The 53,223-nt window shown below is 48.7% G+C and overlaps 3 protein-coding genes across 4 annotated transcripts in view; all 3 read left to right on the top strand.

Moving 5' to 3' along the window:
- The window catches only part of LOC142904402 (homeodomain-interacting protein kinase 3-like), a 3,659-nt gene extending 878 nt beyond the window's left edge, over positions 1–2,781 (top strand). For both annotated transcript variants that reach the window (XM_076050478.1, XM_076050477.1), the window contains exons 3-9: positions 1–140; positions 291–472; positions 821–944; positions 1,019–1,138; positions 1,208–1,300; positions 1,406–1,572; positions 1,650–2,781. The exon at positions 1–140 is cut by the window's left edge and continues 52 nt beyond it. In XM_076050478.1, the coding sequence (XP_075906593.1) occupies positions 1–140; positions 291–472; positions 821–944; positions 1,019–1,138; positions 1,208–1,300; positions 1,406–1,572; positions 1,650–2,709 (1,886 nt within the window). In that variant the 3' untranslated portion in view covers positions 2,710–2,781. The remainder of the gene's footprint in view (positions 141–290; positions 473–820; positions 945–1,018; positions 1,139–1,207; positions 1,301–1,405; positions 1,573–1,649) is intronic.
- A 14,564-nt stretch (positions 2,782–17,345) lies between these two features.
- LOC142904306 (peptidase inhibitor 15-A-like) lies at positions 17,346–20,914 on the top strand. Its single transcript, XM_076050311.1, has 5 exons — positions 17,346–17,641; positions 18,280–18,398; positions 19,261–19,393; positions 19,806–19,921; positions 20,709–20,914. Exons 1-5 carry the CDS (start codon positions 17,384–17,386, stop codon positions 20,842–20,844), a joined length of 762 nt encoding a protein of 253 aa, XP_075906426.1. The 5' UTR covers positions 17,346–17,383; the 3' UTR covers positions 20,845–20,914.
- A 10,822-nt stretch (positions 20,915–31,736) lies between these two features.
- On the top strand, positions 31,737–46,002 carry LOC142904385 (cysteine-rich secretory protein LCCL domain-containing 1-like). The gene is made up of 14 exons (XM_076050462.1): positions 31,737–32,083; positions 38,161–38,279; positions 39,030–39,162; positions 39,275–39,390; positions 39,923–40,023; positions 40,114–40,311; positions 41,054–41,114; positions 41,193–41,259; positions 41,424–41,554; positions 41,645–41,688; positions 41,793–41,865; positions 41,955–42,030; positions 42,115–42,248; positions 45,016–46,002. The coding sequence occupies exons 1-14, from the start codon at positions 31,817–31,819 to the stop codon at positions 45,065–45,067; spliced, it is 1,572 nt and encodes a 523-aa protein (XP_075906577.1). The 5' UTR covers positions 31,737–31,816; the 3' UTR covers positions 45,068–46,002.
- Positions 46,003–53,223: the final 7,221 nt, after the last annotated feature.

Here is a 53,223-nt window from a genome sequence, read left to right as displayed (position 1 = left end):
TGAAATTCTTTGAGCAATTTGAGTACATGGGGCAAACCTGTCTTGTGTTTGAAATGCTGGACAACGACCTTTATGACCTGCTCGAGGAGCGTCAGTGCAACCCTGTGCACCTGAAAGAGATTCGTCCCATTGCACAGCAAGTATGGAACATTGTTATATTATGGACCTTTTTCTTAATTTTATTCTGTGCACTATTTTTTAATCAACAAAAATTCCCAAAATGAACTGCAATCATTGAAACAACTGCAATTGGAGAATAATTTGTTTGTTTCTTTTTGTCATCCTTCCAGCTGCTGGTTGCTTTGCACGCTCTCAGCAACATTGGTGTCCTGCACACTGACATTAAACCAGACAACGTGATGTTTGTCAACAGCCAGGAGCAGCCACTGAGGATTAAGCTAATTGATTTTGGACTCGCTATTTCCCGTTCTAGAGTAAACCCTGGAATGGATTTACAGCCAACTGGATATAGGTATCTGTGTCATGACCTTTGTTTGCAGCTCAGAAACCACCAACCATATGGCATGTTTGAAAATGTGTCAGCTTGTGTTACCACGGCTTTGCAGATGTTAGCATATTGTGGGGTCAAGTTTGCCATAACATACCGATAACATTTCAGAGTTAAAATATCTCCGCCAGTGCTGTCCAGCACGATACATTTTTTTTCCCCCTTAGCCGTCTTGAATCTCACAGGGAATTGGGAAGATCTGTATATTCGCCATTGAAAAACTTAAATTGTCTTCTTTTTAAAGCAATGTGATTGGTGATTCCATCATTCCTACAGTCTTTTCATCCTTGGCCCTTGTCTCCATCTTCTTAGAGCTCCAGAGATTTCTCTCGGCCTCCCCTTCACCGAGGCCATTGATGTGTGGGGAGTCGGCTGCATCCTGGCTTTCCTCTACCTGGCTGATCACCTTTTCTCTGCCAACTGTGACTACCAAATGGTACGACCACCAACCTAGACACATTTACACAGCCACACTTGCCTTTTAATATATGCATATACTTTAATCAACAGATGAAGTGTATAGTTGAAGTTTTGGGTCAGCCAGAGGACCGGTTGTTGAATGCTGGAATGAATACCCAGCACTTCTTTCAAAAGGATGAAGGAGCAGAAGGACCAACGTGGCAGATGAGGGTAGAGTCACTGAGAGCCTTTTTTGAGTGTGAATCATTCTGTTATATTAAAAACATGTTGTCCCACTAGACTGAAGAGCAATACAAGGACTTTAACAATGTGCAGCCTCAAAATCGGGAGGGCAGTTTTGACCTGCCCAACTCCTTAGATGATCTCATTGATGTGAGTTTCTTCTATTGTCTGAGTTAAGACTGAACTTGAGAATCCCCCTCTGAGGACCAGTGGTTGCATAAAATAAGGCAAATATTTCTCCTTTTCTCAACTCAGTTCTATCCGGATGGAGGGACTGCTAAGAGCGGAGATGCTCTTGCTTTTGTGGACCTACTGAAACAGCTGCTGCATCTCGATGGAGACTGTAGGATCTCTGCTTATGATGCTCTGCAGCAGCCTTTCATCACAATGGCCCACCTTACGGCGCCTGGATGCAAATCCTAGTGAGTAACAACACACTGATAGCACGGGTAGCTTCGGTGCAGTTACTAGATGACTAATAGCCTCATCTTCTTTTCAGCTTGAAGGTTTCTCAACATATTATGACCATCTGCTCTGAGAGCAATTCAGGGGATGGGCTAATACCTTCTATTTATAAACCATCTTCCTGGTGTCAGCAAAATTCAGACTCTTGCTTCTATGAAGGTGGAATTAGTAATCCCTTTGGAGGCGATGATTCAGATGGTTGGATGTCTGAGGGAGAAACTCCGCCAGTCTACTGGGATCATCATCCGACACCTTGCTCCTCTCAGCAGTCTTCACCTAAAGAGGTGCCTCCAGATGGACGGACCACTCCCTCAGATCTTTCTCAGACTTCTGATGGAGAACAAGCTTCAGTCCTCTTGGAGCAACACCCAGTTTCTTGGTCATCGTGTGGAGCTCAAACTGAGGACAATCCGACAGATGGACTGGCAACTCCCTTAGATCTCTTTCAGATCTCTGAGACAGAGCTACCATTAGTCTCCTTAGATGAAAATCCAGTTTCTTCTTCCTCTTCTTCTTCATTTGGAACTGAGGCTGTAGATATCCCTGACGACGGAACGGTCACGCCCTCAGATTTCTTTCAGATTATTGAGGAAGAGTCTCCGCCAGTCTCCTTGGATGTGTACCAAACACCCCCCCTGTCTCCAGAAGCTCAAGCTGAGGACACTCCTGCAGAACAACAAGTCACCCCCCCAGACCTGAATCAGATACCTGAGATAGAACTTCCACATGTGTTGGATCACATTCCCGTTTTTTGTTTCTCTTTTGGAAGCGAAGCTGAAGACATTCCAACTGACGACACGGCTGTTCACCCCGATCTACTTCAGGTCTTTGAGGAGGAGCTTTCCCCAGTCACTTCAGATCACAATCCGGCTTTTTGCTCCACAAGCGCAGCATCAGCTGAAGATGCTAATCCAGAAGGACCGGCCACTCCCTCCAAGTTCCCTAAGATTTCTGAGGATGAAAGCCCACCAATCGTGTTAGATTTACAACCTGATCTTTGCTCTTCCACTGAAAGAGATGAAGAGGTTCTCATTGACCTGGAGGAAATTCACCCTTTTGCTGCTGAAGACGGTTCTGACCTCAGCATCTCATAATATCATTTAGGAAGCTAAAACTTATGTTAAATTTTAAAATAATAAAAAATATTCTTATATACATACAAAAAAGTTTTGTGTGATAAACTGTCCATATTGGCATAATGTAAATTTTAAAACATTCTTGAATGTTGTTGTCAAATTCACTAAGCTGCGGAAGAGGTCAGCAGTTGCAGTTCTAGTTGGATCAAGGCATGCAATGACCATGGCTACCTATTTATCTGCAGGCTGAGAGACGCATTTGCTGCATGCAGCAATATTTTTCCATTCATTTTAAAAATTTAATTTAAAATGTTTCTATAAATGTGTTCTTGTCAAGCTTTTCCAACATTCCTGGCCCAGCAGTTCCGTCCTCTGCAGCATATTAATACAAACCCAACATTCCTTTCTGCACAATTGCCACATGCAATCAGTTCATGCATTTATTTTCTCCTCTGTATAAAATGGTCATTAGTAATTCTTAGAAGAAACATGATTTATAACAGCAGATATATTGATTCACAGAGTAGTGTCGGAGAAAAATGTTGATGCACCATCCAGGGAACCCTGGCAAGATCCCGTCAATATTAAAAAATGGCCCAAGGCCCAGTAAAGTTCCCTTTGCTTTGCAGGGCGCTGCTTGGCAGAACTCAACCATAAAGTTATGGAACTGGGACACGATTCAGCACTACCGACAACGGGTTCAAATATATTTTTGACATCACGATGACTTCATCGGATCTTATTGGAGAAATCTACAATTTAGCTGTTGGCTCCGTTGGTTATCTGCTCAGAGGAATCCAATGTTCCATGAGCAGAGTAGAAAGGCAGAAATGGTTGCATCTTCTTGTTAGCCCACGATCATCCGTATGACAAATGACACATCAGACCAAGAGATGAGTAAATAGTGGATGGCAGAGTTTTCACTTCATGTTCAAGAGGCAAAGGAATATTTGGAATTGCTGTAGCTACCTTGATGTTCCAAACCTGAAATTCCAAAATTGAGGAACTGTAGTCAGCCATCAACTTATCACCTATTATATCCTTATGAACTACTCTGGGGTGACTGAATGCACATTTATTGTTAGGAACTGACACTGACACGGCATGTGCAGGCGTCTGTAGCACTGTATGTTCACTATATCCTTACTTTCCGATCATCAGGCTATTGCATATTCACTATAATTCACATTAATATGAGCGGTTGAACCATCCCAATAGGAAAGTAACCAATATGGCGTTTGACTCATGGAAATGTTGAACCATAGCAGCCATAAAAAAAAAAAGGGTTGAAAAGTGAAATGAAAGAGAACATTTGGCTGACACAGTCTCACTAATGGATATTGTAAGTAATATTACTTGGTTTTATTGAACATGTGCCTTCTCCGTGCAGTTGCAGCCATGTGGATTTAGGTCTATAAAAGACCACCTCTAGAGTCCCCTTGCCAAACATTACAGGTTGTGATGGTGAAAGGGAAATTGGCACTACTCTGAGATTGACTGCGGCCATCATTTGATCTTAATGGCAATAAAACATTTTTCCATGTCTTCCTATGTATTTTTTTTTTTTTTTTAATAAACGTTTTTTTTTGGTCCGAGGGCAATCAGAGATGGGTCCGTCTTGCTCTCCGACACTAACCACATGTCAGCCGAAGTGTAACCTGACATGTGAGTCGAGAGCATTTGAAAGTGCACCTGTTTTTCTCTTTGGTGGGCTTGTTTATACCGTTGGCCTGCCCTCACTGGTTGGCTTGTATTTTTGTGGGAAGTTTGCAGACTTTGCTGTTGGCACTGGAATGATGCACTGGCTTGAGGAGTCATTTGATAGTGCAGGCGCACACTCGCCTCCCTTTGTGGCGCACGGGCTCGCACATGGGACTGAACGGCTTTCGCAGGTGCTCTAAAGTTTTGAGGGGAAAAGAAATGTCTGCGTCATCGGGCGGCTCTTCGTCAATTGCAGCTTGTGGATGGATAATCGGGAGATGCGCTCCCATCCTTGGCCACCAAGAGTGGATTAGCCAACGATGGGAAGTGTGAATTTGCGACGATGAAACTTGAACGCCAAAGGCCTGTCGCTCTGCAGACTCCCTTCATCTGGAATCACTCTGCTACTGTGTGTCTGGGGACTCAGCCCCGTGGGTCAGAGGGCAGAGAAAGGTTTGTCATTACAACAGTGCTGAGAAATACCTCAGACGGACACTACTACTACTACTACTACTACTACTACTACGCAGGACTAACTCTGTCCAGTCATAACACCGACATAAGAGACAGGCTTCCACGGCTCGCTGATGGGAATGTTTATCAAGAGCAATGCGCAACAATAAAAGCACAACCAAAGCTAATGAAAACAAAGAGTTGAAATGGTATGAAAGAGCTCGGCCAAAATTTCTGCGACCTTGAGTTTAACCTTAAACAGGTCATCTAAAATTAATTCAAAAGGGTAGGGTTTCTACCTTAAAGCCCCCCTTTTTTTTTTTTTTTTTTTTTAAGGCTTGCAAATATGTTCAATAGATCTTTTGCCTCATAAAACATATGAGGCAAACATATTTTTATTAGCATTTTTCATCTACGTCCCCTTTCGTGCCACTGCACCTCTGAGGAGAACGAGGTGAAGCCGGCGGCAGGAATGTGTGCTGCGTCACCCGCGTGCACACATGCGCGGCACTGTGCAAGGATCCATTCATTTTCCCCCTGAGTGTTCAAGCGTTTCAGTTGAACTTTGACCCACAAAAATCACACGGCTGGCCACTCGGGGGCAGCAGAAACAAGTTGAGCGTGCGCCGCTGACGCCGCCTTCGCTTTTAACTCTTGCTGTGAAATTATCCGCAAACATCTGTTGAGGAAAATCAGCTCTATCATTCATTCATACTCATATTTCCCCCGCTCGACCGATCCTAAGCTCCGTTTCGGGTCTGCTCTAACTCATGGGACAACATCTGGTTGCTCACGTGCTTCGGTATGTTCACTAGTTGATCACTTTGTCTGCCTCTTGGCGTGGAACGCTTGTGCGCTTTTTAACTTCTTGACTGCTGAGAGTAAATCAACGCAATAATTGCTGGACGCGGGACGACGAATCAGTAGCAAAATAAATCATTACGGAGACAGAGCGAGGGGGTTTTTGGAGCTGTATTCATGCACACCGCGGGAGCACGATTTATTTCGCACGTCATTTAAAATTCTTAAGGACGGCCAGATCCATTGATTGCCAATATCACCAACAGAAATGGCTTTACGGGTCTGCTGCTATCTGTGAGTCTAAGGTGGCCAGTAGGAAGTGTTAGGGTTGGCATACCGGGAGGAAACGGCTGGCACACGCAGCCCTTGAACCAGCAGAACACTCGATAGGTACTGGAAGACCAGACCAGCAGCAGCTTCATTGCCATGGCGTTTGGACATACTCCCGGCTCATTTGTGTTTTTTGTGCAGAGCAGAGGCAGAAAAAGGAGGAAGCGCAAGCATCTTCTTGAATTGCAATGGTTTACAATTAGTGGTCGACAGGATCATCATAAAATTTGCCCGATAGACTTCTGGGCATAAATCAAGAAGAAATAAATGTTAAAATTAGTGTTAATCACTGAAACGCTGCAACGCAGTAAAAAAAAAACTGTGCAAATCAAGTGCAAATGAAAAATGTTTTTAATGAAAGCGTGCATTCGAAAAAAGGTCACGGAATCAGGCGTGCTGACGAGCTGCGTGGACAGCGGCAGATATTTTGGCGGGGCCGAGAGGAAATCACTGTTTCACATCTGTCAACCTAATCACCGTTTCAAGTTTTTTGTTTCTTTTTTTGGCACATTTTTGGACAAACGTTGGGCCTGTGAATAGACAGGAGCCAGCATGATTTAGTGCAATGAAAAATGAGCACGGTCCCGAAATTCGCTTATAATCCTATTTGTGCTCAACTGACAGTGGTGGCCTCTGAATGGGTTCACGGTGCTGAACCTGGGAGTGTAAATTCTTTGCTTTCGTTTGACGGCGGCGGGCAGCGTGTCTGCACCTCGGGTCTTCTCTCTTGTTTTCATTCCTCCGTGACCTCAATTCCAGCATTCTGCAGTGATGCTATTAGCCCATTTGAGCCGTTTAAAGATAGTAAGGCGGGAGAGGACCACGCGCTAATTGCGACCAGGTGCAGCTCGTGGGAAACGTCAAACCCCGGACCAAAAAAAACAACAGCAAAACACACACACACACACACACACACACCCGATGATTACTCGCACGTTGACTTTCAACAGGAAACGGGGACAGGAAATGTGCATTGGCTTTGGGATGTTGGGATATGTCTTATTCCCTCTGTCTTGAAAAAAAAAAAAAAAAAATGAAGCAAAAATCCAGCAGCTGGTTGGATTTGTTTTGGCCCAGGGGTGACCAATCCAGGGCCTAGCAGGACCCAGACAAATTTCCTGGTTGATAACAAGCAAATTCTGTCACAACAAGCAGCACAGCTTAGGCTCTGTCCACTCTGATGATATTTAAACGCCCCACAAAGGTAAGGCAGACCACGTAAACCGCCTCAAAGTCACTTTATTCAAATGGAAAACAGCATCGGCATTCGTATGCCCTTTAATTGTTATGGTGCGTTCACTTTTTAAGCTTCGTCGCCCATTAGCACCATTTTCAAAACAGGTGGCAACTCCCAACAAAAAACGTCACCTGTATATTTGGTATCAAAACATGTTTTTCATATGATCACCTTAAATTGGCGTCAAATAACGTGCCTTGGTAATCTGACACCAACACAACTGTAAACAGCCTGACTCAACGTCGCATGGTTTGCCCTGTTGTGCCCATTGCATACAAACCTTTGTGTTGAAATGAACATATGCAGAGCAAAACCTCTCAAACCCGCAGACGAGAGAGTCTGCTTCAACGGCTGAACTTTCTTTTCTTCAAACACACACACACACACACACACACCAGCGTCATATTTGGAAATAAAATACATTATTGTCTTGTCTTTGGCCCCTGCTGTTCATTTGGGGAAATTTCCCCCACCTCCTGACGGAGAAATAAAAATGAAATATCCGGACCACACGCTGTATTCCAAACACATATGTTTAAAGGCAGCAGCAGAGTCGGGGACTTTCCTGTAACGGCGATAACACACGCACACATGATCGCACACGTGAAGCCAAGCAAAGATCAGCGGCAAGAAAACACCAAGCGTGCTCAGGTCAGTAATGGGGGAAATCAAAGGTGCGGTTGTCTGTTGCACATCGGATGACGACAAGGAAACGGAGCGACCACTGGATGATCCTCGAAGCATCCTGGCTCACCATGACTCCAGGATGATATAATGCAGTTTTGGGATGTTTGTTGCAGAAAGTGCCGGCTGCGCGTCCAATTAGGACGGGTCAAAACAACCTGGAAGTCCTACGCAGTGAATGATGGAACCTCGCGCTTTCCAACGCGCCAAGCCACTCAGCCCGGCGGGAGAATCGAGAAGCGGAATGAAAAACACCACCAAGCAGCAAAAGTCGAAGTCAAAGTCAAAACACTGACGCAGAGCAGGTCGGAGTCGCCACAACAACTGGCGCGGCGGTGATTTACGCACGGGTGGAGGGTTGCTGGAAGTGCGCAGCGTGTTTACTATGTGGAAGGATTCAACGGGACTGGATTACACAATACTGTGCTCTGTTTTATTTCATTATTTATGACCTAAGTCTGACCACAGGTTCAGGATAGACCTCAGCCATTTCTCCCTCAGGAAAAGGGGGAATTATGCCACTTGACTTGATTGGTCGAAAAACAAAAGAATACATCCAGAAGGAAGAAGGTTGCAAAACTGGGCCATCAGAAGTCAAAAGCAAGGTTTTTCATGTAGACAAACGCGTATCTTGACACACTGCCGTGCGCGCTCACTGCTTTCATTTGTCCTCGCAATGAACAGCAATGGATTCACCGTCATCTCCATAAGGACGAGGCCTGTATGTGAGGCAGCCAAGTGAGCGCTGGTGGCAGTTAAGTGTAACGAATCCGGCTGCAACGATTCAGACGCAGTACCTGAGCCTTAAACAAACCGCGCGGCTTATACGTTTGACATTAGGAGGCATCCTAATGCAGCTCGGCCCCTGTAAGGCCACGCAAAAGGAAATGACTGCTACATTGCAAAAGTAATTGGTTTTTTAGCTTTAGCTATGAGCTATTTGAGAAACTCTGTGGGAAACGCCGCTTTCGCCCTTTCGTCCAGCGACTTCAAACCGAGCAAATACTGCCTGAATAAAAGTCTTCTCCGTCACGTCAGAGTGTTGCATCATCGGCCAAAAAAGCCTCTGAAAAAGCGCCTCGCGAGACGCAGCCGGACGAAGCCGCTTGCCTTACTTGGTAGCGTTCGAAATTCGCATTGACCGTGACCCCCGGGGGCCGTGTTTGCGCCGTAAAACTTGGCCTGTTTGCGCCGTGCCAGAGGTGCCGAGCTGTAAATTCTTACGAGGGATGCCACCTGCCGCAGCCTCACAAAGGGGAGCACAGTGCCAAACGTCTGAGGTCACCTTGTTTGGGCCCTGTGAGAAACGGAAGAACCTAACGGGAGCGTTCGGCTAAATTTCTACGGAATATTTGAAAACATTTTCGCCAAACTTCGCCAGACTTATCGTTTGTGTCGGCGCAAAGCACGTTAATACGTAGGTCTTGCTCACACGACGCCTTCAGTTCTTCCCGGATGACGAAAACAGCGGGGGCCGAGAGGGGACTCCCATAAAACCGGCAGAGGCCCGGAGCACATGAAAGCTTCAAGCTGCGGCGATAAGCCCCTTCCAAGGAAAACACTGATGTCATGAACACCGCGTGCTCTGGGCAAGAGCCCTCCAACGACAGATCGCTGATTGTTCGTCTGACGTCATCGGCCAAAGCAATTGGTCGAGGGGCTCGTGAGTGCGAGCGACAGGAGATTCAGATATCACGTTGCTCCAGAGTCGGACGTGAGAGGGCCCGAGACGCTCCATGATGAACGCTCCATGATGAACGTTTCAAGTAAACGCCACCCTCTCAGCTCGAACTTGGAGGCTGCGTTCCCACAAATCTGCTCTTTGCGGGAGAGAGAGGCAATAAACTGCGGAATAAATGACAAAATCCGTACAAAACCTTTACTTTTTTACTAATGCGCAGGCTCGCGCCAGTGGAGGAAACAATTTATTTCCCTCACTCGGCACAGTATTTTTGAAATAAGCCCGAGCTGGAAATGATCACCGCTGGGTTTCCCCTAATAATAAAACCCTGAAATGCAAGAAACGGCCTCACAAATGTGTCCATTCAGATCATTCTAAGACAAACCAGGGGCGCAACAATGGTGTCACTGGTGTGCATTGTACTTGTTGCACCTTATTCTGGCAGGCAGCTGCTCGCACGGGGCTCTAATAGGATCAAGGGAGGAAAGCAGACATAAAAAATAATCCATGGTAACAATTTGTCAATTCTTTAAGGATGAATGGTGCAGCTCACCAAGTGTCGCCGCTGCCCTCTGGACACAGTTCCTGCAGGCTGAAACCCTCGCCTGTGCTCCCAAGCCATTTAAAAGCTATTACCAGGTGCCAAGTGAGCGCGGATCAAGTCTTAAACGAGCCGTATTGGGATCTGGACTGAGGCTTTCACTTCATTTTGCAATCACGGTCACCTCATTTGTGAAAGTGGCTGAAGAAAAGGGGGGGGGGGGATCCAACAACATTTGGATAGCCCTGCGCTAACTTTCAGTTATGGGGGGATAAAAGTTCACAAATGCGAACGGGTTTCACTTTTGGCAACCTGGTGGAATGACTCTTCATTTGAATTCATCCCATGGATCTATCTTAGTGGAAAAGAAAATGTTTGCAATGAAGGAACCAAGGAAACATGCTGCTGGTTTAGCTAGGTTGCAACATAAGCCACTGTATGACTTTGTTTATAAGATATTACATTTCAAAAACAAACAAACAAACCAACGTGTTGCCCTCTGGGAGAAGCCTGTGGAAATGCCATCCACTTGAACTAGAACTGCTGCTACCGCAACAGAAGCTAATTTTGTTAGCGTCAGTTTTGGCGCGGCGGCTTTCTGAGTCACTTCTTTGTCTGCTCCCTGGCTCTGGGGGGCAGCCTGCCGCGGCTTTCGCGACAATTAAAATGGAAAAGGGAAGCTGATTGGTAACGGAATCCGCTTTCAAGACCGACTGAAAACGCTCAAGGCCGGAGGTTGGAAAGACGGCTAAGTGAGATCTCAGAGTCGAAACGTGCGCGATCCAGCGGTCACACAAGGTTAAACTTTCGCAATGAGAGAGCGATTTCTTTACGTCCCTCCTCCCCCATTAATTATTATTTTCACATATAAATTTATGGCAAGGAAAATCTTAAGGTTTGGGTTTCTTGACCTCTCATACATCAGTTATTTCGGTCAGTGACAGATGTCCCACAGGACTTGCGCTGTTGGACAGTGTCCCACTGCCAGGGGCCCGTCTGCCAGCTCCCAGCTTGCTCATCTGCTGTCTAGACTGCCTGCAGGCCTGCTCGGCCACAGACTCCTGCAGCCGGCCAGCGCACACGTTCGTTCATGTCTTCCGCTCCGAAATTGACGAGGCACCTCGAGAGAAATCCATATCTATTGGACGAATAAGACGGCCCGACGTGAGATAGAGACAAGGCTGAAAATTGCTTGAGTTGGCGGATTATGTTACCCGCCCCCCCCCCACCAATGTTCAAGGAAACACGCATAGATTACACATGTTTATATTATAAATGTGATTCAGTTTGCCAGACGTCTGCATCCATCTCAATTAGCAGATGTAAGTGATCCCAAACCCTAAAAATGAAGCTCCAGCAGGAAATAAAAGAGCATTTTGTCACTGAATACAGTCATCCTGCAAAGAAAATTATGCATCTTGTGTCAATTTCTGCAGGAAGTTTGGAGTCCAGGAAAAAAAACCCACATCCAGGCAGAATCCATATATCGTGTCTTGTTCCTCAAACCCTGCTTGCTTTGACATATACAGCGCGCTCCCGGAGTCTCTGGCGATACTTTTTTTCTGTTACCTGCTGTCATGAAGACGCATCATAAAAATGTCTTGGCTCTAACTTTAGGCCCCGCTGAATTTTTCATGTTTGCCTGTCTCGGCTGACATCTGAACTTCTTGAGAAATGTCTGTGTGCGACCGCAGCCCCCCGTCTCCGTCCACTCTTACAAAGCCCAGGCATCAAAGATGGTTGTAAATGTCTTATAGATGGGTGAGAATATCTGGGGGCAAAGGAATGTAACATGTCAAAAATAGATGCTCAAGCCGAGTGACTTATTTCTGAGGGAAAGATCCTCTCCTGCCGTCCCCCGGGTTTTCCCACACTTTCAGGACTGCTCCAGGGACGGAGGAGTTCACATTTATTATTAGAAAACTATTTAAAACCGTTAGCGGGACTTGCAGGATGAAAACTCCAGCGCACTCTGGTTTCCCTCAATGACTATTTACCTTGATATCGCTGTCATCATTTTGGAGGGATTGAATAGAAAGCATTGCAAGGCAAAGCAGATGGAACGTCTCTTAAAACCCTCTGATTTATGTCACTTTCCAAAGAATGCATTTGAAATCTGACTGGACAACCAACTGCAGTTTAGCTCCGAGCAGAGCAGACAGAGTTTTTACAGCCAGGTATCTGCTCGGTGGTGAATGGCAAGGTTGCCCTGTTGCTTTAAGTGAGGAACACCCATTTTCCACTGAGAAAAAAAAAAATCCTTTGCTCCTTTTCCCCCCCATTATTTTACAATGAAAATCAGCCTTCATTCAACAAGGCGCCTACGTAGATCCCTCTAGCATTAGCAAGGCTCACAGTCACTTCCTGTTTGCCTTCTTGATGCTCTCTTTTAAGAGCATCAAGCAGAAGCAGAGTTGCTCCTCCTCAATAGATCTCTCAGTCATTGGCTGTTTACTCATCTGGGCGTCCTCGCGGCCTTTACAGTCCGTTTCCTTCCTGTGACCCGGGTTGGGGACAAAGTCACTTTAGATTCCACGGGGCAACCAAACAACAGTTAGCCTCGTATCTAGACAACAACAGAGGGAAGCATCCAGACTGGAAGCGTTTCACTCGGGTGTGTTTGCGAAGGTCCAATTTGGCAAAGACAGAGTGTCTTTGGGTTGTGTTGTTATTGCGCGTTACAGTACTAGTTTGTCGTTGACTGGATCTTTATTGGAAGTTGAATGAAAAAAAAAAAAAGTAATATTCAGAGATGTTGCGCCGGCGCTTTGGTGTGTATACAGTCTAAACATGGCAGGAATTTAATTTTGAATTAAAGCAAAGCTGAGTGAGGCCCGCTCTGATCAGAGAACTTTGATATTTATTGACTTAAATACGGCGCTCTTTGGACAAGGGAAGGGTAATAATCCTCCGCTGAACTCCTGAAAAGGGGACAAGGGGTTGGAGCTTTCTCACCCGTAGGTCCTCTCTCTTTCAACAAGCCTTCACAATCCTGTAAGTTAGGAGACTGTATCCCACCAATACGCCGTCTGACAGCTGTGTGTGTGGAAGAAAGCGGCCTAGACAGCTCAAAGTTACAGGCTGGGCTTCGCACCAGTGTAAACCACTTTGGAAATGTCACAGATTCTCTTCGCCAACAAAAACCGAGTCGTGACATCACAACTCCGTGACCATTAGCTGCCCCGCTGCAGCCCAGTAGAACGTCAAAATAGGAGATAAAATGTTGTTGTAATATGTTGTCACTCAGTACTTGCGACGCGCTTATATTTTTTATCTGTTTATCTGTTTGTGTTTGAATTTCTTTGCACTGCAAACATTGTTATCAGTCTAGAAATTCATGTTTTTTTTAATGGGAAATACAGTTTCTACACGTTTCAGGTCAGCAGTTATTTTGGTAAGCAAAATAACCATAAGAATCAGTCAATAGGTTACAAAAACAACCCTGGCCTGAGCTTCAAGGTTGAACATTTCAAGGCGTTCGGCGATGCTATTCCGGAGACCTTGGTTGGAACGGGTAGTTATTTCAGTCACTCTTGCCTCGCTATGGTTTCTAACAAGTCTGCCCGTTCTGACCTCTGACATCAACAGGGCATTTTCCTCCACAGAGCTGCCGCTCGCTGGATATTTCCAAGTCCCAGTAGATCAGCAGGTTGTGAATCACTCAGGCCCGAGGCCCGTCTGGCGGCGGGAGACGTGTTCGACCACGTTCAAAGTCACTTCGGTCGCCTTGCTCGCTTTGACCTTCAGCTGGTCGTCTTCGCTGCCCGAAGGCATTGAGTTGCTGGTGAGCATTCTTGCAGGACACAACTACGACTTGCAGTGTTGAGAATACTCAGTATTTAGCTCCTTCTCAGGAAAGAAAGAAAAAAAAAAAAAAACCCAACCCAGTCCCAACATCTCTGCGGCTGACAATGCCAAATATTTGCTGGCTATAGCTTCACTTTTAAAAGCCTAAACAAATGTGACAAAAATGTGAAATGCTCAGATGTGACGGCGCAACTTTGCAGCGGCAACACGGGAAAACGAATCAAGGAAGCGGTTCTGACAGCACACTTGGACGGTTTTGAGTAACCCCCTCTTAAAAAGTACACAGACAGAGATGGTGGGAGAAGTTGAAAGTCCATCACGGCTGGTTACAGACAAGTTTCTAGCATGCCGGCGGGACACGTTGAACTGCGCTACGAGACCAAACCGATCGGGAAAGCTTTGCCACATGGATTGTGGCAAAGGCTTGCGTCTGACAAAGTTTGCTGCAGAGGTAATAAAGTTGTCTGCGTGATATACCATCCTTTATGCTGCACTCGAAACCGCCTGGGTTCTGTTTCTCCTGGCATCCGTCTTCCGCCGGTCAACAAACACGAACACATTAACGATAAACGCAGCATGTCGAGCGAAAAAAAATATATAAAAAAAATCGACCAATGAATGATTTTAAAGTCACGTTACACCTCTTTTCCATCCATCCACCCGTTCGTCCGAACGCTTCCGATCCCCTTAGTGACTTTCCCATGCGCGGCGTGCTTACTGCCAGCACGGTAACAATAGCCCCTGGGTGGAGCGCCGGGCTTAGCCTGCATTCGACAGCATGTGCTCTCACTGCAGGAGTGAGAGCGCTGCGCCAGGGACCGTGCTCGGGAGATTTAGTTACTTATTGAATTGTCCGCGGCCAGGGCATTACGCTTCAGGGCTGATTTAAAAAGCCACCAATTACAGTTTTTTTTTTTTTCTTCTCCGACCAGCACCGGCAAGCGATCCTCCACAAACGGCCGAATCCCCCTTTAACGCTCCCCTCCTGCACGTGACTGCTCAGCTTCCCCCTGGCCTGATTGGACGGCACGGCGGAGCAGAACCAATGCAGCACTTGTCGAGTCAGCCCCGTGATCTGTTATTCCTCTTTTTCTCTCTCTCTCTCTCTCCCTCCTTCCACCGCTCCGCCGCTGCGCCTCATTCTCTCTGCCGCGCTGGCATCGGCGCCGGGCTTCGAGGGGCCTCCGGAGAGAGCGGGAGGGGGGAAACTTGGAACAATGCTTTGTAGGTAAATAAATGCCTGGGCCCTGACAAAGAACGGCCTTTCAAAACAAAAGCCCGTGGAAAACGTATGCCCCAAATAATGCCCTAATTACACCCGGTGCTAATATGATAATAATACTCCGACCTCGTCCTGAGAGTCACCGGGTTCACTGTGCAAACAAGACCCAGCAAGCCGGAGACGAAGTGTGTGTATCATTCGGGGGGCCTTGAGGAGAGTGCGCCTGGTGGAAAAGTGTGTCAGTGTGTGCATGTTTGCGCCACAGTGGGACGGGAGGAATGGAATACAGTGGAGGTACAGTATCTGATTCAGGCTCCCCGACGCAACTCAGAGCCCCGTCAACTCTTCTTGACTCGGTTGTGTTTAGTCTCGGAGCGAAAGGCCCCCCCACACGTTCGCTCGACCTCCCACCGGGGGCGGGGGAGGGGGTCGAGCGAACGTGTCGATGGTGCGAAACTAACTAATCTGATGATGTGACTGTAAGCCTGTTGGACCTCGGTGGAGCGTCGATCTCCGGCAGGCAGCCCCGGAGAGAACCGCGCCTCTCGGTATCAGATCAGGAGGATGAGACAAAAAGACGGCGCACGTGTGACCTTGCATCACTGAGTCGGACGGGAGGAAAGAAGCTACATGAGATCTTGTTTACCTTCTGTCTCAAAAAAATCAAAAAAAAATATTTTTCTGATTAATGTTTGATCTTTGTGACTGAGTGTCAAACAAAACAAAAGAAAAACCACTTAAGGTAGCGACCTACAAGTTCGTTCCAGGTAAAATAAGACGTGTGTGTTTATTTTTTATTTCACCCCCATGGAAAAAAAAAAAAAGAGGCAGCTTCGCCGAGTCGTCCAATTCATCATTCCACACAAGACAACTTTACATCCATCAGTGCATATTAAGGTTGTTTGGGGAGGAAATGCAGCAAAAAAAAAAAGAAGAAAGAAGGCCGGGCCTGGAAGGTATGGGCGCAGCAGAGCAGAGGCAAATGTCTTACTGATATATATTCCTGCACCTGAAAAGTCCATCACTTCCAAGAATATTCAGGGTTTTTTTTTCCCCCTGTTGGGAAAGCACCAGAGGTGGAGAAGAGAGGAGAGGAGAGACAGACCGAGAGAGGGAGAGGGAGGGAGGAAAAATTGCTCCTGCGTCACGTTCCTTTAATTTGTTCACCAGCTGCCAATAAAAATTGCGGAGTGTTTTTTTTCTCTTCTTCTTCTGTTTCTCTCTTTCTCTGCTTCCTGGCGCCGCAGCTGCTCAAGTAAAAGCGAACAGCTGGGGTCGCCCGCTGAAGCAGTGTGATGCTTTTTAAGGATGAAGCATAGAACGGAGATATGTGGCTGTGTAATCATCAAAAAAAAAAAAAAAAAAAAAAAAGCAAAGCTGAGCAGAAAACAGAAAACAAAATCGCCGCTGGGTAGAGTTTACGCACCGGTCACTGGAGCGCACTGGGCATGGCGCAAATGTTTATCACCCGCACATGGCGCAAACGTGACAGCTGGTTGTAAACACTCAGTCAGCTGTGAGAGCGTCACACAGCGTCCAAAAAAAAAAAAAAAAATTCCGGCGCGCTCCACCTTCGTTCATAATCTTATTAGTATCGCAATAATAACAAACGTTTTTTTTCTTTAAACATTTTTTTTTTTTTTTTTTAAAGGAAACTTCCACGCAACATCCTGGTGCGGCGCCATCACGCCGATGTTGCCAAACAACGTCCCCCCGGCGTCACGCACTGTTTCAGGTGACAAAAAGGAGGGGCTGCGCGCGCGCCTCTCTACCTCCGAGCCAGACGCACTTCCTGCGCCGTCCGCTGCAGCCTATAAAAGCCCCCCAAACACGCAGCCCTCCCGAAGCAGCCCGAGGTTCGCAAGCAAAGAAAAAAAGAAAGAAAGAAAGAAAGAAAGAAACCTCCAGCCCTCCCTGCTTTTCCTCCCATCTGTCGCCCCCTCCGATCCATTACCGCGGCATTAGGAGGAAATACAGCCTTGGCACCGCACGCACAAGGTACCACCGCACAGCAAGGGGAGGAAAAAAAAAAAGAAAAAAAAAAAAAAAAAAAAGAGGTAGGTTTGAAACTTGGATTTAACGCGCACGATTTGACTCCATGCGTATCTAACACGTGAATTTCTTTTCAGATCAGTCCAAAAAAAAAGAAAAAAGAAAAAGTGGGATATTGAGTCCGAGGTTCCCCCTCAAACACACACAGAGGAGAGGAGAGAGGGAGAGGGAAAAATAATAATCATGAAACATCAGCTGTTTGTCATGGACTTGCTGCTGCTGCTCCTGCGCGCGTCGTTCGGGGCGAGCGCGCGGACGAGCACGATCCCGGCCGCCTCCACGTTCACTTTCGGCAACGGCAGCGCGGCGCACGGCCACGGCGCGGGCTCCAGGGTGAGGAGGAAGCGGTACATCAGCCAGGACGACATGCTGGCCATCCTCGACTACCACAACAAAGTGCGGGGGAAGGTCTTCCCGCCGGCTGCCAACATGGAATACATGGTAATTATCACCATGCTGTGATGTTGTTGTTGTTGTTGTTGTTTGTTTGTTTTGTTTTTTTAAAAGCAGAAGATGGAGGTTTTGAGAGTCACTGTATGGCTGATGGTTGGCTGGCTGTCGCAGACCACCAAAGAAGTCAAGTTTGAGGGAGGGTGGTGGTGGGCGGCTGGGGGCTTTTTTAGCTGGCTGGAAGTGCAACGCATTGCTCACATGCAAGCCCAAAGATGTTTTCACTTGACACAAGGCTTCTAAATTTGGTTTGGCCGGCGAGTTCACTCGACGCGTGCGCCCCCCCCCCCCCCCCCCCCACACCCTCGTCCGGCGTTTATGATAACACTGAGCGAGATTGTCGCGTTCCATTTAAGGCCCGCCGGCCTGATATCCTCCTCAGCGACAACATTTTTCAATGTTCCCCTTCCCCGGCTTATGTAACGCTTGATGGACGTGCCAAGGTTGCACCTGCGAGCAGCGGCGGGAGCCTGCAGGGGGAAAAAAAAAAGGAAAAAAGCAAAGCAAAGCAAAGCAGCGGTCTTATCTCGCATCTCACTGCTGACTGATATATATATATTTTTTTCAGTTATGTAATGGCTTTCCATCTCTCTCGAACCCCACCCCACCACCCCGTGTGTGCACTCTAGGTGTGGGACGACACGCTGGCCAAGACGGCCGAGGACTGGGCCCACGCCTGCCTGTGGGAGCACGGCCCGCCGAACCTCCTCAGGTTCCTGGGTCAAAACCTCTCCGTGAGGACAGGACGGTGAGCGACCTCTGACCCCCCCTGACCTCCCGCCCCCGCCGGCCCAACATCTGCTGCTCCTCTCAAGGATGTCTCTCTCTCTCTCTCTCTCTCTCGCTCTCACTCTCTCTCTCTCTCTCTCTCTCGCTCTCTCCCCCCCAGCAGTCATGGTCGTTTGGCTGCCTTCTCCTCTCTCTTAAAAACCTTTGGCAGTGTGACCCGGTGACTGCTGCAGGAATGCTCCTGGTGACCCCCTCGGATAAACAAAAGTTGTGTTTCCAGCCATGACCCATGTTGACAAAGGCGCATCCCTTTAGTGGGTCTTGACTTTCCATTTGGAAAAACGGGGCGGCTTCACGTTTTGTTTTTTTTTGTTGTTGTTTTTTTTGGCACTTTTAGATTTTCACTAAGGAGCCACATGACACTCATGGGGCAACAGCTCAGACTGACTAGTAAGTCATAAAAGCTCTTTTATGGCAGCGGAAACAAAAATATGAATGGGCTGGCCTGCTGGAAACCCAGTCAAAACATCAGTCAGAATCCAATCGAAGGTTACGTAATTGAAGCTACAGTTAACTGGCTTTCCAGACGCTTACCTGCTGTTTTAATGTCTTGTGTCCTTTTTGCTGTTCGGCGAATGTGGTATGGCTATAGTTAGCAAAGAGCAATGTTTGGTCGCAGCTCGGCGGTCACGACTTCATTACCAATCTGACAGCAGTGAAAACATACAGAAAGAGACTTTGACGTGCTGTCAGTGTGTGTTTTTGACCCGTAGAACTCCTTCCTTAGAGAGTTGCTTCACAACTCCGCTGCCACTTTCCCTCTCTTACGCCATCCATCACTCCAACTCTCACTCAACTCAACTGTCTTTGTCTCCTCACAGGTACCGGTCGATCCTTCAGCTGGTGAAGCCGTGGTACGACGAGGTCAAGGACTACTCTTTCCCTTACCCGCGTGACTGCAACCCTCGATGCCCTCTGAGATGCTACGGACCCATGTGCACCCATTACACACAGGTGAACGCACATGAAACTGAAGCTCAACTTGGCTTTTGAAACACTCGATACTGGGTTTGGGTGTTTGAATCAACAAGGATAGGGTGAGGTAACTTGGGTATAAAGAAGTCAATAGGTGGCAGTGTATTCTGGAGACAGGAGACCAAAGACGTCAAGCCACCGGTGATGTGCCGGTGATCTTTGTTTACTTCCTGCTTCCCACACGGCAGCTATTGCAGAATCACGAAATCGCGGATAAATGTTCGCAGAGTCACAGCTTAGCTGGCAAACCCACCGTTGTCCAAATTTTAACCATTTCCAGTCAATATTCCTGTCACAATTATTTAAAAACACACAGCCGAGACGCGTTGCGACAGCTCCCCTCGGATAAAAAAAAACAAAACAAGACTGACGACCATTTTTTCTTTCGCAGATGGTGTGGGCGACGACCAACAAAGTGGGCTGCGCTGTTCACACGTGCCACAACATGAACGTCTGGGGCTCGGTGTGGAAGCGGGCAACCTACTTAGTTTGCAACTACTCGCCCAAGTAAGTACCCCCGGTCGGTGGCGCGCTGGTAACGGAGCTGGTTAATTCTATCGAACCTGCTCACCCGGTGACGACACGGCAGGCTTACGGCCGACACTGGCGGCTCTGTTCTGCGGCGAGTTGTGAAATGCCAGCTGCGTTACCCTGGAGACTGAGGCGACCGGGATACGAGGCTGTGTGACCTGCTGCTAAAGCTCAAGAGAGCCACAAATAGAATAAAAGATCCCGAAAAAAAGAGAATTCCAAGACTGTTTGGACTTGTGGCCGGCTTGTGACCTCGGTTCCCTGGTACTACGAGACGTGTCTCGTAGTAGCTGGCATTCAGTGTTTGTTCCCCCCCCCCCACCCCAAAATTAGACCCTTCTTCAGAAAAACTAAACATAGGCGACAGGTGTGAAAGCAAAAACCTACAAATTTGGTTGCTTTTCTGACTGTTTTGATTGTATCACGACTTGATTTTTTTTTAAATCGGGAGTTGGATACAAAGCTTCCTCTTTAACAGCAAAACTGACATAGCCAATAAGTTTTTTCTGAAACCAGGCAGACATTGCTGCCAGCTGTCCTGAAAAGTCCTGCAAATATCTGAGGGAGGGACAACAGGAAGTCACAGCGAGCCTTGCTAAAGAGGCTAGCGTCGGTGCTGCAGCCGCTACAGTTTTATTGGACAGGATCTTCACATTCAAAGAACATTGAAGCGTAGCGCCAAGGCTTTTTCTCAACGCGTTGTAGTTCACTCTTTGTCGATGTGTTTGGCCCCCCTGACACTGTCTGCTCCTCTCTCTTCCAGGGGCAACTGGATCGGAGAGGCCCCGTACAAAGTGGGCGTGCCCTGCTCTGCCTGCCCACCCAGCTACGGCGGCTCCTGCAGCAACAACATGTGCTTCCCGGCGCTGAGGACAAACTACCTGCACTGGTTCAAATGAGCACGGGGCGCCCCACCTGGAAAAAAAAAAAAAAAAAAAAAAAAAAACGACTACAAAAAAATAAGAAAAACTACAGCCTACGGTGCCGCAGAGACATTTTAACCCAGTTATGATTTGCACAAACAGTCGTGGACCACGCTATTTTGTATATATGGTCTTATTTAAACACTTGTTTGAAGGCAGCAGACAAAAATCGCCGAGATGACTTGTAAATACATTTGTAAATTAATTGCATTCCTATTGGTATCACCTTTTGTGTTTTGTAATAATGTCGTACAGACGTTGCAGCGTCGCACCTTGAACGCTGCAACACACGTCGGTGCTCGGTACTTTCAGACTGCTACACTCGTTCGCACATTGGCTCAACGGTAATTGAGGACGCGGGGAGATCGTCGATGCTCTTCACCTGCTCACTCTGGTGCTACGGGCATCACACCCTCATGTTGTGTGCTCTGCCTTCACAGGAATGCTGCGACGTCGCGGTCAAAGCTCTCGACCCCAGTGGGTGGAAGCCACAGCGGCGGCGCTAGCTTCGCAGCTGCCGCGTGTGCGCTAACACCCACACCGCACACACAGACCCACACTCACGTACACGGAGAAACCTCATGGGCAAGCTTTACTTTGTTGTGTTATGTCTGTTTTTTTGCAGCGCAGTGAGCCGCAAGCATTGTCAGAAGTTGCCGCAACTTTGGTAAAACGATGGCGGCGCAGGGCAGCAAACTAAGCTAATCATGACAGTTCTGCTATTCAAAGTTGTTTCAAAGCAAGGTCTCTGGTTTCATCCATCAACGGTTTGACATTTATGTTGTTTTTTTAAAGAGCACATACGTTAATCTGACTCACGTATCTCTTCTGTAATCACACTTGTACATGGATTATTGTCGTTTAACGCTTTTAGCATATTGGACAACTCCATTGTTTATATTTTTGTAAGATCACTGATCATTTTTTTTTTTGTGCACCTTAATTGTTTGTAAATCTCCCAAAACACTTGCAGATTAATATTGTTTTTTTGTTTTTTTTTAAACGTGTAGATAACCATCATAATGTGTCTATCTTTATACAAACATACTGTAAGTTATTCATTTTGTATGGATAAAGTATTTAATTGATCCTACCATTTTGTATTGTTTTGTAAGAGGACTGTATATACATGAACAAAGGCTCAAGTACTGAATACTTTGCTACAGTGTCAGCCGACTTCATGAATAAAGCACTACCAACATTTTTACATGGTGAATGCATCTGAGTTCATTTCCCAGCTGGCGCGATCAGAAATCGGCGACTCCTTGTCGCCCCAACATAAATCTGACTGCATTTGAAGAGGAAAACATATTTCGCTCCGACTGCATCAAAATCAACACAGACAAAAAAAAAAAAAAAAAAGGAACAATTTATGAAATTACATTGACCTGTCGCCCTTGCGTTCTGTACGTGTCGTAAAACTAACTATTTTGACTGCGCCGACTTTTCACTCAGACTCGCCTTGGGTAAATCAATCCGGCGCTGCGCTTCTCCTCTTTCACTTTCAATTCAGCCGAAAGCGCCGCATCCTGCGCATCAAAGGCCGAGAGGGAGACGAGAAAACACGCGCGAGGTTGACACTGGAGCCGGATGAACAGATGAACTCACAGCTGATGTGATTTCAGGGAGAAACCTCCTGTTAACGTCTGACCTCCCCGAGACGGACCGCCAAGGAACTGGCTGGAATACGAGGAGCGGGGGAAAAAAAAAAAAAGAGAGAGAGAGAGAGAGAATATTAGGAGCTTGTCAGAACCCAGACAGACGAAAGTCTTTGACGACGAAGAGCAAAGTTGACATCTGTTGCCTTGAAATTTACAGCCGATGTCTGAAAGGGAATCAGACGAGTGTAGACGGCCCAACAGGTGTCGTTGGAGGAAAAACAAAACTCTGACCAATTGAATTGTAGCGTCTCCGACGTGCAATTATTACCGTCGGGAGCTGTTTTCTCCATGCTGTCACCCCGAATAAGAAACAAGAGCCTCCTTGACCACAGCTGGTGGGGAGAAACCATCAGCAAGAAGGAGAAGAAGAGGAGAAAAAGAAACCTCTGACCCGGGGACAGACGGATGATTGGTGGATGTGGCGCGTCAGACTGATGGCGAGCCGCGAGTTCAGGAACCCGCGGCTGACACTTTGTTGGCTTCCCCGAGTTGCGGCGGGGGCCGAGAGCAGAGGCTGGAAATCTGGATCCGGGGTTGGACAGAAGCGGCCTCTGGCGTTTTCGGGGGAGACGAACGAGAAGCACCTGCGGACGGAGTGTGAAAACGGCGAGGAATTATTCTGGTCCTCTTGTTGATACTTCAGAACCCCCCCCGAGATGAGCAAGTGTTTTTCATGCAGAGTATCAAATTCTGCAGGTCCAATAAGAAGCCTTTCTCCTTCTCCGGACTGTTTGGGTGCTTTTAACACCCGAGGGCAAACCGGCCTCGGATTGCTGCACGTCAGTGTGACACTCTGATTTTTACACCTTGACAAACAGATCGGCCGCCCCCCGACATTCAGTTAACTCATTTTCCATCAGCTGAAATGTCAGCTGCTTTAATCTCCCCGTCTTTGAATGGCACTTTAACCGCTTTGGCTGCACTCTCCTCCTTCTCCGTCAAGTTCGACTGAGCCGGCTGATGCCTAAAACCTGCCGTATCCTTAATTTATCTGCTTTTAAAAAAGGCGAAACAACTCTTGAAGCACACATTTTTAATCGGCGGTGCAAATATGAGCCATTCGTTTTCCACAACATCTGCAGCTGCACCATCAGGTCAGGAGTTACCACCAATTTTAAGATCTTTAATTTTCATCAGTTACTCCCGTGGAGCTGCCTTGCACGGTTACATCTCCAAAAACAGAGATAGAAACAGCAAATTCAGCCTATTTAGCTCTCTGTTTGCAGCCTCCTGCAAAAAAAAAACAAAACCAAAAAACCCGCTCTTTTTGTAGCTTCCTGCAAAAATCGATGTATTGCTGGAGCTTCCGTCTTGGTGAGGGAATGCAAATTGGTCAATCAAGGTATGGCTGCCCTTTGTGACATCACGATGGTGTGGAGTCTCATGTTTCCCAAGGGGAATCTGCTGAATACAGCATGTTTAAAAACTTCCAACACAATCATTTCCGACCCTTTAATCAACTCGACGTGTCTTTCCTCAAATTTTAGGATTTCCACTGAATTCCTTTCACCTCAAAGGCCATTTCCGAAAAACAAGCGAATTCAAACGTGCACGTTTCCCCCTCGCAATCACAGTGATTTATATCATTTGCGACGGGTCAGCTTGTGAGGAAAGAGAGAAGACAGCGAGAGGTAAACAATTTAGTCTCCGGTTGCTGCAATAATAAATCACTTCCAACCGGTGTCTCCGCTATCAGTGGGAACTCCCGGCGAGGCCGCGCCGAGGCATCTCCCACCCCCCCGACCGGCGGGTGCGGTGCCCTTCCTAATAACGGCCGCTAAATTACTGACCTGTCAGGTAAGCTGTTTTCGCTGAAGCGGCTTCATCTCCCCCGAGGGCGACGGTGTTTGTTTGGAGGGGATACGGAGACCCTCGCCGGGCTGATAAATTATTTTTTTCAGCGCCGAGCTCGGGAGTCCCCTTCCAAAATGTGCAAGTGCTCCTCCAAGTCTAATAAAGCGGGAAGACGCGTGAGAAACGGAGCGAGCCGGGAAAACAAGTCGAGGCAGCGATGGAGCCTCTGCTTTGCACTCCACAACCCCTCTGCCATGCCTTGCTTCAACCTCTGGCTGGTTGAAAACTTCCAGTTCCGTGCACCCCAAAGGGGACTTTTCTTTGGTTCCTGTTAAGCTATTTATTTTGGTTCCCTTGGAGCTCAGCAATCGGAAATGCAGCCTGTTGCCTGGCCCACGCCTTGACTGTCCCCAGAGTCACGACTGAGGATGGAGCAGGGATTCAAAATCAGTGAGGGATGTTTCTGCTAATCATAATAATAATCATTTTTTTATATATATTAAAAAAAAAATGGTACTGGGGAAGATAAAGTATACTTGTAAGAGGCAGTTTGGAAGGAAAGAAAAACCTTTGAGCAGCTGGGTCGCTCATATTTCAGCTATAAATTGGAGCCCATTGATCTTGCTCGCGTCCAAGAGAGTTTAGAAATTCACATTTCAAATTTCAGCGGATTTCCCGGGCAATCAGCTTCCCCGACAGTCGCCCAGCTGGAGGTACGGAAGTGAGAAGCAGCTGCTTCACGTTACTGTGGAAAAGTCCCGTAGGGAGACCAAAGAAAAAGAGCAGGAAGAAGAAATGATTCTCTTTATTGACAACAGTTTTCAGTTTATTCCTTTGGTCCCTGCTAGCCATTGGCATGCTGCATTCTTGTGGCTAGCCATTGGCTAGCGGGCTTTTTGCCAGGTCAACAACCTACACCTAGAGTTGTCTGACAACAATGCAGAACATGTGAGTCAAAAAGACAAATAATCCCACATTCAACTGAGCCTCGGCCTCGGTGGACGCTCGCGAAATCAACCGATTTGCATTGCGGACTCGTCCGAAGGTCAGGCTGGGCTGTTTGGACACACGCAGCCCCCCCACCCCCGGAGTCTGATGTCAGCCTCTCCAAGCGGGTTAAAGGGATCTCCTCAAACGCTGACGCGTACATGCTAAAAACCCTTTTGCTCCCATAAATCTCGCGGGCCAGGGGAGTGAACCGCGGGTCACGCTTTTGCACTCCCGCTCCTCCGAGTCGGACGCCGTCGCTTCAAACGAGGAGAACGAAAGAAGCGAAAGCGTCGCGAGTCTCAAGTTGTCCCCCCCCCCCCGCACTTTTTTTTTTTTTTTTTAATTTTTCACGAGCGGAGGAAACCTCCCGCCCCGTCCAGGATTTCACGCTCGAATCAACGTCCGTTCCATTCTTCACGCGGCTGCGACGGCCGTCGCGCTGATGTTTCGAGCAGCGGAGAAGACGAAGACGAAGACGAAGAAGAAGAAGAGGAAAAAAACAGCGGGACAAAATTTCACTTTGAGCGGAACGGTTTACGTTATGGTCACTTTTCTCGTCTGGTGACTTTTCCGACGCTCCCCTCGCACGCTGTCGTCAAGTCTAAATTGGGCATATCTGGCATTTCTGCTCAGTTGTTCCGTTCGGTGACAAACGTCGCGGGCTGCCGTTATGTCATAAAAAGTGTTTAGTCTCGATCCGCCCTCGTGTGGGGGCGAAAGCGGTAATCATGAGCCGTCTCGCCGACACGCCCACCGATTGGAACCGACCTCGAGCATCTCCGCCGTAAAACAGGCCCGTGTCCTCCGTTCCCCCACCCCTCTCTCTCTCTTCGTATCCCCGTTGTGGTCTTTGTTTTGGAGCGGCCCACGTTCGCTTCCTCGCAGGGCCTAGCAGGGATTTCAGACCAACGACATCCTGCAGCCTCAAGTCCCGCGCCAAAATCAATGTCCACTGTGAAACACAGCGCTGGGAAAGTGCTTCATAATCAGATGGGCTTCGTGCTCACGGAGGCTTTTTTTTTTCCTCCCCTTTGGACCGCTTGTGCTACGTTGACCCCATTTGGCCCTTGTGTGAGCTCGTGATTTATTAGAACTGGATATTTCGTATTGTTGTGTGTTTATGAGAGCAAAAGTTAATTGCTGTTAATAACTGAATTGTAAAAGGAAACTCTTGTGTCTATAATATAAAATTAAGGACACAAATTATGTCATGAGCGAGATATTACTGATTTAAGAGGTTTGGAATAGGCTACACAAGACAGTGATGTGGGGTTTTTTTGTATGAAATTTGCTCCTGTGGGTTTAGTAGCTGACTTAAAAAGACAATTTTGTGCAAAAACAAAGTCTGCATCACAACCGTAGTTGGATGATTTGCGCATTAGGTGTTGCAACACACGAAAAGGAAAAACTTTTTTGTGCCGGTGGGCGGGGCTGTCAGCATGAACTTGTCGTCTCCTTTCTCTCCCAGATCCCCCTGAGAAAAGCTGCTTTTTTCTGAAGTTGAACACTGACACCTGGTGGTTTACTGACGCACGCATCTCATTTACCTATTTTAAAAGTTTTGGGTTTGACACGTCTGTCACGTTTTGAATTGTCGTTGTTTTCCATTTCACTGCAACAACAAAATAGGAAAAATATTATTCGATAGCAACGGTGTTGATATTCCTACAGCCACTGGGGGGCGAAGCGTAAGGTTGGGATGAAAAAAGATTTTTTTTAAACGGAGTGACAGGTTGCCTAAAATACACTCAATAATAAAAAGCAATGCTGAAAATGCATATAGTCCACTAAATGCACTTTCATGGTGAACATTCAGAGTGAAATCACATTGATGTCGATCATCAGTATGTCCGAATAAAAAATGTGTTGTCAAAACTTTTGAAATGTGGGCAGTTTTGTTACGACTGCACCGGCGCGCCACTGCCACTAGGGGGTGGAGGAAGACGTGCAAAATAAAAAATGGAGAAAGAAAGAAGCGCAGCTGCAGCGAGGCGGGTATCCGAGGCCGCTTTCTGCTGAGCTCTGCTGATACCGTCACACAACGATGCAGCGCGTCTGCCAGACAACCTTGATGCTGTTTACCCTGACTGACCTCCGCTCGACCCTGGGGGAAAGAAGGAGGAGGAGGAGGGGCCCAACCATAGAGTGACGTGCCAGATAACACAGGCCAACAAAAAGTGTCCCTCCACTGTTTTTGCAGGGTTTTTTTTTTTCTCTCTCTCTCCCTCTCTCTCTCTTCCACTCTTTGTCTCTCACTCTCTCTCTCTCTCTCTCTCTTTTATTGTGACCAGAGGCTACTTGGCTGGCACGGCTCACGCATTCTGCCTGGGTTCACAGGGATTTCTTGCAAGGCTACAATACGAATGAAAGGGTGGGGAGTTGGGGGGGGGGGGGCAAGCGGACAGAACATCTGGGCCCGCTGGCTGGGCAGCGACTGTCTGGATGGGAGGATGGCGGCCGGGTGGTGTATGTGTGTGTGTGTCTGTGTAAGTACATGAAAGAAAGAGAGGAAAGCATAAGAAAAAGAAATTCAAAATTAAAGGCCCCACGTAATGCGAAATGTTTCCACCTAAACCTTGCCTCACCTCTGCTTGGTTTGTGCGGGGTTTTCTTTGCACGAGGCAACCAAACACAGGGCTAATTCCCCCCCGTCACCTTGGAGATCCACGCACGCGGCTTTTCCCCCAGAGATTATTCACCCGAAGAAAATATCTGCTCAGAGATCAATGGATGTAAATAACGCGGGGCCTGTAGAGAGGGCCGTATAACCATGCAGCAGCAGCAGCAGTAAAGAAAAAGAGAAAAGAAAGAGAAGGGGGATGATTGAGCTGCTCACACGCGAGCCCAAAGCATGGAATCATTTATATCACTCCGCCACCGGCGCAAATACAGTATATTTACTGGCTTGCCACGGCGGTGGACATTAATCCGCCAGCGTCTCGTCTCTCACAGATGGCACGCTCAGAGTTATTGCGCCGTAAATCAAGAAGAAGAAGAAGAAGAAGAAGAAGAAGAAGGAAGAAAAAACCCTGAATGACGCAGCGGTCGCTCCGTTTTCACCGCCGCCGTCCGTGTTCTTTTTTTATTTTTTTATTTTTTTTTATTTTGCAGCTCAACCCAATGCGAGGCATTTCCTATTCCGAGACTGCGGAGGCTTGAGTGTTTTAAATGATTGCATGTTTTATGTATCGACGTGTATTTATGTTCTATGAGCGCGCGCGCACAGAGGGCCGCCTGTCACTCCTCGGCTGCCTTAAATCTGTCAGGCGAAGACAGACGTGTGCACTCTGTATATGACACACACACACACACACACACACACACACACACACACACACACACACACACACACACAACCACATGCACACACAAACTTCTAAATGCAGGGCAGCATTAATTCTACGGCCGGCCGGGTCGATTGCGTGTTTTTCGGCGGCGCTTCCCTCCTGGGAGCTTTTTTTTTTTTTTGCGGCTGCCGAGAGAGGAGCTTGCTATTTCAGCTGCGGTGCAGGGAGGGGGGGGAGTGCGGGGGAGGTGTCCGACCACAAGAGGGAGGGGCCTGCTGCTGGAGCTGCGGCCCCTGCTACTGACCCAGGGAGCAGACAGTAAAACCCTGGGTTTATGGAAGCTCAGAACGCGGTGGGTCCCCCCGGTGTGAGAGCTTCTTGTGTCACTTCTTTTTTCTCTCTCTCTCTCTCTCTCTCTCTCTCTCTCTCTCTCCCTCTCTCTCTCTCTCTCGCGCAGCTCCTGAAGTCGGCGGAGGAGCCGCCGCCAGAAAAGAGTTTTGTGTAGAGCTTTTTACTGTTCGGTAAATGCCGAGTGTGCACCTGAGCTCGGCCGCGACACCGCCGTAAAAGTTTTTCGAGACGTGTCACTTTTTTTATTTGCAAAGATGCTGCTCCGCTATTTGACGGCCACTCGTGTCCCTTTTAGAGTTTACAGTTTGACAAACGAGAAACTCATCGTTTGATGCATTAGTAACGCGGGCCAGCATGTCAGTGTCACATTCTTCTCCGCCTACTCCTGTGGTTTACGTTTGCACAGGCCTCAAGCTGGGTTACCAGAAGGGGGCGACCACGGGTACAACAACTTGAGGGTATTTAAGCTACTAAGTGGTATTGATGTGTATAGGATGTGTATAGGTACGCATTGGAACGATAAACCTGATACTCATTTATATGACACACTTTGACACCATACTGAGTGGAGTTTTTGCACTTAGAGGTGAAGAGAAAAGGTTAAATTATCCATCGGGGTGAACTACAGTAGCTGTATGGAAGCAACTGGCTTCAGATTCATTTTGCATTCAGGCTGCAATGTTGGGTGACCAATGTATAGCTAAAAGCACGATGTCTTCAACTATATATATCTTATACATGATAGTAGCTGAAATCATCTTGGTGATTTCTTTGCACTTTTACACAAAAGTGATCTGGGAGTCCACTACGAACATTTTGGCCCCGGCGGTGGTTTTGTCCTCCTCCGCCCTGCTTACGCCCAGACAGAACTGGAGAACAACCGAGACGGCCGCGGCTTACAATTCCATCCCGCGAATTTCCCCACGGGTTCACATAAAAGAAAGGGCGGGGAGAACCTCCCGAGATTGAGGGATTACGGCGGAGGGGCAGAGAGAAAGAAGAAAGATTCTCTGTCTGACCTGATGGTGTCCCCGCCAGCGTCGGGCTCGTTATGTTTGTCGGCGGGCCGCGGCCGCGGCGGCAGCGAGAAGATTGTGTCTCCCCCGGTGGAAAGTCGAGTCTGTAAACACACAGAGGAGCCAGTGATGATTAGGCTACTGTTTCCACATGTGCCGCGGCTCCCAGTAAGAATGGCCAGATGACAAAAGACAAAACGTGCCTGTTTCTCCGACGGGGGAAACTGTGACGGCGAGTCTGCACCTTTTTTTTCTCTCCCCGGAGTTAACAGAGGGCTGGTTTGTTTTTTAATCCCCCCAAAGAGTCACCTGTGAACAGTTAGAGGGTGGAGGTGAGGGGTGGGGTGGGGTGGGGTGCTTTCCAGGGCAGGATCTGCAAGAGAGGCCTGGCATGAATGACCGAAAGCCAAGTGAACAGGTAACGGAGCGGCCGTAAAAAAAAGAAAGAATCACATCCAACGGCACAGAAAGCGGCTGCTAAAACATGCTCTGGAAACTAGCCCTGTGTGACGTCACAAAGGCACATTTTCTCATCCCCTTCCAAACACGTGAACGCTTGTAAACAGTAAACAGAGGGCTAAATATTTCGTTTGTAGTGATCACAACATTTTCTGGGGGAGAATTCATTTCGCAGCGCTGCTTCACTCCAACCCCGGGATGCAACACACACAAACCGTGCGCGATATGGGACCTTTAAAACCCTGCAACCAACAAGTGGAACAGAGCTGCGGACGACGTGCGTAAAAATCTCGTTTTGCGCACGGTCTGCGCGCTCGCGCTCCGCAAAAAGTCGCCCGAGAAACGCGCACACGCTCTCTCGGAGTCGCTCGGACAAGTGGTCCAACCTTTTTGGAGAGGGGGGAGGGGGGGCGTGGCCAGGGGCGGCACTCTCCGCGCGCAGCCAAGTCGGGGATAAAAAGTGAATAAAGTGATGCTTCGGCCGTAAGAACAGAGCGGAGAGGCAAGACCGGCTCGCTCCGATCCGCTTTTCCTTCAACAGACCCGGTTCGGCCACCGAGCTGCAGCTCCACTTCGGGTCTCATGGCACTTTGAAGGCGGATTCTTTCTCTCCCCACCCCCAACCTCTTAACAGCCGGATCCCTGTCAAGCAGCCGAAGGAGCGGGCAGCATTCCATTTCATTCGAGGTAAATGAAAGTCTCCATTAAGTCGCATTTACGTTTCTGTTTCAGTTTCCATCCGTTTGCATTAAAAAAAACAAAAAAAACAACAAAAAAAACCAAAAACAAACAACAACAAACATTTAATGGGCTTCTTCCAGCTTTCATACAAATTCATGCAACTGAAAGCACACGTGTGGTTTTGGACTAGTTAAATGATGCATAGTGTATGTGTCTCTCCATACATTTATTTTAGCTGCTCTGTGTAATCTGATTTAAAATGCAGCATGTGACTAAGATTTTTTTGTTTTGTTTTGTTTTGGCAAATGAGCTGCGGGGGAGAAAAAAAAAAAAAAAACATCTGAAATTCTTCCTGCTCGCTCAACTCAAGTCAGGGTTTCTTCTGCCCACCCTGAGCAGCCCTGCGCACTCTGCCAGCGCTTCACCCCCTGTGAACCTGCTGCAAGTGTCTGCAAGCTGTCCTCCTCTCCCCCAAGTTCAATATTGACCCAAGTTGTCGAGCAAATCTGACGCCAAACACCGACTGAAATCCCTCGCGGTGATTTTTGTTTTTGCTCTCAGTTTCTCTGCCAGCTCGAGCCATAAAAAGACGACAAGAGGAGGGTTTCCCCCCCCCCTTCTCCTCTCCTCCCCCCGCCCGCCGCCAGCTCCCTCCTCTCATCGTTTCCACCGCCGCCACCACCAACTCCAACTCCGTTCTTCGCCGAGGATGAGACTGGCATCGCCGTCGCCGAGCTGGCCGACGGGCGCCACCCTGCTGCTGCTCCTCCACACGGCCGCCTCCACGGCGATGCTGCCCAACTCCACCGGCTGGGGCCAGATCCTGGACAAGTACCTGGACGAGGAGGGCGGCTGGTGGCAGGCCAAGCACAGGGGGAGGAGGGCCATCGCCGACAGCGACGCTCAGCTCATCCTGGACCTTCACAACAAGCTGCGGGGCCAGGTCTACCCCCCGGCCTCCAACATGGAGTACATGGTGAGTGGACGGAGCTGACGTTGGCATTTTAAACGCCCGCTTTAAAAATTCTCCGACCCCGTCCTGAACTCCTCGCAGACCCCCTCCGGCTTAGCGCGCTGACCCAGTCACCGCAGCGGCTGGCCTCCGTCCAACTTGGCTGGCGCACAAGCAGCCTTTTTTTTTTTTCCCCTACAAAGTAAGCGCCTTCAGAGTTTAGGGGACCACCAAAACGCACAAACGCGCCCGCGAGCCTGTGCGGCCGTGTGACTCTCGATTGTTTTGCCAGCGCGGGGAAGAATTCCACCGTCTCGCCAGTGCACACACTGCACCGCGGCGCTTTTCTTCACCTGCGCCCGGAGATTTGTTTGATTTTATGCTTCGGCCCGTCACGTGCGCGTGTGTGCGTGCGTGCGTGCGTGCGTGCGTGCCTGGGCGCGTGGATCACTTTTCACAGTGCAATTAAAATCAGAACATGGCACCGCCGGGGCTTGTTTTACCAGCTGTCCGCAAACCTGGGTCCCCCCCCCCCCGACCACAACACGCACTCCCACGCGCACACACACAATCGCTCGGCCGAGAAGATGCGTCACAGCATTTGCAAAAGCGAAAAAGCGCAGCACTCTGGAGGCCAGGGATCGATCCGGCGTGGCGGCGGGAGCAGTAATGTTTCATCGTCCTTTCATCTCCACTTAAAGAGCCGTAGAACAACAAAGGCCGTATTATTCTCCTGCAAAGGCAAATAAACAGTTCCTGCTGGGGGCAATTTGGGCACTGTGTAATTGTATAATTGAGAGGTTGGACTGCAGGACCCCTCAGTGTGTGTGCGTGTGTGTGTGTGTGTGTGTGTGTGTGTGTGTTTGTGCAGGCGCACTCAAACTTGTGTGAAAAGCAGCACTCTCGCTGGCAGCCTTCTGGCTGAGGTGCACCGGAGAAACGCTGAGCCAGCAGCTCTCAGTTCTTCTGCACTGTCTCCTGTTACAGTTGGCCTTTTTTTTTTTTCTTTTTTTTTTTAAGCTCCCAGGGGGCACCCAGGGGTGAAATATGGAGGGGAGTGCAACAAGAAGACGTGAGGCAGCGGAGGGTCAAAGACAGCAGAGAAAAAGACAGTCACAGTTTCTGTTTACCGTCATTGGCTGCGTTTCCGTGAGCCCCAGAAATGCGCGGAACCTAAATATCGCAATAAGAAACTGGTAGTGGAAACACCTACATTTCGGAAAACCTCTAAAATATCGCTAAAAGGTTTTGACGCTCTCATGAGGTGGTTTTTCAGACGTATCGATCAAAGAGAAAAATATAACAACCATTCTTGACAGCAGACAAACGTAAAACAAATGTAATTCTCGTATATCTCGCGGGATGAGATTTACGATTTATGCGCTTCACACCGTTCAATGGAGCCTGAAACACCTGAAAATTGCAATTGCACTTTGTAATTTTAGAAATATCACTTTTATTTTGCGAGAAACTGTAACGGAAGCACAGCTACAGTGGCCGAATAAGAGACACAGAGAGATTATTTTATAAAAAATTTTTTTTTAAAAAATGTGTGGGTAATCAGATTTAGAGAAGACATCATCCTGTCTTGTCTGATCCGAGGTCGTTCAACCCGTCAATATCTGTCAGGCTGCAACCTTTTCAGGTCACATGACCGATTTCGCCAGCATGCGCTTTACTTTGGGAAGGCGGGGCTCCGTATTTTTCTGTCGACTCTCGGAAACCTCACAGCGTCATCGCGCTCCCCTGCTCTTGCCACACACGCTAACGTTAATCCTCGGCCCACGCGTCGCCCGTTGACCCTCCGCGGCCGTCATCGCCGGCGCTCCCAGATCCCATCGATTCAAATCCCTCCCTGCCCTCCCTCGCCATACCTTTCCCCCTCACCGTGCCCTCTCCCCCCCTGCTTTCCTCTCTCTTTTTATCCCCGTGGCTCTGTTCCCATTCTGTCATTACCCAACACCCTCCCACAACACACACACACCATAAAAAAAAAAATCGAAAAAAAAAAATCCAGGAATAAGTGTTCACACTCTAACGATCCCAGAACTTTCAGTGCACCTGAGGCAGCGGCAATCCCGGCTCTCCCTCCGTCGTTGACCCTCTGGTATAAACAGGGAAGTGTCAGTGTTTGAAGCTGCTTGGAGAGATCATCGCATGGAATGAGGGGAGAGAAAGCGTCTGCCTTGATGTTTAACTTGGTTGGTGCTGCAAAGGCTGAACTCACAGGGGGGGGGCAGGGCGAAGCTTCTGCCGATGTTCACGACGGAGGGAAAACAACTTTCGGGCTTGTGCGACGCCGCGAGCTCCGGCCGCTTTAATTCATCGCTGGATTACGCGTCCGCCCCGTCAGACAGTAATTAAGATCCAGACTAATACATTTTTGTGAATTAATCTACCCCCAAGGTGATAAATTATGCTAATGCCGACAGTACGTGGAGGCATCAATTACACGGCGTCAACGTTGTGAGAAAACTGACAACATTAATTCTGTCGGCTTACAAAACCATTATCGGACGCCGGTGGGACGAGATAAACATTGCTCGGCGTTAACAAGGTTTCTGCTTTACCTTTCCCCTGCGGGCGTTGGCCGAGCATTTCAGGACAAAAAGGAAGGCAAGTCGGTGTCAGCTAGCGCGGCATCTCCTGAGTCAGTCGGGTTGCCGATCTGATAAAGAGCTCGTAGAAAACACTTGTTGAAAGGGAGGCAAACAAGGTGAACATTTTGGTTTCTCGTATCGGAGTTGTTTCCCGTTTTTCAGTGTGAAAACGCAGAGTTTGGCTCGTTTGACCGAGCAAGATTGTCAGAGTCCCAACTTTGCGACCTTGCTGCAGCCATGCAAGGTCAAAGTCAGTTGACTTGTGTGTCCAAAATAGACTAAACTGCTTCATTAACTTACTGTGAAACTTAATAAGCAGGTTCCCTCACGCTGCCCCTCATCTGCTGCCGCCGACTTTCCCCCAGTCAGGCTTCTTACGAGCCGCGAGGATTTGAATGCGCTGTGTGCGTTATGGCCCGATAATGTCAGATAATGGCGTTTGCTGGTTGACAGAATTCAGACAATGGCCAGCCTGAATTCCATGCGCACTGGAATGCATTGCGAAATTGTGCTCTGTGGAAAATTATGGTTAGTTGCTGTTAGTGCCGGCGGTCCAGAACACATATAACCCACAGGGCAGGCCTGCTGTTCCTGAAGGTCATGCACTGCATTCTTTTTAAATTGATGACCACTTGCGGCGACCTGAGCTTATTTTACCCAGCTAATTTTCCCTATCGCCTTGGAGTTCATTGTTTCATTCTATTCATCCTTGCTTATCCCCAATTCTCCTGGTCTCATTTTTCTCTTTTCTCCTTCCCTCTTTTTGTTTTTAACATTATTCCCAACATACACCATTGATTATGTACAGGAAACCCAAGCGTGCACAGGAAGTACCCTCTGGAATGCAACTAAATGACCGAGAGAGAGAGAGAGAGAGAGAGAGAGAGAGAGAGAATTTGGGGGTACGGGTGGTGGCGGGGGGGCAACGGCCGCAAATGAAGTGTTAAGGGAAATACACAATGCCGTGAGGGCAGCACTGAAAGACTTTAGCAGGCAAGGTGTTTTTCTTTATGGGCCCCAAGCAGAAGTGTGGCCCGGACGGGTGTGTGAGTGGTGGGCTCGGTTATGAGGCCTCTCCTGCTGGGAGAACTGTGCAAACAACACGGGCTTGACATGTCGAGCTGCACTCTGCACCAGATTCAACAGCTGAAAGAATGCGAGCAGTCGCTGCTCTCTCTCTCGCTCTCTCTCTCTTTCTCTCTCTCTCTCTCTCTCTCTGTGGGTCTGCTGTCTGTGCAAGATTCACGACGGGGGCTCGGACTTACCAAACTGAAAGGTTAGCGGCCCGGGTTTATTATTGTACAAATCACGACTTTGGGAAGGAAGCCATAACCAACCAGGTCCCGCTGAAGCAACACGGCCGGAGTTTTTATCGTGATGGATTGAAAGCTGTAGTTGTGGCCACGGCCAAACGGTGCCCGACCCGCAGCTTTTCATAGAAAGCCAAAGAAAAAAAAAAAAGGAAAAGAAAACCTTGTTGACCTGGTCCAGGCGCAGAATGTGCGCTGTGGTTTTGAAGTGCTGTGGTCGGATGGTTTTGCAGTCATCAGAAGAAACCAGCATGTGTCGGCCCGCTAAAAAAGCAGTTTGGTTTTTCTTTTAGAAAAGGAAGAAGGTCACTTGTCGAGAGACTTTAAGGAGAAACGAAATGATTGTAAAACATGATTAAAAGCTAAAAAAATAAGCCTCTATGCTGATGACGTATTACTATTTCTTCAGAACACACATTCCTCACTCTCTGAAGTTATTACCCTTACAGGTAACTGTTTCTGATATTTTGGACTATTCAATAAATCCACAATTTTACCTCTCAACTGCAAATTCAAAGAAACCTCTGGAGCACCACTACAAGTTCATAACATCCAATATTTGGGCATCAATATCTCTCCCAAGCTGTCAGATCTACCACGACAACAATTTCACTGAAAAACAGATTAAAAGTACGTTTTAAGAATCACGGGGCCACCGAGTGAACAATAGCCATCCACAGCCTCACTGACACCTGTCGACAATATGCCTGTCTTTGTCATGACTGTGTCAGGAAGAGTACCTGGAGAAAACCCACGGAAACATTGAGGAGGAAGATGCGAAAACACCCCGTTAAAAATAGGAGCTCGGACCCAAGGATCAAACTTTTCTGACATGTGCAAAATTATTGGTTCCCTTTTTGACAGACAGACAGACGAAAAACAATATGGAGACACCACCGGAATATTCACACAGTTTGCCAACATTTATTTCCAGATGTCAATCCACTACTTTCTGGACTATTCCAGTCTTGTTGTCCGAGACCACAGGCGACGACTGAGGCGTCAGCCCGCGTCATCCCGACGCTCCGTCTTTCCCAACTTCAATCCCGACCAATTACTCCTCCTGCGAGGCCGGGTTATGTAAGCCGTGTAAAACAAGGCGGCGTGTTGAAACCTCGACTGGATGCACAGCGCGCAATCACACGCCGAGTCTGCCAACGTCGGTGTTGGTTTAAACAAATACGTCGTCTCAGCAGCCCAGCGGGATTCCCAGAAAGAGCTGAAGCGGCTGCTCGGCGCTAGGAAAGTCAATTTGCGGCGCTGCTGCCAGACATCCTGTTGTTAGGCAGGTGTTGCAGTGAGTCAGGAGCAGCGCGGAGAGCAGCGGCTGTTTCTGGTGGGCTTGAAAAGTGGCTGACGTTGAGATGGGGTTGGGGTGGGCTGGGAGTTATTTGCGTGTCTGGTGCTGGATGAGATTACAACGAGAGCGAGCTGAAGCTCCCAGGGCCCCGAGTGCAAAATGTGCAAAACGTCCGACACCTCAGCCCGCGTACTGTAGCGCACGCGCTCAAAACCCCCCCCCCCCCCGAAAACACACGTTCGCGCGCACGCACACGTCAGCCGAATGACCTCCTCGTCGCGAAGCACGCTGCCCTCAAGGTGAAAACGAAGGTGTCCAATTAGGGGAACGTTACAGTGTCCTTCAGCGCGAATTACAGCTGGTGTTATTCTAACATAGTTTTTTTTCCCCCTCTCTATCCCCCTCCCTGGTAGAAGTAGGTCAGCAGAGAGGAAGGACACTCTTTGCATTCCCAGAAAACCCCAGAATGGGAATATGATCCTTTAGTATCAAACCGGAGCCAAGCTTAACTGAGAGGGCAATCCGGAGAGAGGCATAGAGAAACAAAAGCCTGCAATCCAGGCATCTCACCGGAGACATATGGAAGGTATTACTTAAGGAAAAACATCTCCTTTGAATAACACCCAATGGTCCGGGAAAAGGGATCTGGGAAAAGTCAGCTGAGCCGTGGAAAGAAAGTCAGGAATATCTTCAACACAGTGAGGCATCCATGTCGTTCCTCTCTTTCGACATCAATGCATTTCTTTTTTTTCACCCACGCTCACTGTTAAACTTAATGACTGCAATCACGTCCATGGTGCCATGTGACCGTTGCCATGCTGGGAACTGTACAGCTCGCGTTCAGACAAAGGACTCCACGTCGTTTTCTTGTCCCTCTCATTTCCTGTGCAGGTGTGGGACACCGAGTTGGAGCGCACGGCCGAGGAGTGGGCGGAGACCTGCCTGTGGGAGCACGGCCCCGCCGGCTTGCTGCCGCAGATCGGACAGAACCTGGGGGCGCACTGGGGAAGGTGAGCAGCGCCGCGCGGTTTCTCCCGTCGCTGAAAATGCGCGCTAGGCTAGAGACCAAACCACGTGCGTCCAGTTGAAGGGTCGTCATTGTGGAAGTCTGGTGGGTCCGTGGATGGATAGATAGACACATAGCTAGATAGATAGATGGACTATCACTAGTGTTAAGTGAATTAAATAATGTTTTCGGGTAGCTTTAGCAATACAACCAGAGGAACATATTAAACATGTCAGCTTTCATTTCTGAGCACCGTCTGACATAACTGATCTTTATTTTGAATTTGTTTTGCTATTTGCTTTGCCAAGGAAGATCAATATCTTCTCTCAGATTCTGGTCGATATAATATTCATTTATATTTACATAACCATTCGCATCTCATTACGAGCGCCAGAAGCTGCTGCAAGCCGCACGTGTGCTTGTTCATCCGTTGGCCCCGTCCGCTCACGGACGCGTCCGAAAACATTAGCGCCTCTCACAGCGGCGGCTCCCGTCGCCGCCTCTGATTAAATCTGCAGTCAAGATGTCCGCTCTAATCCAATCGGATTTTACGAGCCGCACCTGACGCCAAATCAGTGTCAGCCCTCCGTTATTGCGTTTGGCACGGGCGGCCGAGCGGCAGCAGATGCGTTTTACGCCACCGTCGGCCCCGACGGCTCGACGTTTATGCGCGCTAACAATGTTTTACACGCTCGTCGTGCGGCCGATCGCGTCCACCGCCGAACGACGCAGTCATTCTCACTCACGTCTCCAGGTATCGGCCGCCCACGTTCCACGTGCAGGCCTGGTACGACGAGGTGAAGGACTACACCTTCCCCTACCCTCAGGAGTGCAACCCCTACTGCCCGTTCAGATGCTCCGGCCCAGTTTGTACCCATTACACTCAGGTAAGCAGGCCCGGATTGGGCTGCTTCACTGCGATATTTTAGTCTCCAAGCCTTTATTTTCAAAACTCCTCATCATTTGTTGTTCTTCTTCTTCTCAACCTTTTTTCCGCAGCTGGTTTGGGCCACCAGCAGTCGGATTGGCTGCGCCGTCAATTTGTGTTACAATATGAACGTGTGGGGGCAGATTTGGGCCAAAGCCGTCTATCTTGTCTGCAACTACTCCCCAAAGTAAGTCAGCATGGCCTTAATATTGGCACACACCTGTTGGTTTGACAGAGACCTTCGCTGCCTGTGTTGAATTTTCACTTTGATCAAACAAATATGGTTTAAACCTGCAAATATCGATCAATTGCGGACTGATGAGTAATGATGATGATTTTCAAATATTTGTGAAAAACTCCCTACTCCCGTTTTGAACAATTTGAAAAAGAAAAACTAGGACAGAAAGAAACATGCTATGTTCAGAAAACTTATATGGGACCTTCTACAGCAGGAAGTGGGCGGGGCCCAGCTAAAGCGGCTTAAATATTCTGACCTGTGTGACATTTTGCCAAAGGTTGCACGAGAAGCTTCGGTGGGGGGCGCGGGGTGGAATTAGCCCAGGCGTCAGCTGATTTGATTAGCTCTTTGATAAGCAGATGTGTATTGATTTGAAGGCCGGGCTTGACTTTACGGCCTCGGCACCGGTTGAAAAGCGCTCATTAAAACTTGCAGTTTTGCCAATTCCTCCTGTTTCCTGTTTCCCGACTTGCTCGCTCAGGGGAAACTGGTGGGGCCACTCGCCCTACAAACACGGCACGCCGTGCTCTGCCTGTCCTCCCAGCTACGGAGGAGGCTGCAAGGACAACCTCTGCTACAAAGGTACACTGTGCAACCAAAGTGGAAGGGGGGGGGGGACACGTGGCATTTTTTTTGCCTACTGAGGCTGTTTTTGTCTGATTTTACCCGAAGACGACAGCTCCAACCCTCGGCAAGAGGAAACGGAAGAAAACAACTTCATCGAGCCGGAGGCCCCTCGCAGTCCGCAGAAGCCCTGGTCCCGGGCCCCAAAACCAGAGCCCGACAGTCCCCCGAACCCGGCCCCCACCAAGCCCCCCACGGCGACAGAGGACCTGCAGAAGAACGAAGTGGTCAACACGCAGCAGATGTGTAAGCTGCCACTTCGCTGTTGATTCTGGATCTGGTTTCGCCTGAAAATGGCCGAGGACTTTTTTTTTTCAGGGTTGGAACAGAAGAAATAAGGGATCGGGGGGGGGGGGTCTCTTTGTTTTCTTGACTTGTTTCTTGTAACGTTCCTCCGCTCGTGCTGAATCATGGAAAATGGATGGCAAAGGTGGAGTGGGGGAAGAAAAATCGGCCTTGACCAGATATATTTGTCTTGCAATTTATCACAAACTGCGCCCCTGTTCTGTAACCTTTATCTGTCATCTCCCTGATTAACCTTGGCAGCTTCTTAAGTGAACTTAATATCGCGAGTCACTCCGCCGGGCAGGGGGGGAGGTGGGGTTGAGGTCTGTGCTAGCGCCGTTCCCAGAGTGTTTTCCCTCGGCTGGTTGGCTCAGTGGGCTTTTAGGGGGATGGGGGGGGGGTCTTGCTGCGGTTTCTAAATGGCTTCCTCCCGGCAGCTCGAGGGGGTCTGTGCTCGTAAGCCGAGACGCTTCCTCCGAATATTTCCAGCGGTGTGCATTTCTTCCCCGCCAAGGTTCCCAAAGCTTCGCTCGGTGGGCTTTCACTCGGCTGCGAAACAAAAGTTGTAAAAAAAAAAAAATAATAAAATAAAAAGAGTCATAACGATGATAATACAAGTCGCCCATGTTCGGAGGAGGAAGCTCGCGCTCGTCGGCTCCTTGCGCCAGGCTTTTTGAAAGGCATCCTTGTCCTTGCTTTTCAGCTCAGCTCGTCACCTGCGACACAAAGCTGCGGGATCAGTGCAAAGGAACAACGTGTAACAGGTACAGCTCAGAGTGTAGTTAAAAAGAAAATTGAGTTTACGCCCACTCGTATTGGAGTTTTCTTTGATTCCTCTGCAGATACGAGTGTCCGGCCGGCTGCCTGGATTCTCCAGCGAGAGTCGTCGGGACGGTGTACTATGAAATGGTGAGTTTGCAGCTCCAGGTGAAGTCGTGGCTTTTGAAGGGCTGTCATGAGTTGGTCGCAAACGACCGAAAAAGCTTTTTCGTACCCAAGTGCAAATAATCCTTTCCAACTCTGCCTGCAAATTCATTCTAATTTGCGCAACGCTCCTGTTTTTCCACCCGCAGCAATCCAGCGTGTGCAGGGCGGGACTGCACGCCGGCGTCATCGACAACGACGGCGGCTGGATGGACGTGACGAGGCAGGGCAGGAAGGACTTCTTCATCAAGTCCAACAAGAACGGCGTCCAGTCCGTGGGGTGAGGCTGCGGCGCCGTCGCGCGAGAAAAATGCAACTGTGCACCCGTTGTGCCTCTCGCTCGTGGTTAACGCGCGTTTCCGCTCAACAGGAAGTACCAGAGCGCCAACGCCTTCACCGTCTCCAGAGTAGCAGGTCGGTGTGGAAGCGGCGTGACGCTCGAATTGCAGACGTTATTTGAAGATTCTCCATTTGTGGCCCGCCGGGCGCCGCCTGACACGCTCGCTTGCTTCTTGCAGTCAAAGCCGTCACGTGCGAAACCACGGTGGTGCAGCTGTGTCCCTACCAGAGGCCGGCCAGACACTGTCCCAGGTACCACAGGGTCTGTTTCCAACCTGCCGCGTCACCGTCGCCTGACCCTCAACCCCCCAACCGTTTCCCTTTTTCCCTTTTTTTTTTAGGGTGTACTGCCCAAGAAACTGCTTAGAAGAAAATCCCCGCATCTCCCGAGTCATCGGCACGAGAATATACTCCGATGTAAGTCACGTTCCACGGGCGCAGTCTGTTATTGTTTGTGACTGGACTCAAAGCAACATTGCTCCCCCCACCCCCCCGCTGCAGAGGTCAAGTATCTGCCGGGCAGCCGTCCACACCGGGGTGATTAGGAACGACGCGGGAGGTTACATCGACGTGATGCCGGTGGACAAGCGGAAAAACTACGTGGCTTCGCACCAAAACGGCATCTCCTCAGAGAGGTGAGGCGTCGCCAGAGCCCAACACTGCGACCCGTCTTTCAGTCTCTTTGCATTGTTGTTTGAATTTCAGGCTTTGCGGCGAAAATCACAGGGTGACAAATGTGTTGGATAGTTTGAGAATTGGTGCAATGCTTCCCAGAATGCACCTGGCTCGCCTTCTGGCACAAAGACTAGACACCTGCAACATCTTCCAAAATTCCATAATTTGCAAAAACACAGCCTTTAGCCTTAAAGAGCTTGATGTATGTGATATATAAAGGTTCTGGTGTATGCACGGGCCTTGTTCAGACTGCCAGCGCGAAATCCGATTTTTAGCCCATCCAGATTGAAAGCGGATGGCTCTTTTGTAGTCTGAACAGTCGCAAACCGATTCAATAACGTGGCTCAGTCCGAACAGAACCAGTTCCCATTTGGACACTTTGAAAAAAAAACCCAGTGTGGACAGTCAGCCCTAAGAATCGGATCTGAGAAGGAATCTGATTGGAATCAGATTCGCCTGCAGTGTGAACGCAGCCGACATGTCAGCCTGCTAATGAATTAAATTACTCCTCAGCAGGCTTAACATGCTGCTTAACTGGGTGCATGATTCCATGAACAACAATGAGAGCAACAACAACACTAAACTGTTTTGCTCACAATCTTTTGTCACTTTTAGCGCCGAGTCTCTTGGTTCTACCCTCAACGGTGGCCAGAGTTTCCACTTCAGAACGACCCGCTGGCACATCGCCAAAAGCCTTTTAATCATCTGGGTTTTTTTTTTTTTAAGGGCTGTAGCCTTTTCAAAAAATCCGCCTTGCACGTGTGAGTGCGTCTCGTCGACTGATCCCTATTGGCAGTCGGCTGAGGGAGACGTCCCGTCGACCTTCGCTGCCACGCTGTGTCCCCCCTGCAGGCTGCAGATTTCTCAGCTCGGCTTTTCGCGGGCTGGTTTTACCGTCCTCAGCAGCCTCGCCGTGCAATGACTGGCCGTGCCGTTCCCATCCATTCTCGCAGGGACGGCGGTGTCACATCTCACAGCCTAAGTGTGAGAAGTGAAGGTGTTGAGGCGTTGCAGCATCAGGCGTCTTGACTGAAAATAACTGATTCTCCTCCGAGGGGATAAAATACCAAGACTTCTTTTCAGTCCACTTTTCAAGACCGATGTGTGTTTTACTTTTACATGAGTGACACGACGGCTCAAAATAGACTCTGTGACGTAGTCGTTTTTTTGCTCTCTCTCTCTCCCTCTCTCTCTCTCTCTCGCCTTTTTGCTTTGATGAAATATGCCACTCAGCGCCGCCACTGTGTCATTTCTAACCCGCGGGGGGGCGGCGGAAACAGGTTAGAGGGAGTGGGAGTGTTTGGCGCCTCCTGCTAACACTTCTTAGGGAACCGAGAGACATCATCGGTTTGCACGGTTGCTTTTGGAATGTTAAGAAGCTTACTCCAGGCAGGAAAACACCACCCCCACCCCCTCCCTGATCTATACACAAGCTTAAATGAGCCGCAGGGAGAGGTGACGAGCACGACTTGAACTCTGTCGCCCTCGGATGTTGAGTCGTGTTAAGAAAAAAAACGCACTGCCGGGATGGGAGTGAATTTACGAGTAAAGCATCCCACACCTCCCCTCACCCCCATTGTACATAACGATCCCCCTGTTGCCTGAGTGGAAGTAGCGGTCCGGCGTTACAACAAAGAGGAGGGATTGCGATTGGCCAGGATAAAGATTTTCTCGATGCTTAGAAAGCGGCAGCGTGCGGCTGGAATCGACGCGGTACCACTTCACGCCGGCGGTCCAGGTTTGCATCGTTTAAAGCTGCCGTGACCCACATACTGCTTCGAAACCTGGCCTGGTTTACATTTCACATCCGTCGGCAGCGTCCGTTTAGCGTGTTTTAGCCCTCTGTTTGAAGCCTCCTGCGAGAGCTTGTTGTGCTTTGATGGCAAAATGGTAAATGGACTGCACTTATATAGCGCTTTCCAGCGCCTTCACGGTACACCAATAGGTTGCTGCGGCCACGCAAGGCGCTGACAGCCCCGTTGGGAGAAATTTGGGTTCAGTGTCTCCAAGGACACAACGACAGACTGGGATGGAGCGGGATTTGAACCGCCAACCTATTGGTCATCGGACAACCTGCTCGACCTCCTGAGCTACAGTCGCCCCACGGTGGACCTTCAAGACACCTTCGGGGTGGCCCACAGAATGGGCAGCAACCCGAGAGCCCACGCAGCTGATTCTGATTCCAAGAAACGTGCGTTTGAGACGAGGAAGAAGCGAAAAGACTGGTCCTCGCTGCTGCGATGCTCGGCCACACTCTCAGCACATAGGACCTTTTAGATTGTGTTGTCAGCTGTAAAATAGCTGCCGACACGCACACACACACACACAAACACACACAGACATACACACTTTCTACGGCCTTGCCTCTTCCTCCTCCTCTCCTCATTTGTCTCTGTCACTCTGCCGAGGTGTCCGAGGTCTCCCAGTATCTGCCCATCACTCATCCGTCCGCTCGGCTTCACAACACGGCCGCCTCTGTTGGATCAGCACTGCTCAGTGTTTACGTAAAAAGAAGGAGGAAAAAAAGAAAAAAAAGGCAGTTTATCTGTTTTCTCAGCACGCCCCGGCTGTCGTCGGGTGTCAGACGGGGCGCTGACACCATCATGTCGCGAGAACGCCGGCCGGCGTCGTCTTTGTTTGTGTGCACATGTCACCCAGGGCCGAGCCGGAACACGTCCCGTGTCTGCCACCCTGGACTGACTCCTGTTTTCTTCTCCCCCCCCGCAGCCTCCACAACCCTCCTGGAGGGAAGGCGTTCCGGGTGTTCGCTGTGATTTGAGACGCACCCACAGGGCGGCCCGGCTAGACGGAGTGCGCGCTGGGCCCGTTGGAAAGGCAGCAATCAAGCCCCCCCGTTGTCAAGCTCAAAGACTGAAAACGTTGCCCTGCCTTTGCCGCACTTGAGGGGTCAGAGGTCGTCTCCACGGCAGCGGAAAAATCCAGCGAGGAAAAACTTGGCACGTACAGAACGAGCACTCATTTACATGGGTCTTTTTTAAAAAAAAAAAATAATAATAATAATAATAATGAAATAAAATATTTTGCCGTCTGTGGCTTGAAATGTTGTAAACTGTAAATAATTTTGTATAGATTGTGCTAAAAATGTTAATAGTGCCTTTGTCTTGCCTTTATTTTAATGTTTAGAAGATAGGTTATATATCATCTACGTGGCACTTATGACTGAATATCATTTTTATTATTTAAAATATGGCACATTTTTCTGGTGCTCTGCGGCGGTTGGATTTTTGTAACGAGGGCGGGTTGGGGAGTAAATTGCTAAGCTTTTTATTTTTATATGATTATGCTTTGTATCGGTAAGAGTCATAAAGGATGCTGCTATATGTTTTTTTTTATTTTTTTTTTTAATGTTGTTACTGTAATTGGTAGATGCAATGCGTTTTGCTTTAATTCAATTATTATTTTTTTTCAATTTGTTTAAGTTAAAACTCCCTGCGGGTCAGGTCACTTTTTTTCCACTTACGCAGCTTCAACACCGGCAGCACAATTTAAAGGGTTAAGTAATAATATGTTCTACTTTTTTCACAGTATGTGGAGTAAATAACAGCTCATATGGTACTGGCTTTTTTGTGAGATGTTAATTAACGCAGCGCTTCAAACTAATTCATACTGAGTTCATGATTTCTGCCTGTGCGTTGCAATTTTTTCCTACCTCAAACTGCGAGGAAAAGTTCATTCTGCAATAAAAAAATATTACAACCACTTCTGCGTCAGTTAAGGTAGTCCTGACATGAAAGAGGTTTCACAATCTGGAACTTTTATTTGTTAAAAAAACAAAACTGTTTGGTTGGAAATCAAAGGGCTGATTTCACAAAAGGTACCCGCACCTGACTGAAGGCACTTTGTGGTCAAGGACGACACCCAAGCACAGGTGTTGGTTTGTTTTACCTTCTTTAGTCACTGTCTCACCTTCCAAATGTGCTGAAGATACAACAAAGCATCAGCTTTAGTTGGAAGCTAAAGCATTTTTTGTAGGGTGCTGTAAACACAGGGCTAAACATGCTGTTTTATGGAGCTCTACACAGCTAATCGCGTAAGGCTGGTCCACTGGAGTTACGCTGACTGAGGGAAAAAAACACAAAGCTAAATCCTAAAAACAGGAATACCGTGGGACCTTTCAAGCGGCTGCGGTCCCGTTAATTCGGATGATATTTAAAGCGCCACTTACGGGCAGCCACCGCCAACTGGCAATTTTCACGTAAAAAAAAATTTGGTTTGAAACACCTCCCTCAAACTTCTGTCAGTGTTTGGCTTTCCTGATGCAAAGCCACGGCGGCGGTGGCGGTGGCGGAGGCGGAGGCGGCTGCGGCGACAGGGCGGCGCTCCTCGTGCGGCCCCCGTCTCTCGCAGGGGCCGCGTAACACGACGCCAAGCCAGGAGCTCGTTTACTCCCGTTCACCTCTGAGGCAGACGAAGATAAATGCAAGGACGGCATTGGGTACACTCTGCAGAGTTGCAGAGAGATCTGCAATGACCTGAGGGGAATATTAAATGCGGACAATCTAAAAATGGAAAAAAAACAACAACATGGTCCAATGGTCCTTGAATGGTCCATCTGATATGGCTCATAATATCCCCCCCCCCCACACACACACATTAATGCTAGCAATCTGCTCTCAGACCCGGTCGCCACTGATTCATTTGCGCTAACCCGGCGGATAAGCGCGTTGAGGCGGGACGACAGCGATCTAAGTACTTCAGGGAGACACTGGAGTGGTCGGATTTGCAGGCTGGACCCAAAATCCCGCAGAATTTCAGAACTATTGTTTGTCTGTTTCTTTGACCTGAGACAGAAGCCGAGGCTACATCTCTGTGGATGTTCGAGCGTTCCGATTTTACCATTTCCCTGCCGGCCACCGGTCACCGGGGGAGTCGAGGTGTCGCTTCCCATTTGCCTCCCCAGCTGGTGACGCAAACTTCCGCGAGATACGGCACGTGAACGCGGACGGCTTCCCGCAGGTGTTTTTCATTTTTTTTTTTTTTTGTTAGTTTTTTCGGGAATCCCAATTAGGACGTCACACCTCGCAACATGTGGCCACATGTGGAAAACAGCTCACTGCTCAGAAAACCGGGGTGAGATTGTGAAATGTGCAACAAAATGTAACACGTTCTCCAAATTCGAAATTCAAAGTCGGTTCACGCATGACACACTTCCTGTCGTCGCACATCTGACATTGCGATGCGCAGTTTTTAAGTCGTTCAAGCCCCTCTTGTTGTCACGGCGACCCCGACCTGTTTACTGCGCGTGCGAGGCGTTCGCTGCACCTTGTAAACTGCCTTTTTTTTTCCAGTATGACCTCATCCAAGTTAAACTGTAAGGCACATGCCGCTCATGGATGGCTAACCAGAGGAGCAACACGTGCGCGTGTGCGATGTTGATTCCGCGGGCTGTCAAGTCCCAAGGTCCCCAAATGTGAACATAAAATGGAATTTTAAATGGAATTTCTGCCCAAATCTGAGCTTCAGAACCCGGCGTGGTGTGTTGAAACCCCCCCCCAAAAAAACAGGTGGGTGGACATCAGACAGGCATCAAAATTCACAGCAGGACGTGGCCATGGGTTGCGTTCAGAGGGTCTAAATAATAGAACGCAAAGCGGACGAGCAGGACAGCGGAGGCGGAGGAGAGATCTAAACAGTCACCGTCGCAGGCAGGCAGCGCACTGGGCCACTCTGTTTCATTTCCCCAGCCCACCCCCTGAACTTTTATGGTTCGTAGAAGGCCGAGCAAAAATGAAGCGTCAGGGAATTTTTAATTTTTTTTTTTCCTGGAGCAGCTTTAAAAAAAACAAAAACAAAAAAACGGAGCCGCTTGTTAAAAGAAACCAGTGCCGCGTGACTTCAAATAATGAATGTTTATGGATTTTCTTTTTTCCCTTTCCCCCTTTGGTGGACTCGCACCTTCGCCGTGCGCCACCCACCACCAGACAGACGAGGGTGCATTGGGTGCACATAAGGGTGGGGGGTGGGGGTGGGGGGAGAAAAAAGAGCTGACAGGGCGACAGACCCCGGGGCCCCATTAGGACCGAGGAGAGTGAGAAGCGGCGAAGACAGATGGGATGAAAGACAAGCCACGGTGGCGCGAGCGAGGCCTGCGCGGTGCCACCGATGTTTTCGGACTGTCGTTTAAAATGAGGGAGGCCATTAATAACCTCCCCCGCCGCTCGGCTGCAGCCCGGCTGCTAAACGCGTCGCTCACCTGAAGAAAGGGGCGAGGACGGTCCGAGAGCGCCGCGCTCTGTGTTCACCATCGTTACAGAAGACCAGAAGTCAGATTTTTTTTTCTGTCTTTACGAGAAAGCTGGCCCAGTTCGCGTCGCCCCTCTCCCGCAGGTCCGCTGGATCAGATAACGGCGGCGAGCCACCAGTCAGACGCGAGCCGTCAGCGTCGGGGGCTGAGAAGTCGCGGCTGCCAGTCGTAATGACTGCCTTCATTTCGCTCGGGCCTTTACTTTGGCAGGTGAACATAACATAAAATTTGACAGCGAGCGGGGGCCCCTCCCCCGCCCCTCCGCCGCCTTCTGCCGTTCCCCATCCAAAAATATCACATGTACACAGCCGCGCTTGCGAATATGTTTTCTCAACGACGGAGTGGGCACTTTAGCGGAGGAATAAAAACACATTTTGAAAAAAAATAAGAAAAAGTCCCCCCCGTCACCCCCCTCCTGAGTGGCGACGTGACTCATTCTGTAATTATTGAGTTATTTTCAGTCTCCTTTTAAATCAAACGCGTGACAGTCTGAGATGTTTAATTTAGCGTCATCTATTACTAAATCTAACAGCATGAGTTAAATTTTGTACTCGGGCTCGCGAGTTATTAAGCTCCGCTGATTTATTACGTCTTTCGACTTGACGCGTGACTCTCAGGACTCTGCGTTTCTCTGCGCTGTGCATGTAAAAAAAACTTTATATATCACCATAAAACAGCATTTAGCTGTTTGCAGCTTCCAGGAAGGAGTCTTGGTCTTGGTTAAGAGTTGCCAGGACAGGCTGAATATCCCAAACTATGAGCTGAACAAGCAGAGGGCAGGCTAGTTACACATATTACTCTCCGGTAAAGTGAATTTTGCTGTAACAAAGTACCATGAAATAAAATAAAAGGTTCAAATGTGGTTTATTTTTGTGTAGAATGTTATTATTCTATAACTAATAAACCATTGGACAAAGTGGGAGTTCTGATTTGTTGTTTGTCTCAAGATCTCTCAGACCAGGAACAATTGTCAGAACCCCCAGAAGAACAATTGTGGTGCTTTTAATTCTGGACATATTGTTTCATTTGACAGGCAAACAGAAGGAAAAGAGACGAGGAGTCACAGATTCCTTTATTCTCCCCCTCTCGGAATTTTAAATTGAGTCTCTGTGCCTTGTGGAGTGATTCTCTTCCTTGTTTGCTCAGGTGAGAACAGAACTGATTAAAGACCATCTGGCAAAGTTACACCTGGAGGATTCGGGGCCACAAACAAAATAGCACGCATCCAGGGATGCACAGCGTTAGCAGCCTCCTGTGATCTCTCGCGCACACACACACACACACACACGCACACACACACACACACACACACACACACACACACACACACACACACACACACACACACACACACACACACACACACGCACGCATACGTCAGGATGTTTATTGCCGAGCACAGATTTGGAGATTCTTTAAAGGAGAAAAGTGTTTGCAAGACACTCAACCGGCCCACAGTCGTACCTGCGCTAAAGCAGACGTGGGCCGCATTTAGAAAGCGTTTCCTAAAACAAGAAGTGAGAGGAGGGGAAAATTGTCCTCATGGTACCTCTCCAGGAAGCGACTGGCTGCCTCCCAGGCTGTGTGCTTTCACAGCCGCTGCTTAAAAACTCACAAAAAAAGGAAAAAAAGAAAAGACCGCTTCAACTCCACAATTTTATCTAAAAGTTTTTTTTTGTGTGTGTTGTTGCGTTTCCTTTCCCCCCCCCCCCCCCCCCCCCCCCGGTTCCGCTTCCTTTCCGCGGCGGCCGTTTCTGGTGCGGGCCGCTCGTCTAAATGGGCCGCAAGTTTCCTGTTTATCTCCGAGATGCGGGTCGGCGAGGACTCGCGATAACGGTAACAACCAAAAAGCCTATCGGGGGGGAACAGAGGCACCGAATCTCGGCGCAAACAGCCAAGGATAATAGAGGAAGTGGACGGAGCATCAAAGAGCGGCGCTTATCCGAGGCCAGATCGGAGGGCCCCGCACGTTAAGAAGAAGAAGAAGGGGGGAAAAACACACACACACACACAAGCACACACACACACACACACACACAGGGATAGAAAAACAAACTCTTAGCGCAGATCTGGAAACGGAGCAGAAGATGCTTGGCAGGAACAACAAGGAACCGGCGACGCGGAGGTCCGAGGGCTAAACAATGAGGCCATGCAAGGCAGACGGTCGCACACACTCTTCTGCAGTCAGTCTTAACACACACACACACACACACACACACACAAAAAGGAGCAGGTCAGAGACATTTGGGGAAAAAACGCAGACGGGCCCCCCTGGGGGGGGGGGGGAGACTGCAGCTCATAATGAAGCAAAAGGAAATATCCAATAAAGTTTAAAGTTTTATTTCGTGCCAGTTTGCCGGTGGGGTTCCTCGCCCGGCCTGCAACGCCCGGCTCGTCAGCTGGGGGGGGCCAAGCGTGTGGGAAAAATGTGGGAGGATTCAATGACCAATAGGGCGCCCTGACGTCACGGCTGACCTTTCCGCCGTGTTTACAGAAGAAGGTCTGACTTCCACTCTTTTTCCAACGCTCACACTCGAGCCGTTGTTAAAGCGCGGCGAGCGCCGCGGCTAAAAGGGCGGCTTTGTGTGCCGACCCCGAAAACGACGGTCCCGCGCGGTCCCTGCGCCTGGGAGACCCGCCGAGGAGAGCGGCGGCACAGGCGTCAGCTGTTTCCCGTTAAAAGCTGTCGGGTTCAACAGTCGGAGGCGGGGTTGCCTGCGACAGGCACGTTCCTGCCAAGGAACTCGCGTGGAGTCACGTGGAAGGAAAAATAATCATCAAGAGGTTTCTTCTTCTGCACCGTAGGAGCCTTCACACATTTTGACTGAGTGCAAACGTGCAACATGTTTTGTGCGTAATGTTGTCAAACAACTAAAGTCCAAAAGGGTGCAGGGGCTGTAAAGCCATGACGTGAGGACGTCCAAATTTCTCCTCAAAGTTCTTCCCCCCCCGACGCAGAAGACAACATTGCCCTCTGCAGGACGGACAGATTAGCCATGCGCCTCCGTCCCTTGGCCTTTGTGTTTTCTTGGGGGGGAGGTAGAGAGCAGGGGCTTTAACAGAACGACATGTGTTTCCTGCAGCGAGGCGTGTGCAAAAGGTTTCGCGGCGCTTGAGTCGTTTGGACTTTACCTGCCTCAGGAAGTGCTCCGAGTTTGTTGGAATCCCTACAAAAGGCCGAGTTCCGACTTTTTCCTCTGACTACAGACGGCCCTGCGGCCGTGGCAAGAGACTGAAAATGAGAAAGAAAAGTTCAACTTGATGCCCAATTTTTGACAAACTAATTCAATGGGGAAAAAGGATGACCAAATATCAGGAGGAAAATATAAACAGAAGAAGAAGAAGGAGTAGAAGGAGAAGCAGCAACAGCAGCAACAGCGGGCTGAGGATCCTTTTCAGGTCAAAATAAGAATTGTGGCAGGCTTATATATTTACCTTCCCTGAGGAGATGAATGTAATGAAATACAGGCAGAGCTTCTTCCGTCTCCGGGGATCCAGGCTGGAGTTCAGCCTCACTGCGACACATGATGGACCCCAATTTGGGGCACAAAGACTGGGTCAGAGCAGCGGGAGGCGAAACCTTTTCCCGAGGAATCAGCCGTTCCTTTCTCCCTCACGCTCTCTCTCTCTCTCTCTCCCTCGCGCGCTATCTCTCACCCTTCCCGTTTCCTCCACCTGCTTTACCTTTTCAACTCATTCCGCCTGCTCACTCACCATCCAGGCACCACAATCAGTCAATTTATGTGATAGTCCTTCATATAGTGTTGTTGGGATTACTCCATAAAAGTAACGACTGTATGCTCCTTTCGAAAGTAATCTAATTACTACTTTAACCCCTTTGTTCCATAAGTTATCAATTTCTAATTCAAAATTAATTTAAAAAAGATAAAGTAACAGTTGAGAACGTCTTGTTTCCTTGCACACAACGTACAGTGAACCACAGTATTCTTTCATTGAGATGAGATGAACTCAAAATAATGTTTGTATTTACAGCTATCAAACGCAATTGCTGTTTAAATTTCAGACATTTGGTGGATAATAAGACATTTTTAGCTTGCAAAACATTTCAGAAAAATAACGGAATCATTACTTGATAAAGTAATTATGATATAATGACCATTTTTGCCAGAGTAATCCCGTTACATTGCTCTGTTACTAAAAAAGCTTGTTTAATTACAGTAGTGGATTACTTAGTAATCGAATACTCGCCAACACTGCTCATCTACCACGATGAGCAATTGTCTTCAAATTCAAACGAGGTTGTCCATCTTGCACCGATTGTCCTTCTTTCACGCCCCAATAAAAAAGGCCCTTTTGTGATGTCACCAAGGGTGCCGACGCCTATCATTGGTTGGAGACCGTCCTGTTTTTATTGCCTTCTGAAGATGCGAATGGTCCAAAGCAAATTTTGCAGAGAGCCAATCTACCTGGAATCAAGCGGGTGGCTGCAAACAGAGGGCTAAATGTGCCACTTCATGATCTGTAGAGTTCACTGGGGCATTAGCAATGCAAGGCTGCTCCTCTGAGAGTCCCGGCATAAAGCATTAAGACGTGATCGGATGCTGATCCGAAAGATTCATTTTAAAAAGTGCAATCACGCACTGAAGGTACCACGTTACCTTCAGTGCGTGACAAAGCCCTGCAAGTTCTAACTCATCCACTCCGCCACG

Source organism: Nelusetta ayraudi, unplaced genomic scaffold (genome assembly GCF_046127955.1).
Source record: "Nelusetta ayraudi isolate G7.1 ecotype Tasmania unplaced genomic scaffold, CSIRO-AGI_Nayr_v1 ptg000127l, whole genome shotgun sequence".
In the NCBI taxonomy this organism is placed as follows: domain Eukaryota; kingdom Metazoa; phylum Chordata; class Actinopteri; order Tetraodontiformes; family Monacanthidae; genus Nelusetta; species Nelusetta ayraudi.
Note: the sequence above shows the minus strand (reverse complement) of the source record. Positions and strands in the feature narration are given on the sequence as shown.

Excerpts from the sequence above, each read along its gene's own strand:
- LOC142904306 (XM_076050311.1), top strand. The coding sequence starts at position 17,384 with ATGAAACATCAGCTGTTTGTCATGGACTTGCTGCTGCTGCTCCTGCGC. Across the intron at positions 17,642-18,279 it reads CTGCCAACATGGAATACATG|GTGTGGGACGACACGCTGGC; the intron begins GTAATTATCACC and ends TGTGCACTCTAG. Across the intron at positions 19,394-19,805 it reads TGTGCACCCATTACACACAG|ATGGTGTGGGCGACGACCAA; the intron begins GTGAACGCACAT and ends TTTCTTTCGCAG.
- LOC142904385 (XM_076050462.1), top strand. The coding sequence starts at position 31,817 with ATGAGACTGGCATCGCCGTCGCCGAGCTGGCCGACGGGCGCCACCCTG. Across the intron at positions 32,084-38,160 it reads CCTCCAACATGGAGTACATG|GTGTGGGACACCGAGTTGGA; the intron begins GTGAGTGGACGG and ends TTTCCTGTGCAG. Across the intron at positions 42,031-42,114 it reads GCACGAGAATATACTCCGAT|AGGTCAAGTATCTGCCGGGC; the intron begins GTAAGTCACGTT and ends CCCCCGCTGCAG.